The 72,089-nt window shown below is 30.7% G+C and overlaps 3 protein-coding genes and 2 long non-coding RNA genes across 9 annotated transcripts; 4 read left to right on the forward strand and 1 right to left on the reverse strand.

Moving 5' to 3' along the window:
- The first annotated feature begins 268 nt into the window (after positions 1–268).
- On the forward strand, positions 269–5,856 carry LOC105770949 (uncharacterized). Its single transcript, XR_001126351.2, has 4 exons — positions 269–911; positions 1,071–1,122; positions 1,205–1,566; positions 5,047–5,856. It is a non-coding gene; the product is annotated as an uncharacterized LOC105770949 (long non-coding RNA).
- Positions 5,857–8,482: 2,626 nt separating this feature from the next.
- Positions 8,483–12,669, forward strand: LOC105770948 (dolichyl-diphosphooligosaccharide--protein glycosyltransferase subunit 1B). Its single transcript, XM_012592327.2, has 8 exons — positions 8,483–8,668; positions 9,220–9,264; positions 9,934–10,565; positions 10,670–10,817; positions 11,270–11,449; positions 11,556–11,624; positions 11,712–11,801; positions 12,317–12,669. Exons 1-8 carry the CDS (start codon positions 8,552–8,554, stop codon positions 12,437–12,439), a joined length of 1,404 nt encoding a protein of 467 aa, XP_012447781.1. The 5' UTR covers positions 8,483–8,551; the 3' UTR covers positions 12,440–12,669.
- A 31,938-nt stretch (positions 12,670–44,607) lies between these two features.
- LOC105770954 (protein ENHANCED DISEASE RESISTANCE 2) lies at positions 44,608–51,598 on the forward strand. Of its 4 annotated transcripts, none has more exons than XM_012592335.2 (20): positions 44,614–44,993; positions 45,594–45,668; positions 45,737–45,856; positions 45,940–46,004; positions 46,297–46,427; positions 46,508–46,554; positions 46,642–46,742; positions 46,851–46,946; positions 47,018–47,082; positions 47,165–47,236; positions 47,598–47,744; positions 47,837–48,150; positions 48,488–48,551; positions 48,715–48,890; positions 49,501–49,602; positions 49,949–49,999; positions 50,087–50,230; positions 50,362–50,457; positions 50,853–50,954; positions 51,172–51,598. In XM_012592335.2, exons 1-20 carry the CDS (start codon positions 44,841–44,843, stop codon positions 51,262–51,264), a joined length of 2,214 nt encoding a protein of 737 aa, XP_012447789.1. In that variant the 5' UTR covers positions 44,614–44,840; the 3' UTR covers positions 51,265–51,598. The 4 variants fall into 4 exon arrangements, with proteins under 4 accessions (XP_012447787.1, XP_052487442.1, XP_012447789.1 ...); XM_052631483.1 differs by adding an exon at positions 45,230–45,390 and having other exon boundaries at positions 44,844–44,993; positions 46,508–46,742; XM_012592333.2 differs by having other exon boundaries at positions 44,608–44,993; positions 46,508–46,742.
- A 1,756-nt stretch (positions 51,599–53,354) lies between these two features.
- On the reverse strand, positions 53,355–61,731 carry LOC128041282 (uncharacterized). The gene is made up of 4 exons (XR_008196021.1): positions 61,529–61,731; positions 61,249–61,326; positions 58,631–58,992; positions 53,355–53,953 (listed from the first exon to the last, which is right to left on the reverse strand). It is a non-coding gene; the product is annotated as an uncharacterized LOC128041282 (long non-coding RNA).
- A 4,949-nt stretch (positions 61,732–66,680) lies between these two features.
- Positions 66,681–69,586, forward strand: LOC105770956 (GATA transcription factor 8). Of its 2 annotated transcripts, XM_012592339.2 has the most exons (5): positions 66,719–66,805; positions 67,216–67,296; positions 67,449–67,706; positions 68,230–68,334; positions 68,442–69,586. In XM_012592339.2, exons 3-5 carry the CDS (start codon positions 67,482–67,484, stop codon positions 69,123–69,125), a joined length of 1,014 nt encoding a protein of 337 aa, XP_012447793.1. In that variant the 5' UTR covers positions 66,719–66,805; positions 67,216–67,296; positions 67,449–67,481; the 3' UTR covers positions 69,126–69,586. The 2 variants fall into 2 exon arrangements, with proteins under 2 accessions (XP_012447794.1, XP_012447793.1); XM_012592340.2 differs by lacking the exon at positions 67,216–67,296 and having other exon boundaries at positions 66,681–66,805.
- Positions 69,587–72,089: the final 2,503 nt, after the last annotated feature.

Raw genomic sequence — 72,089 nt, forward strand, 5'->3', positions numbered from 1 at the left:
AAAAAATATGATAAAAAATCAACGTTTTATTTTATACCATACAATTTAGTCGGTTGAAAAAACTTTTTTTTTTGAAATTCCAGATTGGGCTTTTATTGATTAAAACATTCAAACTATTTGGAATAGTCCAAAACAAACAAACTAAAGCAAAAGTCAAAAAAGGAAACGGGCACAAAGTAATCGGCCCAGAAACAGGTGCCCTCACCTAACAAAATATCTAGATATTAAAAGAAAACTCTAGAACCAGCAATTAATGCGCCGATCCGTTGCCCAATCAGAAGCTACTGAAATCTGTCATCCCCTCACCCTGTCATTTCAATTTCCTTTTGACGATTCCATATTTCAAAATTGCCTAACAGATCATTTCTGTTTCTTTATTGCTCTGAAAACTTTCTCTCTTCCAAACTTCATCTCTCGATGCTTCCCTAATCTGGTTCGCTCAGCTCATTATGCTGTGTTTGGGTCTCTGCATAATCAGGAACGCCCATTTTCAGGTAAAATTCCTCTCCTCTTCTTAGCGTCTCTGTTGCAAGGATATGTGCAAGGTTGTTTACAGATCTTGGTGTGTGAAGGAATCTGATATTTTTTACTTCTAGTATTTTCTGTTGTATATCATAAATATATGCCCCTACCATTGATCTGTCATGATCCTTTTTGTTGCATTTCTTGATTATTGCGAGGGAATCTCCTTCAAAAATGAGTGCCTGCCAACCATGGTCAACTCCTACTTGGACTACTTTCTGACAGGCAATTGCTTCAGCAGCAAAAGCAGATGGAACTCTATTGTGGATTTCTGAGCAGGATAAAAGAATTTTTCCTTCCGAGTCACTGGCCACAACACCTGAGGCTGACCGGTTCTGAATCTGATTATATGCACCATCAAAATTAATCTTTATGGATTCTCACTGTGGGTGTGTCCATCTCTTATTTCCTTTCATTAATTCTGAGATTCTTTGTTCAAGACCAGTTAACTCAATGATGTAATTACTAACAAAGTTTGCAACTTCTATTCCATTACTAACTTTGCCTTCATGTATGTTTCTGTTTCTGTCTCCCCATATGGCCCATAGTGCACAGCAAAAGAGTCGACTTTGATTTGGGTTTAACTGCTCTAGCGCCCAGGTGAGCCATTGTACAAAATCCTCGCTTTGATACATCATAATGTTCTGAAATGATAACATTTTCCATACCTCTCTTGTAACAGCACAGTCACGGAATAAGTGATTCATCGTTTCAGCTCATTCTCCACATCGGAGACACCTTGTGTTTACTACTAATTTCCAGTGTTGTAGATTTACCTTTGTAGGCAGATAGTTCCATGATAGCCGACATATTGTGATCTTTATTTTTGTTGGTATATTCAGGCTCCAAAGTGTTTTGTAAAATTTTTTGTAGAGGTTTTGTAAAGCATAAGCTCTAGGATTATCGGTCGATCTCTGTAATAGTTGATAGGCACTTCGTACCGTGAATTCACCCGACTTCTCCCCTCCTCAAATACGAAAATCTTCATGCGGTGATCGTGCCAACGGGATCCTGAGGATTCTTTCAGCATCTGCTTCAGTGAAGGTATTGTTAATCAACTCTGCATTCCAGCTTCTACTATTACTGTCGATTAACTCCTTTACTTTAGAAACGCGCATAGAATTAACTCCTGACGACAATTTAAAATTATCAGAATCTGGAATCCAAGCATCAATAATGGATATACTAGAACCCGTTCCCACCTTCCAACAGTGCCCTGTTATCAATAAGGCTTTGGCTGCCCAAACACTTTTCCACACATAAGAATAAGAGTTTCCTAACTGGGAGTTTAAAAAATCATTTTCTGGGAAGTATTTGGCTTTAAAAATTTGCGCAACAAGAGAACCCTGATTATTCATAATCCGCCATTCTTGTTTAGCCAATAATGAGATATTGAATTGCGCCATATTCCGGAAACCCATACCTCCCTCCTCTTTAGGCTTACACATATATTCCCATTGGCACTAATGTATCCCTTTTTTGCCTTTTCCTTTCTGCCACCAGAATCTGGCAAACAGTTTTTCTATCTCCTCACAAAAAGATTTTGGTAGCAAAAAACATGTCATCGCATAAATAGGGATTGCTTGAAGTACTGTTTTAATGAAAACTTCTTTGCCTCCTTGAGATAAGAAAGGTGTACTCCAATTATCTATCTTCTGTTTAATTCTGTCGTTTAGATTCTGAAAGGCTTCCTTCTTCTTTCTTCCTACCATGCTTGGCAGTCCAAGATACTTTTCTATATTAGTCGAGCACCTTATCCCCAATTCAGCCGAGATGCTAACTTTATCTGCTTCCGTTGTATTCGAACTGAAAAAAATTGAGGACTTGTTAAAGTTCACACATTGACCAGAACTAATATCATATTCCTTCAAAATCTCCTTTAAGATTCTTATTCTGTCTTTAGTCACTTCACCAAACAACATGCAGTCGTCTGCAAATAATAAGTGTGAAATTACCGGACCTCTTCTGCTGGCCTTTACTCCTTTTATCAGCCCTTCCCGTGTTGCGATTCTGATCAAAGACAAAAGTCCTTCGCTGCAAACAAGAAAAAGGAAAGGACTAAGCGGATCACCTTGTCGGAGTCCTCTGGTAGGTTTAAAAACTCTGCCTCTTTTACCATTTATGGAAACTACATAAGATACTGTAGAGATACATCGCATAATTAGTGATACCCATTCCTCTGCAAATCTCATACTGACCATAACTGCTTTCAAAAAACCCCATTCGACTCTATCATAAGCTTTACTCATATCCAACTTTAACGCCATGAGACATTTTTTCCCGTTACGCTTTTGACGAAGTGTGTGTAAAACTTCATTGGCTATTAAGATATTATCCGAAATAAGCCTCCCAGGAACAAAAGCACTTTGAGCACTATCAATACACCTTCCAATAACTGTCTGCATACGATTGGCAATAGATTTGGCTATGATTTTATATACTACTGTGCATAAGCTAATGGGTCTGAAATTGGCGAGATTGGTAGGATTGGAATTCTTCGGAATGAGAATAATCTCTGTTAAATTTAGATCTTCAATATCCTTTCCATTGTTCAGAAACTCCAAACAAAACTTCCCAACATCTTTACCCACAATATCCCAGTATTTTTGAAAAAATAATGCCGGAAAACCATCATAACCAGGTGCTTTGGTAGGTCCCATACTTTTTACTGCACTAAAGATCTCTTCTTCCGAAAACTTTTCTAAAAGGGCCATGTTAATATCTGAAGAAATGTTGTTGTTGATACCTAATGGAAGATGAGATAGGTCTCCTATGCCATTAGTTGAAAAGAGTTCCTAGAAATACTTTGTTGCACTTGCATTTATTTCTGATTCCTCATAGATCCCCTCCCCATCATCTGTATCCAACCTGCTAATTGTGTTGATTCGTTTTCGCATTGAGGCATATTTGTGGAAGAAAACCGTATTTTTATCCCCCAGCTTAAGCCAGTTAGCCCGTGCTCTTTGCTCCCAGTACATTTCTTCTTTGTCAATCTCCATATTCAGATGTATTCTCTTGTCAATAATCTGCGCCATTGTATCATCATTTCGTTCATCCTCCAATAATCGTTCAAGCTCTTTTGTAAGTTTTCCGGTCAATCCCTTTTGTTTTTTCTTTATTGAATTGGCCCATCTTGTCAGATTGGTCTGTAATCTTTCTATCTTTTCAAAAATGGATCCATTTGATGATTCCCATGAACTCTTTATCTCCTCTTCAATCGTTTTCTCTGTAGTCCACCATGCTTCAAATTTAAAAACTGGGATTCTCTTCAAATTACTTTCAGTACTGGTACCAATTAAAAGAGGACAATGATCCGAAAATGAAGACGTTAAGTGGTGTACATTGACTGTTGGAAAAAATTCCATCCATTTTTCATTTGATACACTCCTGTCAAGTCTTTCTCTAATATTTGTTTCTGGTAAATTTCCCCTTTCCCATGTATACCATTTACCCGAGTATCCCACATCAATAAGAGAACATTCTTTTAGAACTTCACGGAACACTTCCATCCTTTTCTCCTCCCTCGGTTGACCTCCCATTTTTTCAAAAGAATAAGCAATTTCATTGAAATCTCCACTTACCAACCAAGGATGCTCTTGTTCCTGTCCTAAATATCTTAATAAATCCCATGAAGCATTTTTATTCTGTGAGTAAGGGGATCCATAAAAGCCGGTGAATCTCCACTCTTTACTAGCTCCTTCTCCGATCAGCACACCAATATGGTTGGTTGAGAAAGTTTTGAGCTCAACTTGAACCGCCTCTTTCCATGCTAGGCAAATGCCTCCCCGCGAACCTGTTGTATCTACATCTATCCCATTCATAAACCCACACCTCCTCCTAATTTTCTCCATTCGCTTTCCACTAACCTTAGTCTCCATGAGGAAGACTAATTGAGGATTGTTTTGCTTCAGTAAAAACCGAAGCCTTCTCACTGCCCGTGGACTCCCTAATCCACGGACATTCCAGCATATGATTTTCATTGCGACCGGTCGGCTTGCCTTTTGGCACCCACCGATTCATTCTGGTTAGGTGATTCAACTGGAAAATTGATGTCCGTCTCCTGTGTTAAGTCTTGATCTCCAAATTTCATCCTTTTAATTGCTCCTTCCTGTTTCCCATTTACACCATAATCCTCCTGTACCAACTCTTACCATTTTCGTTTCTGCAGCTTACTCTCTGCCTCATACTGTCTCATCACTTCTATTTGTTCAACTCTTTTCCACCTAGCTTCCTTGCCCTGCTTCAATATATTTGCGTTTCTATTTTTTGTGGTTTTTCCATTTGTTTCTTCATTCTGTTGTATCTGTAATCCTGCTTCTAAAGTTTCCAGTCAAGCATCCTCCTATACTCCTTCCATCATATCACTCATTTGTTCACTGTTTACAACTCCTGTATACGAACATTGCACTTGTAATTTTTTTGATAAAGCATTAAACTTCAGACTCTCCTTCCCAATCAAATTTAATTCTGCTTTTAATGCCAAAGAGTAAGGTGGATCCTCTCTAATTCTAATTTTCTCCGCAGGTGTAATGCTTGTATAGCCCTGGAGACCATGCCCCAGTTTTCCACATCCAAAACAGAAGGTTGGCAATTTTTCATACTTGAAAGGGATCCAGCATTTATTCCCATTCCCTGTTGACACAAATATACCTCTACGAATTGGTTTTTGCACATTGAGCTGTATTCTAAGGCGACAAAACTCACCGCTAATTTCAGATCTGATCACTCCACCGAACGTGACCCCTACAGCATGCAGAAGATCCTTTTTATCAAACACTGGTAAACAGGGTCCAATTTTAATCCAAAACGGAGATGAAACAAGCGTAATTTGGTCTCTCGTTGTCGGCTTAAAAATCCGGTCAAAAGTAATTAAATTCTTCCTAAACAACCATGGTTGGCCTTCCATCACAGATTCCAAATCATCCTCTGATTCAAACGTTATCAAAAAAAGATTTTTCCCCACCAATTGAATCTCAAACTTTTCCTTTGTTTTCCAGATACTTTTCATCTGTGCTTTGAAACTATCATGATTATAAGATTTATTTGTCCAAACAGAACAGATCAGAGAAGGTTTACCGTTTGGCTCCACCATCGAGCTTTTGACCGATAGTTGAGTAAGTTCCTCTTCTAATAGGGAGATCTCGTCTCTCCGAACCCCGTTGATGCCACCACTCTCCATCATCCCAAGCCACAGCAGCCACTGTTTTCGCTAGGACACCAAGGATTGCACTCTTGGCTTCTAGGGTTTTTTCAGTCGGTTGAAAAAACTTAATTATTATTATTTTTGATTAATAAAATATTATTTTTATTGAAGATAAGTTATCATTTTTAACATCCCTAACCCTAAACTGTCGCCGGAATGGGGTTACGAGGCATTACCGGACATATCAAACAATTTATAAATAATTCTTAAATAAATAACCAACATATTAAAATAAATCATAAATTCATATAAATTTTACTAATTGACTTCATTCATTTTTCTTTTTTATAAATTTCGGCAGCATTTCTGCTTATTTTTACATAAAACCCCACTGCAAATTTCAAATCGCAACCAAACCAATCCCAGTAATTCAACCAATACATTTATATACTTAAATTATACTTGACATATTGACATAACAACTTAATTAATGAAAATCCTATTATCATTTCTAATTAATTCATAAAACTAATCAAGCCATTTCAATTCGATACCAATGCTGTAAATAACTTCTACTATTTTACTAATATAATCATAAAAACATCAAATACCATTCTTTACAACAAAACTATAAAATACTATTTTTATTGAATATAAGTTATCATTTTCATATTCCTTTTCCTTTTATACAATGAATAATATTCAACATAATGTGAAAACGTAGCAATAGAAATAGATTAGAACTTTTTTACACGTGTATATATACGATGAGGAAATTACGTATTTAAAACACGTATGTAATTAAAAATAATATAGAATAAATAATAAAAAGTATGGTTTGGAAATATTAATACATGAATATGTACCATATTAAAAATAATAAAAATTGTGAGTAAAACGAAAATTAAACACAAAACACATGATTAAGAATATTAAATGAATACAATTGTTTATCATTGTTTTGTTTTCAATCTTGAATTAGCGTCGAGTTAATTTCGACACTAACTCAATCGATAACATTATTAATATAAACAAATATACTTTATTAATGTTTCATATAAAATTAAATTTTGCTTTGACTCAAATGGTAAATGAAAAGTTTTATATACATGGTGTTCTTGGTTCAAGCTCCATTATGGATAATTTTTATTGATTTATAAAATATACAAAGACAAAAATACCCAAATAATCATATAACTTAATAAAAAATGCAATGAAATTTATATATAAATATTAATTTAAAAATAACAGGGTCTTCGTTCAGTACTAAAGGACCAAGTTTTGTATCATCTTTTGGGTTTTCAATTATATATAATTAATATATTCTTATATTTTGTGTGGGATTAATTATTTATTTGTTTTAAATTATAAAATAAAAATTGAAGGTTAAAATATAATTATAGTCTGCATACACTTCATCTATTTGAAATTTAATTCTCTATTTTTATTTTCAGAATATAGCACTTTTAATTCTTGAATTTAAAAATTTAGGTTCGGTTGTTACTTGTTGTTTAAATATTTATATTAAATTCATTGGTGTGACATTTTCAAATTAAAAAACATTTAATAATCATGTAACAACAAAAATAATGTTGAAAATGTTTATGTGAATATTTTCTTAAAACATCCATTTGAACTTGTCATGATAAAATAAAATTGTTGGAATAGTGTTCTGAGAAAAAATTGACGTCAACATTTTGATTGAGATGGTTAACAATATTAAGTATTTAGACTAACTAATGACATGCTAAAAGTAGAATGACCAAATTATGTAAAAAAAGTATATAAATTAAATCACGTGTTTCAACGTAGTATAGGGGCTAAAATTGAAATTTGACCATTGGCTTATAATGTCCTTAAAAAAGTAAGACAAACCTAAAAGAAATGAAAACTTCATATCAACCTCTAAGACCCTTGAGCATTAAAATTATATAAGAGTATGTAACATTTTAATTTGAAAAGTTAACAATATTAACTATTTAGATTAATTAATAACATTATAAAAGGGACAAAATTACATTAAAAATTAAAAGTGTAGCCGTTAAATGTAAAATTCAGGCATAATAAAGAGACCAAAATTGAAATTTAATCATTTTATAAAATGTAAAAAAACCTCCACCATAGTGGTGCTCATGTCACAATAATTAGTTAGTCTAAGTAGTTGACGCTCTTAATTATTCTTGTTAAAATGTTGAAATTAGAAAATTTTTAAAAATAATCATTCCAAATTATCAAGTCGAAATATGTTTTGATATTAAAATGTGTTTTAAGAAAATTCTCGTCATCATTTTAAACTAGAATCGCTAAGTATGTTAACTATTTGGATTGACCAATATCGTTGTAAAATTAGAGAATCAAAGTATGATAAATTAAAATATAAATATTAAATGTTAAATTTAAATATAATAGATGGATCGAAACTGAAATTCTACCATGAGAGCTCATCAACAAATTTATGTTGAAGTGGTAAAGTTTTTTTGTGTTGGATTCAAGTTTTTTGAGTTGGGGAGAATAACGCAATAGGATGATAATACGTTTTAGTGTATTTGATTTCACGTCTTCTTGCATTGATGATAATATTTATATCAATCGAGTTAAGGCTGAACCAACATGAAGAAGAGGATTAAATCCGTGTCAAACGGTACAAAAACTTTAATCATCCCGGTATATTATTTTGTATATTATAATTAAATTTCAGATGATGGAGATTGGATCGAATTTACAAGACCAGATGATAACCCAACCCATAAAAAAGATCTAGAGCTGACTACCAAGGCCCAAAAAGAGTTGACCCAGCCAACCTTTTGTATTTTCTTTCTTTCTTGGTCCTCCTCGACAGCCTTGCCCCAAAGTCGAAGCCAGTGTTTTACTCTCTCGTCAACTTCAATGGAGGCTCCGATCAGAGCCAGAGAAGCCCTAGGTTTCATTCTCTTCTCTCTTCTATTTTCCATCTGCAGATCCTCTTCTTTAAACCATCTCCTGATCTCCAACGCCGAGCGTAGAGTAAGCATCAAACTTCTCTCTTTCTCTCTCACTTTTTCTATATTTCCACCTTTTAATCTTAGTTTCATATGAAGTTGTCGAAATTATGATATAATGTTGAAAAAATTAAAGTGTTTTGGTTGAAGAACTGGTTTTAGGTGAGGAATTTATTTGAATTTATATTTTAAAAGCTCTAATTTTAAAGAAAATGTAAGATGCTTGATCTCAATATTTTATTTTATTTTGTTTGATTTGGATTCTTTTGAGCTTGTTTATTTAATTTTTTTCTTTGGGGTTAATTAGGCTTCTTTTGTTAAATTATGATATGCGGTTCAAAATTTAAGTTTTTGGGTTAAAGAACTGATATTAGGTAAGAATATATATATATATATATATATATATATATATATATGAGTTTAGATTATAAAAGCTCCTATTGTTTAAAAAGAAAAGCTGCAAGATGCTTGATCTTAATATTTTATTTTATTTTGTTTAATTTGCCTTATTTTGAGCTTATTTATTTGGATTTATTTCTTTTATCCTTTCCTAAATATTGTTTTTGGTTGATGCAGATTGACTTGAGCTCCCACATTGTCAAAGTTTACTTGACTTTGAAGGTAATTTCTCTCTAAATGCTACAAATTTATTTAATTAATACACATTTATATGTATGCATGCATATATATTATATCTAAATCATTTAATCGAGAGGGGTTGAGGTTTTATACTTGAAATTTGAATTGGGGGCCTAAAATTTACTTGTTAATGGAAGCTTTTAGCCTTTTTTTTTACTATATCAGGCACTGGTTTTTTAACACTTTTATGCCCTGACATTTATTATTGTTATTTGATTTAGTGCTTGCCAATTTATTATTGTGTTTGTTTTTTTTAATACCTGTAATTTTGAAGAATTAACATTTAAGAAAAGAAACTTAAACTATTTTTAATAGCGAAATTCATGATTTACTTTTATATGAAACAGTTATGTTTCAGTCAACTTTTTTTAGGTAATCGTGAGCTTTTAATCAAATATGATTTTGCTTTGTAGTAACTTCTGAGGCAGCAGACTGTAAATAGCAAAACAGTCAAGTAGCAAAAGTAACTTGAAACTGGAGTCTATAATTTCTTATTGGTTTATGCAAGTGAATGAAATTGAGGCATCATTTCAAGTATTAGCATTGATAGTTTGAGGATTAGATTATTAATATCTAGATTTCTAATATTTTCATGTATTTTATTTTGCATAATTGTATATGAATAAATGTGTATGTATTTATCTCTTTTAGGTCGAGAATGCTGGTAGTACGCCTACTTCAGAGGTTCTTCTTTCTTTCCCACCCACTCAAGCTGATCATCTCGCAACGGTTGAAGCATTAGTAACTAAAGGAAAGAGGAAGAAGACTACATTAGTCCGTCTTGATGTAAAAGCGACCGAACTGCCTGATGCACCTAATGACGCTAAATATTTTACTATTTATTTAGCAAATCCCTTAAAGTCTGGTGAAAGCACAACCATAGAAGTATTGTACCTGTTGACACACTCCCAAGAACCTTTTCCGGCTGAGATAGCCCAATCAGAATCTCAATTAGTATATTATCGTGATAGTGCGTTGATATTGTCACCATATCATATTAAGCAACAAACGACTTTTATTAAGACACCAAGTACTAAAGTGGAATCATTCACAAGGGTGGAACCCAGTAATCGTGCAGGCACTGAAATAAAGTATGGGCCATATGAGGATCATCCTCCATACTCTTTTTCTCCAATTCTTATACATTTTGAGAACAATAGCCCATTTGCTGTTGTTGAGGAGCTTGTTCGTGAAGTTGAGATATCTCATTGGGGCAACCTTCAGGTCACAGAGCAGTACACATTGGTTCATGCCGGTGCCCGGCACAAAGGTGTATTTTCAAGGTAGAGTAGCTACTACCTACTAGGATTCAATTTGAAAGATCAAGAAACAAAGCACCTTTTTATGATTGATTTCAGTAGTCACTTTCTGCTGCATGCTATTTCAGGGTTGATTACCAATCCAGGCCAACTTTGAATGGTGCATCCTCATTGAGGTACCTTCTGGCAAGACTACCTCCTAGGGTTCATTCTGTCTACTACCGGGATGAAATAGGAAACATCTCGTCCTCACACCTGCGTACTGATTCCCGTAAGGTATTCAAATGTGTTTTCTCTTCCATTCTCTCTCTTCTCTTTCCCTTGCAGCAAAAAGTTGGTTTTTAACAATAAAATCAATTACCTAGTCAACTTTGGAATTTTTGTGATTATGAGTTATTCCTAAAAGTAAATGCTTTTTATCCTAGTTTCTTGGACATGTGACCATGTAGATGTTTAAAACCCTTGTATTTGCAACTCTCCTTGTTGGCATGTAAGTTTCTATTTGAAAGGTTTGTTCTGGCTTAGTTATATATTGTTGCCATCAAACAACAAGGTTTCCCCAGTCTTGTAATCATGCATTTATATATTAGTGCACCCTTTTTCATGTTTCCAATTAAGGAAGAAGTCAGCATAATATGAAAGGTTTTTAAAATCTTTTTCATATGCTTCTATCGCTGCTGCTTTCTCTTCGTGTATGTTGATTGTCAACTAAGTTTATTCTCTTACAGTCTGAACTGGAAATTGAACCACGGTATCCTTTATTTGGAGGTTGGAAAGCTACTTTTGTCATTGGTTATGGGCTACCATTGCAAGACTTCCTTTTTGAGACATCCGATGACAGGCGTTATCTCAACTTTACTTTTGGATGCCCCCTTCTTGAGACAGTGGTTGACAAGTTAACCGTCAAAGTAGGTTTGGTTTAAAGATCTACATCTGTTTCTTTATATAGTTGTTTCTTTAATCCTTTTGTTAAAATTTTGGAATATAGACTGGAACTAACATGTTATGCTTCAGGTTGTGTTACCTGAGGGTTCAAAAGACCCTTCTGCTGTGGTTCCCTTTCCTGTGGAGCAGCATCTGGAGGTAATTATTCTCTATGTAATAATCTCTTTGCAGTTTTTATAGTGGATGCATGAATTTATTTATGCATGTTACATCTGAATCTTTCAGACCAAATATTCTTACCTTGATGTTGTGGGAAGGACTGTGGTGGTCATGGAAAAGAAAAATCTTGTTCCCGCGCACAACTCTCATTTCCAGGTAATTTGTTGCCTCTTCTATTCGTATTATGTGTTTTTGCATGGGTATCGGTTTTATTGTTGTCCATATTGAGTCCATCTCCTCATGATATTATAAGTTAGTGAATAGAACACCATGCTAACTGAAACCCTCAAAATGATGAATGATTAAAATACGTAAGTGCTTTCATGGAGGCTGTTCGAATCTGCCCTAATTAATATAAAAACGGTTAAAGCATCTAGGTAGTGGTCCCTGTATTATAGTTAAAAGTGCAATTTAGTACTTGTATAAGACGGAGTAATTTAATCTTTGTATGTCTGATATTGGTACAAATAAGTAAATTCCATTACCGTGTTACTGAAAACTATCAAAATGCTGACAAAGACTTGTTTGCTGACTCTGCACCAATATCGAACTACAAAAATTGAATTACTCAATTTCTGTAGATATTTTAGCCTAGGAAAAGACATCCATTATAGTTAGCGGAACACGATTTTGTTCAATCTCATGCGTTTTCTATTGATCCCTCTTTGCAGGTTTACTACACCTTCAAGCCAATCTTCATGCTTGCGGAGCCTTTGATGTTGGCGTCCGCGTTCTTCTTGTTTTTCGTGGCTTGTGTAGCTTACCTGCACATCGATCTTTCCATACGCAAGTGAAACATCGCAGTATTCGCAATAAAAAAAATAGCAAATAGTTTGAAATTGTCACTCTTTAGATTGCAGTGATGCCACTTCACCTGAGGTGAGAGACTACACCAACTCTAGAACTAGGGCATTGTTGTAACTTTTTCGTGTACTAAAATACACCAAAATTCTGAAATGTTCTAAAAATAGTTCCCCATTGAAAATATTGTCGTTAAATTTTGAAGCTACTGTTTTTTTACAAAGTAATTGTTTCAAGTTTCAACAACGAACTACTTGGTAGGCAATGTTATATGGGCTTGAGGTGATTTTCTGATATCGGTGTGCTATATTTTTCCAAAACATTATTATGTCCAAATGCGTTGGGGACACCATTTTCTTTTTAAAAATAGTCTATATATATAATTTAATAAAATAAATCTTCAAGTTTAGTGTTATAAATGAACTGAGCTTGAATAAATGGATTTTGTTCATGTTCATTTGTTTATTTTAAGTTTATTTGTGTTCAATTTATGTTTTCAAAATATTTGTTCGTGTTCGTTTATTTAAAATTATAAATGTTCATGTTCATTTATTTAAGTTAAACCAACATGTTGTTTAAATGAATATGTTCACAAAACATGTTCACAAATCCTTAAGAGTAAATACGGTTAATTTAGTCTTTTAATTAATCAAATAGGATTAGTTTAGTTTTAGACAAAATAGAAATAGCTATACATTTTCTCTTTTGCTTTTACTTTTTCCAATTCCTTTTATAAATTACAAAAATAAAAATATCAATTTGTTATAAATATTCTATTATTAAATGGATGTTCATCCAAATTAAGATAAGTTTAATGTATTTTAGGATTCTAATCGTAATTAAAAATAGAATTTTATTTTATTTATACTTATTATGTCTATAAATATAGACATTGGACAAGGGTAAACAAGCTCGAAAAAAAAAATAGTTTGGTTTTAGGTGATTCATTTGCTTCAGATTTGTCTAAGTTAGCTCTCGTGAAAATGGTAATGATTTAACTTTAGAAGAAATTTCTAATGATCTCGATTTATATAAGCATTTGCGGGTTCAATGCGAAAATTGTTATAAATTAAATTTTAAGAAATTGCTTAAGATAGAAACGAATATTTGTGAACAATGTGGATATCATTTGAAAATGAGTAGTTCAAATAGAATCGAACTTTTGATTGATCTAGGCACTTGGGGTCCTATGGATGTAAACATGATCTCTCTGGATCCCATTGAATTTCAGTTTGAAGAAGAGCTTTATAAAGATCGTATTGATTTTTATCAAAGAAAGATAGGATTAATTGAGGCTATTCAAATAGGCAAGGGTCAACTAAACGGTATTCCTATAGCAACCGTGGCTATGGATTTTCAATTTATGGGGGAGTATGGGATCCTTAGTAGGCAAAAAAATCACCCGTTTGGTCGAATATGCTACCAATAAATTTTTACCTCTTATTCTAGTGTGTGCTTTTGGAGGAGCACGCATGCAAGAACTCTCGAGAAGGCAAAAATTCTCAAAGAAAATCTCTAAGGCATTGTAATAAAGCGGAAGCAACTCTCAAGCGAAGAATAAAAAAGTGATAAGAAAAGTGTGTTATATTACTTTGAATAAATACAACTGAGTGATTATAAATAAAGGGGAAAACCTCTATTTATAATTGAGTTATCCAAATCTAATGATACAATTTAAATTATATCGATGGTTAATTTTAGGAATACAAAATATTTACCATGATAACTCTAGTTTTATTGGGTTCTTAAGGTTTCAAATAGATGGATTTTTCTATATGTTCCATGAATTAGGCCAATTCAAGTGGGTCAAATGAGTCTCATTTAATCAGTTGACTTCGATGGAATACTTTATGTGCATTCGTCATGGGCTTCGTGATACTTTCACATGCATTGTAATAAAATCAACTACGATAATGCATTCTCTTAGTATATGCTTGGAATTCTATTTTAAATATTTTTAATTCTTATTAATTATTTTTTAGTTTGTATCGTATATATTGCCTTTTATTAATTTTTTGACTTACATTTTATATCAATTTATTTTTTATATTTCAGTTAATCAAATTTAATTTTTCTATCATTTCTCTTTTTCTTTAAAATTAATTTAGATATTGTATGTTTTATCAAATCTTTGATAAAATAATATGAACTCCTTCATTCACATTTGTTTTACGTAATTTAATGTTCATGATGATGCGTACTAAATATATGATAAAAAAGTAATAATTGTTTTAAATATAGATATTTTGAGTCATTTAAATAAAATATAATCATAAATTGCAGAATGCAAAAGTTAAATTATGGAAATATTTTAAATAAATTATTATAAATTATAAATTTTATTATTACGTTTTAATTAATTGTTTTTAACAAACATTTTAATTAATTATTTTTATTGTCAAATAAGTTCATTATGCCCAATTATCTTTAATGTTCTTTTAAAAATGCTACAGTTTTTCCATTATACATGTATCGTTTTTCTTTAATTTTTTAATTGTAATTTCGTGTTTTTTGTTAAATTAAATAAATTTTGCCTAAATTTAATTATTCTCAAAATATTAATTTTATTAGTTAAATTATTCTAATTAGTTATGTTTTAAATGTTGTTTTAATTTTAATTAGTATATAAAATATTTTTAACTCCCATCCTTCTAGTCCAATTTTTAACTCTTATATTCTGTTCAAATTTACAATTAAATTTACTTTCATTAAAAAATTGGGACATGCATATTTTGTTTTAATAAAAGATTAAATCATATTACTTAGTTTTAAAAGTTAAATTTTAATTGTCAACGTGTCATAGTGTTTTATTGGTGTTGAGGTTAAAGTCTTTGTTGTGTCGATGGAACTTGTACTTCACTATCTACGATAAGTGTTTACTATTTTCTCTCTTTAAATTATATGTTTAGTTAAAAATAAAATTAATTAAAATTTTAAAAGCTAAAAAGGAATTTAATTATTAAAAAATAAAAAATAAATCATGCAACACAAGTCATATTCCTAATAATATTAATGAGTAACTAACAAACAAACAATAAATAAACATATGCATGTATAAATATAATAGTCCAATATAAATATTAATAATTATATTATATAAAAAATAAGAACATGAAATTATAATAATTTTATTAATATATATTAATAAAACAATAAATAAATGATTTATTAAATAAGTTTTAAACGAATTTATTAACTGAACAAACTGTATTTGTGTTGGATTATTTAATAAAGGAGCATCAAAATTTTATTTATGTTTATATATTTAATTTAATAAACAAATATAAACGAACAAAAACCAAAATATTTACGGAAACTTTTATCAGATGGGATATTATTTGGAATGGAAAAGGAGGAGAGAGGTTGCGATGCGCATTTAAAGGGTGTAGTGAGACATTCTATTATCTATTAACTACACAGCACAGCCCCAACTAAACACTTTTAATTCGGTTAGCTTAGCTGGTTTTGCATTTATGGCCAAAGATTTAAAGCACTTCTCCCATCCCATCCAAACCCTATCTAAATTATTATTTTAATATTAAAATTAACATTTCAATCTTATGAAAAATATTTAATGTTTTTTTAATCCTGTCTGTTGGTATGATAGTTAGGGTGTTTACTACCTCAGGTGTAGCTTGAATTCGAGTCGTGTTACTGTTAGGACTTTATACTTCTCCTGCAATTCACCAAAAAAAATATATTTACATGTTTTTATAGATAGGTGGTAATCAGGTAAGTTCGATTGCATTTAAATCAGTTATTTTATATTCAAAAATTTGAATTTTACAAGTTTAGGATCTTTTCAAATTTAATTTAGGTTAGTTTACCTTCAATGTGAATATATATTTGCATATTTTAAAAGTTTACACATTAATATAAATTATTAATTTATTATATTTTAAGGAAGTTTTATATAATATTTTTAATTATGTTTTATTAAAATTAAAATTTGTTATTATTATTGGATAGCACAAAAATGATATAATTTTAATTTTTTAGAGTAGGAGAGGGGTGAACGACTCACCCTTGTATTTCTAGTAGAGTTGCTGCCCCCTTCATGTTATATAAGGGGTTTTGGGCCTCTCTCACATCGGGTCCAATTACGAGTACTTTTTGAACTTTTTTGACCCAATACTCTGTAATATGATCCAACCCGATTCAGTTATTCTATTTCCCAACATAAACTTTAATATCTATGTATTAAATAATTTTCCCACCCCAATTTTACCTATTAAATTTTTGATAATTTTACCCCCGATAAAATTTTGATGATTTACGCTCGGTAAAATTTCGAGAAATTTTGTTCAATATGTCACAACTCAACATGTTTACTATGTCCGAATGATTTATTTGGGCTTCAAAACAGTAAAAAATATAAACTTATTCTTCCATCATCTTTTAAGTAATCCCATGTAAAATTGCAAATTTCTATTTTCATTTTCATTTCCATTTTTTTGGAAACCTACATTCATTTCCAAATGATTCTATTTCTCTATTTTGGAGAAAACCATAATTATTACTGAACGTTTCCCATTTCTTTTTTTTCTTCTATTCATTCCGTTAATTTTTATTCAAACACGCAATTCATTTATGGTTTTAACAAGTTAGTGGAAGGATCGATTGGACATATGAAGTTGATGCTCAAATAATTTATAATTAAGTTATGACTTTTCGCCTATTAATTATAAACTCATTTTGTCATGAAGTCATTCCACTATAGTATTGTGACTGAGCTCTCCCCAACGACATACCATTACGAAAGCAATTACTTAGTGTTTGTTCAATGACCTTGTCATTAGTGTGTTACCCTCATAGGATATCATTGATCTCTTTGGGATAATATTCGTTCTCCCAATATGATCTTATTTTATCTCATGGTAACCATTAAATATTTTTTCATAAAAAGTCAATTCTATCAAATATTGATCAAGTAATCCATCATAAAGACAGATGACCCGTGGCCACGTTTACTTTTAATCAACCATGTAATGCCAATAAGAGGATATCATTTACCCATATTTTGGGCTATGAATTCCACTATTTTGAGTGACGTTACATACTACAAAAGTCGTACACCCAACACACTGGCTTTCGGTTCCTTATCTATTTGAACCCAGGCTTTTACTTACATCAAAATGTATGAGTCACACATACATAGTCTACCATCCATTCAGGATTTAAGTATGTCACACTATGAACGTCACAATTAAATAAATCCATAAACAAATTCAGGATCTATTCTGCTTGGATCTATTCGATGTTTTGTCAGTACAGTCAGTCACATCTATGTCTCTATCTTCTTGGAGCCATCCGCTCCGATGCCCAAGACAACGCATCTCCCTAATTGGACTTGATAGATGACATATTAGTCTTTCAATTGGTTTGCTCATTTCCAATTAGACTAAGGACATGCTTAGGTTCATCTGCTAATACAAGCTGTCTTTTTGTACTACGATCCGACCACATAATACCTCTTAATATTAGTTAAACATTTAGACAACCAATGAGCAATATTTGCTTCTATTTTAATTTGCGTGCAAAAATCATATGAGAAAAATAATACAAAGTATATTAATTTAATTCATGAACAATTTTATTAATTAATCTGTTCGAAAAAAATTACAAGTGTACTTAGATGAAAATACTACACTTAGGGCACTGGATCCAACAGTCTCCCACTTACCTTCGTGAGGTAGATAAGTCATGTTTTGCATTCCTATACCCCTCCATATGTTTACTAAAGAGCTCTCTAGCTAGAAAAGTCTTGGTGAAACAAATCCCCAGGGTTTGTTCTTAAATGCTATTTTTGACTACATCCACTATTCCGTCAAACACTATCGTCTCCCTTAATGTGTTTTTATCCTTATGTGGTTTCTTTTAAGATTAGCTATATCCACACTATTATAGTGCCATAGCTTTTTCGTACCTTATATTCGACCTTCCATAGTGAAATTATCAGTGTAACCCTACTTGACACTTATTCACACTATGGACCCGCTGTTTAGGATAAAAGCACAGTCTAATGTTAATTTCCTCGAATCCCAACACGTTTGGAAATCTGAATTAGTATATTCGATAGGAGTGAGATCTCCTCTAGAATATACAAGCATATAATCTCTTGTTTCCTATAAATATTTAAGTATATGCTTAACTGCTTGTCAATGTCTTGGACCTGGATTCGCCTGATATTGACTTACCAACCCTACTACAAAACAGATATATGGACGTGTGCATAGCATAACATACATGAGACTTCCTACTACCAAAGCATAAGGAACCTTTCTCATGTTTTCTCTTTCTTTCGCTGTCTTAGTATAGTCCTTTAAAGAGATATGAAATCCCGATACGGAAGGTTGATTTCCCTTCTTCGAATCGGTCATTGCATAACGCTCGAATATCTTATCTATGTATGAAGCTTGAGATAGTGCTATCACTTTTTTATTTTGATCCCTTAGGATTTGAATACCTAAAACAAAATTAGCTTCTCCCAAGTCCTTTATGCTAAACTATTGGGTTAACCACAGTTTAACCGATGACAATGTCTCTACATCATTTTTTCAGTGAGTAGAATGTCATCGACATATAGAATGAGAAAGACCACCTTTCCATCCCTAAACGTTTGTAAACACAAGATTCATCTATGTTTTGCTCAAATCCAAAAGTTTTGATTGCTTGATCAAATATTTGATTCCATGAGCAGGATGCTTGCTTAAGTCCATATATGGATCTAAGCAGTTTTCAAACTTTATACTCGTTTTCTTTATCTATATATATTTAGTAGGTTGCATCATGTGGATGCTCTCTTCAAGATATTCGATCAAAAATGCTATCTTGACATCTATTTTCCAGATCTCACAATCGAGAGCTACCGCAATGGATAGTAATATGCAGATTGACTTGAGCATGACAACTAGAGAGAAGGTTTCTTCGTAATCGATACCTTATTTCTAAGTATAACTTTTTGCTACAAGTCTAACCTTATAAGTTTCCACTTTTCTATCCGTATTTCTTTTCCTTTTGTAGATCTAGTTACACCCTATAGGTTTAATTTGGGCTTTTCATAAGTGGTTTTCTTTGGATTGAAATTTTTTTAGTATTGGGATTTTTCAACTGAGAGTTTGTACGTAACTTAAATATCGTTTATTTTCTAGCTAGTTAAACTAAAATTTTTCCTACGATCACTTCAGTGATCAATGTAATCTCTGAGATTCAGTCTAAACTTCTAGGCCGGGTTTTGGGTTGTTACATATACCATCCATCATTCCATATCCGAACATCAACCAAAAACACATCATGTAGCATATTATTTTCTCAACCATTAAGTCATTAAGCATATAACCCAAACTACCTAACAAGACAACATCAACAACATGATTGTTACCATCTCAAATATACATATACTTATATACATAGTCTCCAAATGCCAACAAAATGCCAAAAAGGATCATTATAACCATAAGACTTCCTAGGTATATGCTATACACTTATCAATGTTGACTATATAAGTCTCAAGCTAACAACTAACATATATCATATATTTAATAATCAACCATTCATCAAGTTTTACCAATTCATAATCTACCATGATTCAAGGATAAGCACACTTCTATACATAACATATAACTATTCAAAACACAAACAATAATCAAGAACCAAATTACCAACATTCAAGATTAACCAAAAATGAATCTCCTATATACATGCCATAAAACCAAGTTTTAAACAATAGAAATGCTATTGAATCAATACTAGGATAGTGTGAGCTTTTTAACGATCCGCCCGACACATTCTGCAAGTTGAAAATCTATAGGAAAAAGGGGAACAAGGGAGTAAGCATTACAAATGAGTAGTAAGTTCACAGGTATTAAAATCAAGTAGCTTACCTCAAGTTATAATTATACACTACATGCTACTTAGCTTTGTAAAGTTTGTCTATCATGGAAAATCAAATATGAAAAAGGTGAGTTCAACATTTTTCATACTATATATTAACTCAATTATATAAAATTTCAATTCACTTAATTCAACATTTTATTATCATTCATAAAATAAACAATCATTTAACCAGTTCAATTGTCTTAATCATATCATACAATCTATTTACCCGTAATACATCCCATTTCAAATTTATGCCAAACATTATTTTTCATTTCATAGTTTGAATTCTCAATCAAATTCATATTGAATCATATAAACTTCATTTGCATATCATATCTGCTCATCTTTATACCAAATATAAATATATATATATCAATTTCCAATTTAATGTCAATTACTACTTCATTTAATAATATGAGTTATGAATCATATTCCATCTCAATTTCCAAATTCATGGATTCGTTGAACAAAATCAATCAATGTTCCCAACTCATTCCACAATTTCATTTTCCATTTCACATTTCACATATTTACCATTTCAAATATCAAATAATCCGTTTTTACTTATTTCCCTATTAACACAAATCGGACTTGAAAGGATACACGAATCCAACCAACACACCAATTTGACACTCAATGCCTCATCGGATAAATTCAAAGCAAATAGTTGTGTCCAACGCTATCAATAAGTTTGACACCCAGTGTCTCATCAGTATAACCGAAGGAAATTGACACCCAGTGCCTCATCGACTCATAGTCAAAGTAACCCTGAATTCTTCCTATCATATGGCATGCCAACTATATTCGACTTTACTCGAACAGTTAATAGGGTATCCATTTCATATTTCATTATCAACCAATACCTCTATTCATATTTAATTTCATCATGAGTACATTTATCCAACATATGACAGCAACAAATCATCTCAATATATGCTCAATTTCACATTATAACATTATATTATACTTTCACATATATAATTATTTTAATTTTCAATTTATCGTATTCAATTTAATCCTCTCACTAGCCTTTTGTATCTTGAATAATAAATAATTAAAATTTCAATTAAATATAATTAAAATTAAAATTCTAAATGTATAACAATTTAACACAAACATACCATATAAACTTACCTGGTCAAGACAACAAAAAACAACTTTTAAGGATTAATCAACAAATTTTGTCATTTCCGATTTTCTTCAATTTGGTCCAATTTTCTATCTATTCAATAATTAAATTCAACTTATCAATTCCAAACATCTTATATCATCCTATTATAAGTATATATCGGTTTAATTTTATTATTCTAATGCCCCTAAATATTTACATTTTATTCAATTTAGTCCTTAAAATTGAACTTATCATATCTTCCAAATTTGAACTCAAAATTTTAAACAAGCTTCAATTATTTCTATATAAAATCTCCTATTATCATAATTTACAAAAAAAAAATCATATCAATGTCAAGATATTCACAGTTTAGTCCCTAAACTCAAACTAACAAAATTTACTTAACAAATTAATCCTATTTCATTTTTAAGCTTCAAAATCTATCAAAAACATTCTAAAACATCAATGAAATCTTTTTAAATATTTGAAAATTTTAAAAACAAAAGTACATTTTAACTGGACTTAGTTGCAATGATCTCAAAAAAAAAAAAAATGGATAGCTGGAGATAGGAAGAAGTTGGTCAAAACTTCCTAGCTCTAACAATGATGGTTCGGTTGGGGAAGAAGAAAAGAATGAAAATGATGCCTTTTTTATGATTATTATACCTTAATTTAATTTTAACTCAACTTTTAACACTAAAAATTAACATATAATTCACTAATTTTTAAGCACTAACCGTCCCACTAAATACAAAGTGGTTAAATTTCTAATTAAATTCTTAAACATTCACATTTTAAAGCGATTTACTTTTATGATTTAGTCATTATACCTCAATTAACTATGAAATCATTAAAATTTTTGGGCTAAACTTTAACCCATTTATACATAACTTCGTAAATATTTACAAGCTCAGTTTATAAAAACGAGGCCCCGATACCTCATTTTTTAAAACCATAGACTTTCGGTACGCACCACTTGTACATTGACTAACTAATCAATTAATAAAATCTATAAAATTAAAATCCACAATAACATCATATTTAACTCGTAAATATTAAATAATAATATTTACGGGCTCACTCGTCAGAATTATAATCTCGAAATTATTTTTGGACACCAATAAAAACAAATTATTTCAAAAAAAAAAAACTTGCTATCAAAGGAGACATTTAACAATACAAATTATTAAATGAAATGAAATATGACTTAAAAAGTATTGATGATAATTAAAACATGTCATGTCACAAAAAATAAGATGGACATGTCAATATCTTTGTAAAATGAGTGAAAATAACCAAATAAAAAAAGAAAGATCGCATATGACTCCATTTCCAAATAATTTAAATTTGAGATGATTGATGATTGTCCCATCATAATAACTCAAATTATATTATAAAAATATGTAATCAAATCATCTTTGAAAATAAAACTTTTATTTTAATAAATTTTAAAAAGTAACCTATATGTATGTGTAAAATTGTAATCATGATAAACTGTAATCTGTGCAATTTCAATCACAACTCATATCAATAATCAAGAATTGATGGTTATTCCATTCAGAAATGATTTTTGTGAAAATATTTCCTTCATATTTTTAAATTAAATATTTAAATTATATCAAAGTTATTATTTAAATTTAGAGTTTTAATCTAAAATTATTTAATTTCAAATCAAACTAAAAATAATACCTAAAATTATTTAAATAAAAAGTCCAAATATGAAAACTTGATAAGACTTAAACTTGATATTATTTGAGATGCTAAATATCTCATTAATTAATTAACTCAAAATTTCTTATTTAGAAAATAAATTAAATTATTTTTAACTTAAGTGAAATTTATGGGTGAGCGTTCGATCGAATCGAGTGAAAAAATTATTTTGAATTTTTTTGTAACTTTTGTTGAGAGAGATCAATTTGCTTATTTTCAAAGGGTATTTACATCAATCTATTATTCGAATTATGAAATTCAACTCAACTTGAACTCGAAACTCGATTCGATTAACTTGAAAACTAATTTTTTTATTTTTTTAAATTGAATCGAGTTTTGCTCATCTCTAATACCAACTATAATTGCTTTTATTTTAAGCTTTAATTTCTAACATGTGGCATGAAGAAAGAGGTATAAAATTTCTAATTGAGCAACTTGCATAATGAATTTTTGGCTTTTAACTTTATTAAAACATTTAATTTTTCACTTTTTTTAGTTTTTGAATTAATGTTTGTTAATTTTATTAATGTGATATACATGTGGATTGTCACATAGATGACACATCAACATTTAATTAACTTTTAAAGTTTTAAAAATTAAAATATTTTCTTATCATTTTAATATTTTTAATTTTTAAAAATAGATTTTATAATTTTAAAATAGATTAAATATTGACGTGTCATCCACGTGGCAATCTATGTATACGCAACATTAGAAAAGTTAAAAATGTTAAAATTTTCATTCATTTTGGGGTGATTTGACAAAAAATGTAAGTTTTAAGGCTAAAATGACAAAATAATAAATGAAGGGCTAAAGTGATTTTTTTTTATAAAGTTGGAGGACCAAATAAATTGTAATGAATTATGACTTATAACTCATAATAATTTTTAAACTTATTAATTAATTTATTGATTATGTCTTTTAATATAATTTATTAATAGTGTATCAAATACAAACTTTATTTTGATAAAATCAATTAACCTCAATAATGTTAAACGCAAAATTCATTCATCACATAACCATAATATGGAACAAATTAATAGAAAAATGATAGAAAAATAAATATGATTATTAGAATGTCAAATTTTATATAATATATAATTTTAACTGACACAAATTTAACACTGTTAATTATATTTGATAATTTTTGAAATGACACAAAATGAGAAAATGAAATGATCATAATAACTCAAATTATGTTATAAAAATGATAAATGTATAATCAAACATTAATTCTTGTAAAAAGTTGTTGCTATTGATTTTAATAAATTTTAAAATATATAAAAGAAAAATTTTAATCATCAATATGCATGCATATATCAATTTTAATCATGATAGCATTGACGAATATCCCATTTTAAAATGTTGTTGACGATTTTGTTAAAATGGTTTCTTTTATTTTGAACTAAAGATTTAAATTATGTACAAATTGTTATATAACTTACATAATTATTATCTAAGTAAATAATACTATAATTATATTTATCCTTAATAATTTTAAAATTATTAATTAATTTACCAATGATATGTTTTAATATGATTTATTATTTTCATATAATCAATTAGTCGTGATAATATTGGACATTAATATTGGGCGCAGTTGATTGGTGACACAAACTCAATCAAACCTTTAAATATTGTATAGATTAGTTTTTATACCCGTGCAATGCACAGATTGACCCTTGTGTATTAATTAAAATATGTTATATTTTTATTTAAAATATGAAGTAATTATTTATTTAATTTAATATTAAAATAAAAAATCATCATCATCAATATTATTTTATTTTAATTTAAATAATAATATTAATAAAATTTATAAGTTATTCATTATATATACTGTTAAAATAATTTATTTTAATGTTAAATTTGTTAAAATTTATTCTTTTATAAGTTTATATTTATCTTTGCTCTACTTTAATCCATGGATATTGTAAATTAATAAATCTAATTATATTTTAAAAATATAAATTTAATTTGATAAATATTATTAACATGTGTCTTTTTAAAAAATGATATTTTAAACTTAACAAATTATATTCAGTAATTTTAATATTACAATATAAGAAGTTAATTCAATTAAGTAAAATTTTAAAATAAAAGATAATTTATTTAAAATCAATTTTATATTTAACATATAAAGAAAATAAATTTAAACAAATACCATATTTGAAATGTGAAATGACTATTCATTTTCCTTTTATATAAAACTTTGTAATATAATATATATATATTAACAAATCAACTTTCACATTTCATTCTCCATTTATATAGATTATTTAAAATATTGTTTATGATTTCACACATTTAATATTTAATTATTTTTAATTATTACATTTCAATTGCAATAATTAAAGTAAAATAAAATTTATTACTTGAATTATTGAAAATAAAATATATTAATTTATCAATTCAAATATTATAATGAAAAATGTTAAATAATAATTAAAGTATTTTAATAATTACTAAGTTGGTTCATATGTATATAAACATATTCCACACTTGATATCTAACCAATGTGGGACTAAACTTTTATTTTTCTCAACATATGTCACAACTCAACTATTTCGAGCATATGATATACCGTTGTAAAAGTTTAATGGGGTAGAAAATAAAACCATAATTTTATGATTCAAATCTCTACCTTTACTAATCGAGAATATGCCTCAAAGCTTCCAAAAATCTATTTTTTTCAATAAATTTTACATGCATGAAGAATATAAATATCTTAATAAATTTAAAAATTAAATTATTAAACTATTAATCATAAAAAAAATATAAAACCACTAAATTTTATATAATGTGAAAGAATCCCTCTCGTGTATATATATACACACGATAACACAAAATAATTGATCCTAATTTATTTCTTGGCTTACTAGGCATCAATTGGGATGGAGAGATCCATGGGGAGAAATTTCATTGATGGTTATAGATGTAGATGGAAGGGGTAGGCTTACCAATCTGTTTCTGCCCCACTAACTTCATTAATATGTTGATGAGTCAGGTCTCCAAATTGATTATCAACCCATAAAAGAAAAAAGTAACACATTTCTTGAGATAATTTTCCTTACATTAATCATAATTTTTTTAAAAAAAAATCACACATCCTTTTAATTATTTTTAAAAAATATATATTCTAAAATTATATATTTGCTTATGAAATTTAAAAATTTTGCGAATAATTATTAAATAAAATTTAATGATTATCTAAATTTATTTTAATTATGAATGGGAAGTAAGCACATGACATGTACTAGAAAAGAAAACAGTGACAATATTTCTACCTCTTCATGCTAATTTTGAGGGTTTTAGAATATTTTACGTATTTAATTTTTAATTAAATAATGTAGGTTTGTTTACTGTAATTAATTTTTAATTTTAAATATAATTAAAATATATTAACTTATTTAACAATCTAAATATAATATAAGTTTTTTTCAAATATAATATTAAAAGATTGATATTTTGTAGATCAATTAATATTTTAATAATCTTAAAAATTTTCAAATCATAATTTAATCCTTTGTACTATTTTCAACGTAAAATATAATTTTTACTTCATTTACTCATTATTTAAAATAATAACTAATAAAAATTAATAAAATATATTAATATTTGATAATTCAAATATAGTACTAATAAAAATTCATATTATTAAAACATTTGTACAAACAATAAATAATTAATATATTGTAAAATAAACTCTTGGATGTTCAATTTTTTAATCTTTTCTTAATAATTAATAAATTAACTATCATAATTTGTAAATAATATATATAACTAATACATAGCAAAAAATAATATCAAGTAAATTTTTAAAATGATTGTAATTTTAATTTTTTAGTGATAATTAAGATACTCAAAGTTTTATTTAAATAATAATTTTATTTTACATTAATAAACTCAATTTTAAAAATAAAATAAATTCAACACAAGTTTTTATGTCAAATTTGGCACTAATAATTATAAATTGAATTATAATTATGATTATAATTATCATTTTTTCTATATTTTATGCTTAGAGTTCTATCCTGTGATAATTCTATCTTAAAATTAGCACAACTTCTTTAACTAATAATTCTAAGTTAACTTATAGTTATTTTTAAAATTAATTTAGTAATATGATGGAAAATAAAACATATTCTCATTAGTTAAAAAAATTAAACTCCTACTTAACTATATTATAGATTAAAGATTATAAATTATAGGGATAATGTAACACCCCAAACCTGGCCAAAAAGTTATGATCGAATTTGGAGAAAACTATATCGACTTGTTTTGGAAAGCCTTTCTTAATAAGTATTTAGCAAATATGAATATGGCAACAACCATTGAAAACTATTTGTTTGTTTACAGAAAACAGTTAGGAAATTACTTAATTTGCAACAAAAAATCTTTTTGGAGTTTTATTTTTGAATACCAAAATTCATTTTGTCGACTTAAGTAATTTTACAATTTCATGTTTAAAAATATTAGTTACCGACGAATTAACAAAAATCCAAAACGAGTTCAAAAACAGGTTACAGATTTTAGACCCAAAAGTTCAAAACAAATAATAACAAAAATCACCAAATTTACATTAATGGCGAAAACAATTCGAGCTCCCACACGCCGTCTGATCTTAAGTCGGAGGATTTCCTGAAAGTTGCAAACAAAACAAAAAAAGGTGAGCTATAAAGCTTAGTGTATAACTAAACTCAACCAGAGATTATACCAAACACAATATACCAATCAGAGTATCACAAAGAACTTCATAATGATCACTTAAGCAGAACGAAGAATGGATGGTAAGAGAATTTCATAATAATCACATATACAGAACGGAGAATGCATGACTATGCTAATGTAGTATTTTTCAGAAAATCAAAATGCAGATTTTTCAAAAAAAATCCTACCCAACTCCGCTACACACTAGAATAGAGTTCCCCAGAACTCATCCAGCCAAATCACACCAATAGATATTTATGGACAGTGCCACTAGAATTGCAGTTAGAACTGCTAGGTTAGGTATATGTGGTCAAGCCACTATGTTGCAGACAAACTGCCAAAAAGAATCGTGGATAAACCACCAGATAGTGCATGTAATTAAATTGTCGGAAACTTTTTCCTTTCATATCAACCCAAACCCCATAAATGTGTCATGACATGCATATACAGAATCAGAATGATAAGCATGTAGAATATGTCGTCTTACAATAACAGAAATAGAAGCATGGGAATCCACGCTTTGCAGAATAGATTTGTCAAATATCAAAGAATCATATCAGATTTTCCATGAAGTCACATGCATGATTATATATCAGAATCAGTATCAAACAAATCAACATATTTGGGTATCACACATTATCATTCAACGAAGTGTCACAACAACACACCATCAAAATTAATAGAACACGGATCAGACCTGAATAAATCACATACCTTAAACATATCCCAAACAACAACGCATTATACGCTAACAGGTCATACTTACTTAGCCTATATCATATTAGACATACGAACAGATAACAAATCATCAGATATAGAGATTTATAGCTTAATTCGGAACATACAGATCTTATGGAAGGCCTACGTTCGGTTCAAATAATGTTTACGGCCCTAGAGAAAAATCTAATTTTTGGCTCACACGCCCTTGTGGATTCACACGGCTTACATGGTTGGCCCGTGTGGTCCACATGGCTTGGACACACGCTCATGTCTCTGACCCGTGTGACTCAAATTCCAAACCAGTGAGTTACACAGCCTGGACACACGTCCGTGCCTCTAGCTCGTTTGACTCAAATTTTAAAACAGTGAGTTACACGGCTTGGACACACACCCATATCTCTAGCCCGTGTGAATCTAATTCCAAAATAGTTTGTTACACGGCCTGCCACACGACCTAGCAAACAGCCTTATGGCATCGACAACTATGGTTTTTGACTTTTGCCGTTCGCAGAATTTTGAGTTTTCGTTACATACTTGATATGATTTTGATGTAGAAGCAACAAAGAGGATTCTGGAACTAAAAAACTAGCATTCAAACTCGAAACTACATCGAAAAACTTTGACGCAAAACCCCAAATTAGACTACACACTTATTGATAACCGAACCGCAATTACGTGGATCTTAAGTCATTGGGGGAAATTGTTACTCTCGAGAACTTCGCCTAACAAAGACTTACGCAAGTCAGAATCTATTCCAAACGAAAAGAATATAACTCCGTTCATCAACAACTCAAACACCGAAAACTTGACAAAGAACACTTACACAACCTCGTTGAAGAATTCAAGTAACAAATACGAATGGATCCAGATAGTAAATTACTAAGGTTAAAGGGAATAAGCCATTTGAATTGGAGGAAAGCAAAAAGAAAATGTAGAACAAAAAAAAAAAAAGAAAGGGGAAACAAAGTTAGGGAACGTGGGAGGTTTTCGAGAAATAAATAAAAATATAATTTAATTAAAAATAAAACTAATTTATAAAAACATCTCAAAAGTATTTCCTTATTGCTTTCACAAAGATTCAAACATAAGACTGAAAGGGTATACAAAAGCTTAACCACTGAACTACTAGGCTCATTGTTGACATTAACTGACCGAAGATATTATTTATGCTAGGCGATCAGGGATAAAGGTTAAGACAAAATAACAAAAATTCAAAGGAATGATTCGAATCCGAAGCCTCACACACACAAACACGTCACTTAACCACAAAATTAGATCACTCACATTCCTCAACCACTGAACCAGACTAATTCATTTTGCAAAATTTTTAAAATCTTAACTCAAAATCAAGAGCTAACCACTCTTGGTTTCACGAACTCAATTTCTTGTAACCCGGTTTTTGAGATGTTACAGATAAGTCTCAAAACTATACATGAATTACGATTTAATGTGAAATTGTATACATAAACTTTGATTTTGTGCAATTTTATATATGAAAATTTGATTTGATCCAATTCTTGTAAATTATTAACACAATTATTGATATAACATCATTTTGCATACATCAATAATTATATTTATCCAATATAGAAATAAATTGATGTATTTATTTCTTTAACGTATGTAATTAAATCAAAATTAAAATTTTAAGTATACATTTGAACCACAATTAAAATTTCATGTATCAAAATTAATGTTTAATTTGAAGATTATAAAATTGTATAAATATGTTTTAGTATTTTAATATATTTAAAGTCATAAAATTGACATTCAATGTCCAACTTGAAGGATTTAAATCTAATCACAGGCATCATCACAGACGTCTCTAATTATATTTGACTTTTAAAACTTCTTAAAATAATCTAAACCTTAATACTTATATTGAATCGTATAAGCAAAGTGGAATTCAAGAGAAATTAGAAAACAAAAAAATGATGAATTAATAATGGAAATGGGGTCAGCTATGACGCCTAAAAGCCTAACATATTATGGGAGTTTGGTTTGGAAAATAAGACATTTATGAACCCACAAAACTTGAAGCTTAAGAAAGATTTATGGAAAAATCTTAAAATTATGTATACTTGAAACCATATACATTTAAAGAAATAAACTTATCAATCTATTTTATATTGGATAAATATATAAATACAAAATAACGCTATATTAATAATTGTGCTAATAATTTACAAGAATTGGATCAAATCAAAATTCCATGTATACAATTGCACATTAAACCACGGTTCACGATAGTTTTAGTATTTTTGAAATATAATTGATAACATTTTCTTATATTATGTTTTAATTAAGAGGAAGAGAATTTGAAGGAATAAATTGTTATAATATGTAGATATATAATTTTAATATATAATATATATGATATATGATAAAAGATTTTTACTCATTAATAAATAAATATTATTAAATTAGTTTGCTAGTTCATTATAATTTTTATGAATGATGTAAAATATAATTTAAATCATATTATTTTATAAAATATTAAAAATAATAATGTATATTATTATGAAAGATGCAAAATAGATACTTAAATATAATATAAAAGGATATAAATATTTTTTATAAATAAATACTTGAATAAGTGACGTAATACTATTTAATAATTCTACACTGTTCTAATATAGTTTTTTTCAATGAATTGTTAGGCAGGGCATCACGGGAAAATTACATTTAAACTTCATATAAAATTTCAAATATATATTTATTGATGTTTTAGAGAAAATAGATTTTCATTGATTGTTTTAGGGTTTAAGATTTTTAAAATTTTATATTTTTTATTTTTAATAATGTTTTTAAAATTTAATAGTATTTATAAGAAATTGAACTACATAGAAATATTTTTAAATTAAATGAATAATTAAGTAATATTTAATTTTATTTTAAAATTTTAGCAGTATTTGTTTAATTTTTAATTTTTTATAAATTTTAAAAAATTAAATAAAGTTTTTAAACATTGTCATATTTTATTTTTAGAATTATGAAATCTTATAAAATCTAATATTTCATTATGATATGTTTAAACACTATAAATTTTAATTAACTAATTAAATAATATTTATTTTTTAAATTTTCTTTCCTTGTTAACTTTTTAGTAGTATTTGAAAATTTTTAAAATTTGTATAATTTAATGATATATCCATAACAATAGTTTTGAATTGGCATAATAATTTATTTGGCCCTTCGACTTTACAATAAAGGTCATATTAGTCCTCCATTTAATTTTTTGTCTTTTTTAGTCCTTAAACTTTTTTTTGTCAAATCATCCCAAAATTGATGGAAAAGTTAATGTTTTTTAACTTTACTCATGTGGCATACACATGAATTGCCACGTGGATGACACATCGGCATTTAATTAGTTTTTCTAAAATTTTAAAAAATTCAAAGAAATTAAAATTTTAAAAATATTTAAAAAATAATTTTTAAATATTTTTTTAATATTAAAAAATTATTTAAATGCTAACATGACATCTATGTGGCAATCCACGTGTATGCCACGTCAGTAAAGTTAACAAATGTTAATTTTTTTCATCCACTTTAGGGCGATTTGACAAAAAAATACAAATTTAATGACTAAAAGAGGCGAAAAATTAAATGAAGAGCTAAAATGAGTTTTTTTATAAAGTTGGAGGGGCAAAAAAGTCATTATACCTTTTAAATTTTAGGAGTTTTTTAAAGGATAAATTATTTTTATTTAAAATTGTAATGATATATCTATGATTTGATTTTATTAAAACAATTAAATGGATAATTAAAACTAAAAAATAAATTTGGAAAATGAGAGCATCATATGTTGATAAATTCAGTTTACTATATAAATATAAATTATATATAAGATTCCCTTTGTTTTATTAATTTTAAAATAAATTATTAATCCATTACTTAAAATGTGTTGACTTTGATTAATCTCCCCTCCTAAATTTAATGAAAAAATATAAATATTTTTTTCTAAAAACATATTACTTTTTGCTATGGAAATTTGAATATATTTTTTGCTACACACCACAATGGGAGTTCTCCTAAACTCCAACCACCAACACATTGGAATATGGATTAACTACCAATGGGTTGCAGTTTAACTGCCAATGGCTGTGAACACACAACAAAACTCCATAGATGGAATCTGCCTTTAGTTGTGGATACATAACAAAATAATACAGGTAAAATCTGTCATTGGCTGTGGATGCACAACATGTTTGCAGATAATAGTTGCTGAAGGGTTGTGTATGCACAACAAAACGCCTCAGATGAAATCTGCCTATGGCTGTGGGTATACAACAAGACCGTCGCAAATGGAATCTGCCTATGGCTATGGATGCATAACAAAATAATTGCTGATAAACTGCCAATACTTCTTTCGTTAATAACTTCCCACCCCATGCAATGCAATATGGTATATTCAAAACAGATCAGTACAATAGCATTTATTATGCTTTTAACAGAACAATACAGTAGGAATATGCTCATAACAATTTGATTCAGTAGTAATTAATATGTTTGTGGCAAATCAACTTAGTAGCAAAAGTCATATTTTTTTATGTGTTCAATTTAACGGTAACATAAAACATACTAAACGTACAATCACAAATATAGATACAATAGACATATGTATTGTCCACAATTCATGCAAATATATATAAGTATCATATTAATTCAGTCAATCAAATCATGGATTCTAGCATAATTTATATTATCAGGGGCTTAATTGAATGGAATAAAACACTAAGAATAGTTTGGACCATTCAGGGACTAAACTGATGAAATCATAAAATTTCTAGGCAAAAACTATAAAATATGGGAAATAGGAGACACATTGTAACACCCCTTACCCGTATTCAACACCGGAATAGGGTATAAGGCATTACCAGAATACATACACTTATAAACGTATTGAACCGAGTTATAAAATTTCATCCAAATTAAAATTTTCAAATTATTAACATACTTTTATAATTCTTCACAATATTTATAATGCAACTTTTCCTGCCAACCACAATTTCAAATAATGAATTTACTCAATCGAGCTCAATATCAGATGTCAACTTATATTCCAACATTTAGCTTCAATTTCACTACAAATACTTGGCAAATTAAGGATCGTCTTATGGATTTGAGTACATCATTTGCCCAGTGCCAAGATTTGCTTGAGTCTTTTATAATGCTATAACTTAGTATGATTTTCTTTACTGAAACACCATATCTACTTTTCACAACTCAGTATGGTTTTCTTCATTGAAATACCATACCTACTTTTCACAACTCAGTATGGTTTTCCTCATTGAAACACCATACCTACTTTTCACAACTCAGTATGGTTTTCTTTACTGAAACACCATACCTACTTTTCACAACTCAGTATGGTTTTGTTCATTGAAATATCATACCTACTTTTCACAACTCAGTATGATTTTCTTCATTGAAATACTATACCTACTTTTCACAACTCAGTATGGTTTTCTTCATTGAAATACCATACCTACTTTTCACAACTCAGTATGGTTTTCTTCATTGAAACACCATACCTACTTTTCACACTTTGCCATGGATCCACCATGGACTTATTCGTCAATTCATCACTGGCTATTGAATGCACGTACTCAATCCTGCGTATTCCGTAATTTGAACTAACAATCTCATTTTCTTCTCATTTTTACCATAATCATTATTCAACAACAATATACGAATTGTTACATTATATCATCCCCACATTAATAATTAATCATAAAAATTCAGCCGTATGAACTTACTATTTCATTACCTTTCCACACCCGTTTTCTATGCACATCACACAAGATATAAACATATCATTCAACCATAGTCGCAAGCTAGTGTATTTAAACATAACTCTTTTTGGAACTAACCACATGATAAATCATTTCAATGCATAACTTATAAATTTAACGTGGCATAATTCAACCACTACTTGGCCAAAGCCTAAGCATGTATACCAAATATGATAACCAAATACACATATAGCATAAGCATTATAAGAATGGATGTACACAACATTTATTAATGTACCACACTTACCAACATATGTTAATTCATAAACCATTCATGACATTACTTCCTGCCCAATCATATACCAAATATACTGTTCACACATACTATGAAACTCTAATTTCACACATGAGCTTAAACCATGTCCAATAATGCACAAATATAATCATCATTTCTATTTCATCATTTATCAATTATAATCGAGCATATGACCAATTATACACAAATCATTCATATATTTTCCAATTTTCCTCCTCCTCCTCTCTATTCCACACCCTTAATGTATATAACACACTTAAACAACATTAACTATAATTTCACTATTCACTCACATGTATATTCAAAGCTGTTTATCCGAGTCAGAGTCACAAAATTATTTTTATCTAGAGCTACAGAGTTCCAAATTAAGATCAGTTAATTTTTCCTGAAACTAGACTCACATATCTTCTTACCATAAAATTTTAAGAATTTTTGGTTTAGCCAAATAGTACAGTTTATTCTTTAAAGTTCCCCTATTTTGTTGTCTGACAGTTCCGACCACTCTTCAGTAAAAATAAATTATCTAATTGTACAGAATTTGGATGATGTTTTTGTTTATTTTCTATGAAAATAGACTCATCAAGGATTCTAAGAATATAAATTATAACTCATAATTATTTTTATTAAATTTTTTATGATTTTTCAAAGTCAGAACAGGGAAACCCAAAATCATTCTGACATTGTCTCACAAAACTTATTATATCTTATGATTTACAATTCCATTGCTTGCACTGTTTCTTCTATGAGAAACTAGACTCAATAAGCTTTAATTTCATATTTTATTCACCGTCTAATTCAATTCCCACAATTTTTGGTGATTTTTCAAAATTATACTACTACTGCTGTCCAAAACTGCTTTAGTGCAAAATGTTGATTTTTCATTTTGCCCCAAATTTCACAGTTTATGCAATTCGGTCCTTTCTCAATTAACCCCTCAATTAATCTAATTCTCTCAATTAATACTTTACCTAGACATTATAAGTTATTTCACAACTATTGAAGTTCAGAATTTCTACATATAACTCTAACTTCAAACTCTTTTACTATTAGGTCCCAAACATTCACTTTTTATTCAATTCTTTCAATAAAACCAGCATATGAACAATTTAGAGCTCTAATTCCATGCTAAATCATCATATACTTCCAGCATGTATTCATAGCAACTTTCAAATTCTTTCATAGAATCAAAAACTAATGAATACAACAAGTGGGTCTAGTTGTAAAAGTCACAAAAATACAAAAAATTCAAGAAATAATCAAGAATTGAACTTACCTGCAGTAAAAATATGAAAAACCAGCTTAAGGAAACCCTTATACGGTGTTTTAGCTGATGAGAATGCAGAAAAATGAAGAGAAATCTAGATAATTCCACTTTGGTCCTAACTTTATTAAGTAAATTTTGCAATATTCCAAATTTGCCCTTAATTCTCCCAACTTTGTTGCTGATTTCATGCCTTTTCCGTCCAGCCCAAATATAATTTGGGTCTATTTGCCTTTTAAGCCCTCTTCCTTTTATCATTTAAGCTATTTAATCATTTTCCAAAATTTTGCATTTGTTACAATTTAGTCCTTTTTGTTCAATTAATTATTGGAACTTTAAAATTTCTTAACGAAAATTTAATACTAACTTTTTAACACTCCATAAATATTTATAAAAATATTTATGGCTCGATTTAAAATCTCTGAGGTCTCGATACCTCATTTTTGATTCTAATTATTTTAATATTTATTTCTAGTGCACTATTCACTATTTCAAAATTTTTCTTAACTTCACATTTAACTTATACTCACTAATTTAATAATATTTTCTACCCATTTGTCAAATTTAATGCTCTCAAATCACCGTTCCGACACATCTGAAAATTCAGGCCATTACATTTTTTTTCCTCGTCGAATTTGTGATCCCAAAACTACTGTTCCGACTAGACCCAAAATCAGACTGTTACATACATGGCTGTGTGACCGAATCATGTGAGATGCTATGGGTCGTGTAAAGGGGTTACACGGCCGTGTGGCTAGGCCGTGTAACAATTTGTGGTCGTGTGGAATTTTCAAAATCAACCTATAAGGGAGACACAATTGTATGGTAGGCCGTGTGGAAAGTCTTAGGTCGTGTGAGATGCGAACTATCCTAGCTTTTAGGGGAACATGGCCGTGTGAGGGGTAATGTGGTTCACACACCTGTGCGGTAGATTGTGTGGCCCTATCTTAGGCACGATTTTTCCCTATTCACTTGTAAGAGAACACACTCCTTTCACCGGGAGTCTGATTGATGTTCCTTGCAATCAAATCAGATTCGACGCACCTAAATTAGGTCCTGCAAATGACATATTTGCATGAATTAACATTGGGTACAAAGATTTAACAAGATTAACGAAGGTTTTGGCAAGATTCGAAAAAGATCATTTAATCGATGGCAAGATTAGCGTGGATAGAAATTCTACAAAAATTCAAGATTAAACACCGTAATTGAGATGTACTTATCTATTCTTTGGCAAAGATTAAAAATGTTATTTGACGATGCCGTTAAGAAATCAAGAACGAGGTTGATCTGATATGAGAAAGAAAATATTCAATTGTAAAAGATGAAAAGTATGATATAAAGGAAGTGAAAGAAAACAAAAATAGAATAAATAGAAAGATGAAGAGCAAATTCTATTAGGATTTGAAAATGAGCAAATTGAAATTCTAATTAGGAAAAAGAAGATAAAAAGAAGGTGAAATTCTAATTCTATTGGAATTTTGAGGATGGGTAAGATATGAATTCTAATTAAGAAAGAATTGGGTCAATTCCTAGGGTTTGGAAATCTTAGGGATGTCACATGCAATTTTCCTAATATTCTGTCGAAATTTGAAATTTAAAATGGGAAGGGAAAATAGTATATATTTTGTGTTCCCCGAAGGGAATGAGTGGGGTTGAACTTGGGTAAGCAAGGGGGAAGTATGTGTTAACCATTAGGCCTAATGCCTATTTCTTGTTTAGTTTTGACGCTTAATTGTACATATTGTTTATTTTCAGGAGACTTGCCGAATTTTCAAAATAAAAGGGAAATAAAGTGGTTTGGACCTAGGTTGTTAAGGAGGATGACGCCGTAACCATTGAGCCTTTCCTCATTTCTTTTTTTTTTTTATTTTTTACGCTTAATCATATACATTTATTTCGGGGTGTGACTTTTTTCCTAATTCGTCGAAAATAATAAAATAGGAGGAGGAGACTCAACTTACAGATTATTTATTAGCTTAAATATTTACTTATTTTTATTAACTCATTTAACTTTATAGTTCTTAGCACATTCCATCTTAGTTTATATATAACAATTAATACTCATAGTCAAGTCTCAATATTAATATTTTAATTCATTTCACCCTTAGTGAACACTAATAAAATGACTTAGATACTGGAAACCATCAAACCTAATATTCATTTCTTATTTAACACACAACATAAGTAATATTCGTAATTTAACAATTAAATCATATGTATAGGATAAAACAAATTAATAAGTGAAATAATTGAAATAAAATACTAGAACCGATAAGTAAAACTCATTTCAATTTTTAAGGCAAAGTTTAAGGACTAAATCATAATTTTAGTAAAATATTTTAGTAAAACATTTTGTAAAATCAAGAGTAAAATTATGGAATTATCCAAATAAAACTTAGTAATGCAAAATTTCAAGTCATTTCATAGCATTTTGGGACTCCAATTGCATAGCATAAGAATCAAAACTCAATTGGAAAGATAACAAATCACGCCTAACCTATATATGACATATTGACAACTATACATACTATTTCGTGTTTTTATGCCAAATTTTCTATTCTAACATATCGTATATCATACATAGATCATACAAATTATGCTTAGTTGCACTAAAACATACGTTAACACACTTTAACACTCTAATCAGTTAGCTATACTAGCATGTAAACCTAAAGTCACAATTTCATATTACTCAACATGTCCAGTTTGCATATTATACATTTCTAAGTGCATTATAGGTTCATACCTGACCATTTGGTCATTTTAAGTTTGTCTCACTGTTCAGCAAGTCATTCAAGCATTTATAACAATAATTTACTAAGCACGTGCATATCATCCATCATGTAGCCAAAACTTTAACAATCATGCGTATTCAAGCTTAAATCCAACCAATCAATCAACTACAAACCCCAATTCTTCTAACTATATTTTTGGGATGTGACAAAATTTATCAAACAAGTAATAGTTTCTTGTAGCATTACTATTTTTAAATGAAAAATAGGAATTACATTTTTATTTAGTATTTAATTTCTCTATTACCAATAAGCATTGTGCAACACCCTCACCCGACCCGATCACCGAATCTGGGTGTAAAGTGCCACAAATGGATCGGTTTGGATTAAATTCCATATTTGAATCTTAATAATTTAAAGACAGACTTTATTGAAAAACAAACATGTCTTACAAAAGAAACCTTAAATTTGAAACAAAGGTTTACTATCTCTAATCTCAACTCCAAGGAAACTATGTAACTACAATATATTCAACCCCGAGGCGAAGCCTCTAAAGGTACCCTTCCTATGTGTATGATATTTTACTGACGATGATCCTTAATTTTGAAAGAACTTAGTGAGTTTTTTACCATACTACACAAAATAGCCCCAAACTTGTAAGGGTAATAAAAAGAGGAACTAAACACATTTAACTCCCTGATTGTCTTGGGACAATTCCCTTCAATACGGGTTGGTGATCTTTGATTCATTTCCCAAACTCATCCATAAGCGGATAAGTCACTGGGCGATCTTCCCCTAGCTGACCCTATAGCCATTCAACAAGTTTTGATAGTTCTTCAAGTGTCTTGCCATAACCGCAGACTCTGTCCGTTCCTTATGTACATTCTTTTCTTTATATGATTTCCTTCCTAGACATACTTCTACTCATATTTTTTAAATCCTTAATCACATTATTGGGTATTCAGTTACCAACATAGATTTCCTTTTCCACCTTTCATAACTTTCCCCCCATGCATATGCAAATCAATCAGATCTTATAATTCGATCATTCAGTGATCGTTCAACTATTCATCTTGTAGCAGAAACATATCAATGAGCAAAACATTTACATAGCATGTATATCATTTAATATGTACATATAATCATTCACAGCTCAAACAATCATTCCTAAGCCATCATATTCTATTGGCAAACATGATATCACTCACGAATTTATGTTAGCAATCATAATTATGTAAATCATAACAAATATTCATCCATGTGTTTAGTCTTTCTATTTCTAATCTTGGACCTAATTGCATGATCTAGTTCTCTAGATGCATAAAATAAGTAAATATAAGGCAAAACTAAAAATTTTAAGTTTCAAGGGCCACACGGTTGTGTGTCCAGCTTGTGTACAATGCGAAGGGGTGCAGGTGCAAGTGCCACACGACCTTGTGTCTAGGTCGTGTGTGAGGCCCTAGGCCTTATGCGATAGTTCCACATAGTCATGCGTTTGGCCGTGTGTGGGGTTCTAACTTGTGTGCGCGCGAAGGGGGAAGGGTGCAAGAGATACACGACCGTGTGCGAAGCACGAATATAAGGGGAAAACATGGGACATAGTCGTGTGGGGGATTATGTAACCCACATTGGTGGGCTACACGCCCATGTGGTAGACCATGTGTACCTGGACAGTTTCAAATTTTGACCCGATATTTTATAAAAAGTCACCCACCTTACTTTTCTGGGATCTCAAGTAACCACCCCTCGTTCAAGCTTGATCCAATCACCTACAAGGGTCTTTCATTTGACCAAATGCGACGATTATTGATGGGTTTTCAAGATTTGAGGGGTTTTCAACAAAAAAAAACATTAAAGATTTTGTAACGAGTTAATTAATATATTAAATCTCATTGTCACCTAAAACTAAAAAGTCGTAATTGGCAGGGAACAGAATACTTATTGATTTTGACAGGAATTTGACGAGTAACCAACGTAAGATCCAATGATTTTGATGAAGATGAAGGATTAGGGCTTGATTGCAAAGATTCAAGAATTCAAAAATATTTCCAGGTTTGAGAATAAGATTGTAACAAAGGGTTTTCTTGAGATTATGTAAAGGTGAGAGTAGAGGTAGGGTTTTTATTTGCTAAAATAACAAATAGGAATTTTAATTGAATTAAGAAAGGACTTTTAGAGAATTGGGATGAGTTTAAAATGCAATCTATGAGGCTCAATCCTTGGTGCTCTACACTTTCTACCAAGCTTCTAACCTCTAAGCTAGGATTTTGTTCTTTTTAATTTTTAAAAATCTAACCTTATATTGTTTGGGATGTTACAAGTAATAACAAGTTGACATGACATTATATATAGGATAATATGTTTGGCACATTTGATTTTGGAAACAACAGAGCTTAACTTAATTAATTTAACAATTATCATTTGGCAATGACTGAAAATTTAAAATCTAAAAAGTATAATGACTAAAAATAACCAAATTAAAGTATAAATATTAAATCCACAACTTTTACTAAATACAAAGACTAATTTAACCTAAATAATTAATTATAAACAACACCCACTCATAATTTTCATACTCACCCTTTCTAAATATTATTTCAAACTAAAAGAAAAACTATTCACCTAGTTTGAAACTTAATAATTTTTAAAATATCCTAATTTTATTTAAGGATATATTTTCACTAAAATAAGAGTGATAAATTTTAGCAATATTTATCTCCACTAATTAAAAATTCAACCTTAAATTTTCAAACATAAAACATCTATAATATATATAAAAGCACGAGTTTAGGAAAATTTTTGAACCGACAAGAATATCTTTTATTTTCCATCATAATAGTAAATTCACATTTAAAATAACTATAATATTTAATTTAAATTTTTAGTTAAAAAGTTGAAATAAAATAGAAATTTTGATAATTACACATTTAAAAACAATTACATTTTAAATTACAATTATTAGTTAAAAAATTGTGCTAATTTTTAAAATAAAGTTATAAGTTGTGACAATTGTAATTATAATTTACAATTATTGTTAGGGATCGACCCAATTAAGCAACAAGTAACAAAAATAGCGGAATAAATTGAGAAATTGAACACACAAATTTAACGTGAAAAAATCCCTCCAAAGAGGATAAAAAACCACGGGCAAAGATAATTTTACTATAATGGCAAAGAACGAAGAGTACAAAAGATGGAGATAAAATTAAACCCCAAAAACCCGAAAACAAAGAACCCTCAAAACGTAAACACAAAATTCTCTAAATGTGTTATGAGTTCTAATCTCTAATAGGTGTGTTTTTTTAAGATTGTAAAAGAGCCTATTTATAGGCTAAATTCATATGTCAAATAATAATAAAATAATCTAAACTAATCGGTGTTTGATTGAAACAAATAAAGAGTTTAACTAGAATATTATTTTTCAAATTTGACTGAAAATAGGAGTCATACTTAACAATTATTAATTTAAAAATTGTGCTAATTTTATTGATATAAAATAGAGTTATTATTTAAATAGAAATCTAAATATCTTAATTATTACTTAATTAATATTTGAATTAATTATGTTGATCGATTATTATTTTAAATTATGTTACTTTGCATTAATTATACAAAGTAAAATTATATTGTATATTGAATATGTTTTGAAAATTATAAATCTGAAAAACTAACACATGAAGAGGGGTTGAGTCTTTCTTCTTTTAATGGTAAATTGCTCCATCAAAATTTTTATTTTTCCAGTTTTTAATTTATAAATTTCTTTATTTATGAATGGCCAAATTCCATTCCAACTTAAAGTCAACAAAAAGTTGATGTTTGAATTATACTGTCTTTTTTCATTACGATATTTGATTTTTTCCAGATATTTGTTTTTCTCCGTATTAATTTCGTAATTTTGATATTATTTTTTATTTGCAGCGCTATCAAAGAATTAAATTGTGAGAGTGGTTAAGATTATTCGTTTGACAATAATTAATTGTCGAATTGAGGTTGCTCCTATTTCTCTAACTACGAATTTAAATTTCGGGGTGTAGAATTTTTTGGTGGATTCGACACCTATTAACATTTTTTTGAATAGAATTTTTATTGGTTTGAACTAAACAAATGAATATATTAATTATTAATGATAGATATTATTTAATTAGTACTATAATTATGCACAAATTATTATATTTTGTCACACATTTATTTAATTTATTATACATATTATACTAAAATTATTTTAATTTATAATTTTACTTTTTCTAATTTTCTAATTACTATTATAATTTTATAAATCTCAATTTACAACAATAAATTATTGTTTATTATTATAGTTTTATAAATTATTGTCGGTATAGTGTACAAAGAGTTGTTCTTATAAGATAGGTACATATGAAACATTTATTTTATAACTGAAAATAATACTATTATTTAATATATTACTAACATCATTATTTATTCAAAAAAATAAGGTTGAAGAATTAAAAGTATAAATCTACAAATTTCAAAAAAAACATTGAATATATATTTTTAATATAGTACAATTACTTAATTATAATTAAAAGGTCTTAATTTTTTTTAATATTATGTATTAATTATTTTTATAATAAATATAAAATATAAATATAAATACATATTTTTTTAAGAAAATAAACATAATAGGCTAATTATATAATGACTCTTTAGGTAAAGCTGCCACTGGTTTGATTAGTAGAAGAAAGTGCAAGCACTTCTTTTGGAATTTTCGCAAATAACTTCAGCCCAAAGCTTGTATCAAATGTCATTTTAGTTAAGCAGTCAATAACTTTATTAAAGTCTCTTGGAGAGTGTTGTATGGTCTAAGGTCCAATGTTATTCAGAAGAAGATGAATATCTTTAACAAGGGCAGAGTTCAAACCAGTCAATGAAGGATCCTGAATGGCATTGACCGCTTCCAAGCTATCTGCTTGAATCTTCATACCCGCATAATACATATCTTGAATGATGGTCAATCCGTCAAGAATATCCCACAATTCAGCATCAAAGACTGAGCACTTGCCCAAAAATCTATTATATCCTATAATCCACTCCTCATTTCCATTTCTTATGACTCCCCCGCTACACACATATATATATTTACGTATAATGTATGTGATATCAGAAATTAATCACTATAAAAGAGATTAATCGGAATGTCATTAAATCAAATATTTATTATTATGTTATTTTATATTCAATAAAGCATGTTAGGAATTTTAATATATTATTAAAAATAAAATATTCAAACAAAATATCTATTAACAGAATTATTTATATTATTATAATAAAATGATAAATTTTGCAAATTAGAAATCATTTTCACCCAATTTTCCATTCTAATTATAATTAATTCTTGTACCACCCTAACGTCCCCTTTGCCGGTTTGTCCAATCATTTTGGAAATGGGAAGAAAATTTCGGAAATTTCCTTCTTGAATTTACTATATTATCCTTCTACAATATTGCATTTCTTGCTTTATTTTTTTTTTATCTAATTTATATATTCATGTTTAATTTGAATATTATTTTTAGAATAATTTAAGTGAAATTTGAATAAAGAATTCCAACTTACTTCCTCTGCTTGCTAGTTGCCATTAAGTCAGAGTTTGCTTAGCTTAATAATACTTGTTAAATTATTATTTATAATTTATTAAAATATTACATTTAAATACAAAATTAATTATAATAAATTTTCACTACTCTCAAATTTTTTGCTAGATCATTATTTTCAATTTATTAAATTAAAATATTTTTATTAATTAATAATTATGTTTTAAAAAGCCCGGTTAACCAAATTTTTTCTTCAAAATTCAATCAATTGTTTTTAAAAGATAAAGGGTAAATTAGTAAATTAACACGTAGAGACCATGAATACATGTTCTGTCCACAAACTGCATTTAACATAGCTTGAACACAAAAACTCAAAAGAAAACAAATGCTAGAAAAGAAAATCATTGTAAATTTAAAAGCACGTTGATTTTCCCTTACACTGTAAATTTAGTAAAACACCCCTTTTTTCCCCTCAAAATCTTAATTGAAAATCCAAAAATTTTAAAAAACAATAAAGAAAAATCACAGTCATGAAATAAATGTTATTCATTAAAGTTGGGGATGAAGAAACTACTTAGTTTGAAAAAGAAGAAGATTGGTAGACTTGGTAAGAAGAAAGCTATAATAAAGGAGAAAGAGGAAAACTTTTTTGGTTAGTGATTTAAAGAAATGGGTCTCTCACAAAACGAAGCAAAAATGGAAGGTTGGTTATATACAATACGTTCCCATCCTCTTGGTTTACAATTCTCACGCAAACGTTACTTCGTTCTTCATAACCATGTTCTCAGGAGCTTTAAAACAATCCCCATTTCTGAAAAACAGGTAACTTTTTTATTATTACTTCCCCCCCCCCTTGTTTTTTTATCTCTCATCTTTCCTGGGTTGAACTCTGGATTTTCATGTATTCAGAAAAGAATCCATTTTGCAGACTGTAATGAAAATTATGTAGTTTTTTTTCTTTTAAATGTATTGAAGCTAAAGTAATTTGATTGTTTTATACAATATTTTTGGATTTCAACTTTGTTTGAGTGATTGGTCTTTGATTTTTATGACTTTAGGAAACAGTCCATAAAAGCAATCATCTGCATAGAAACAATAAAGCATAGGGAACTAAGAGTAGATTAAAGATAACAGGATTCAGCCAATTGAGAGGCTTTTTTGTTTTTAATCTTTGGAAATTCAACGGAAGGCTTTGAGGAATTTTGCACGCACACTAAGTGTATGTATAATCTCCTGATTCCCTTAATTTGTCTTCCATAATCAACATATAAATAGCTTTCCTGTATAGATGAACTGGACCACTGTAACGGCAACACATGGAATCAACCTATTTCAGTCCCATTGAATTGAGTATCAAAATATGATCCGAAACGAAGTGTAATTTTTGTAATTTTGAATGTATGTTAAACACTTGTTTTGTAGGAACCTGTTAGAAGTGCAGTAATAGATTCTTGTATTCGGGTTATAGACAACGGAAGGGAGAGCATTAACAAAAAGGTGTGATCATTAAGTCGCTAGTACTTCGATGTCAATTTTAAAGCTTATGAAGTGTTTACCGTGTGCAGGTGTTCTTCATTTTCACCGTTTACAGCATTTTGGATGGTAACAATCAGATTAAGCTTGGAGCATGTAGTTCAGAGGAAGCAGCAGCATGGATTCGTTGCTTAAAGGCTGTGGCATTAGAGGTTTAATGCTATTAACTTACGATCTGGGATTTTAACAGTTATTCATATTATAAAAGCCTTATGTTTTATAATTTCATTTGCAGGAGCCTCCTCCATGTCAAGCAAAGAATTTTGTAGGTTCTCCCACAATGACATGGCCATCTCTGAGGTAATAATAGTTTATGATCTCCTGATTCGGTTTATAATACCTTTAGAGTTTTAGGACAAAGAAAATGTTGAGAATGCTTTTGATGTGCACGGAATTAGCATTTATGTCTATTGATATTCTTGAATTGGTTTCTGGAATGGTAGGGTGCTAACCTTGTTTCAGATAATGGATTCTTCTGGTTTTTATATATCGAAATATGTTATGACCCTTAATGAACTAGTGAGTAATTTTGTATGCAGTTTCCCTGTTTATGCCTTATGTATATATATCGTTTAAATTCCTACACCAACAGATCGGAAAGTACATGGATGAAACTACGAAAGAACTCTGTCAAGTGGCCATTTCGTTCATCTGTTCATGCAGAGGCAACAACATCTGATGTAATTGCACCCTCACATTGGAAAATATTTGGTTGTCAAAATGGTAAGAATTTAAGCCCCTAAAAACGCTATAAAAAGCAAAGAAATGTATGCATGATTGACACAATAGCATTGCTAATACAGGGTTGCGGCTTTTCAAAGAAGCAAAAGATTGGAATTCACTTGGAGGGGTAGGTTTCTATTCCGACACCATTCATGATTGTCGTGCTCGAATCTTTTTTAGGGTTTATTCGGCTGAAGAAACTTCTTGTTCTAAGCTTTGGGATGATGATCCGGCAATAATGGCGGTTGGTGTGGTGGATGGGACCTCGGAGGCCATTTTCCTTGCACTCATGTCTCTTGGCCCCTCAAGATCAGAGTAAGATTGCTGCATAGTATCTCATCGAGTTCAATTACCTCAAATGTAACACCTGTCTAAATGGGCATTTCTGATTTCCTGATGTTAAAATAACTGTTTGTGTTGCAGATGGGACTATTGTGTCTACCATGGCAGTCTGGTCGAGTGCCTTGATGGTCATACTGATATCATTCACAAGAAGTTATATAGTGATTGGCTACCTTGGTTCGATTCTATGCCTTTGCCGAATGTAATTCATGCTTTATGTTTCAAATTGATCATAGAAGGTCTTGCAGGGGAATGAAGCGGAGAGATTTATTACTTCAACGCTATTGGAGACGAGAGGATGATGGCACATACGGTACTAAATTAAAGCAAGCTCATGAAATTTTCTGGAAATATTATTTTCAAACTTAACATTCTGTTATCTGTTCTTGTCACAGTGATTCTGTACCATTCCGTGGTTCACAAGAAGTGTCCGCCTCAAAGTGGCTATGTTCGTGCTCACCTTAAAAGTAATGCATCTCTAGAATACAAGTATATAAAAGTTCATTCTCCTGCGATATGCATTTAAATCTGGTTTTCTGATTGAACCTTGGCAATCTTTGCTCGCTGCCCTTAGTTATTCAACTTCTTTAATCTTCATCTGTCGTCCATGCTTCAGATTTACGGATAAATCCTATTCTTTTTCTTTTCTATGAAAACTGGATGATATACTTACAAGCCAAATCTATTGATTTGTACCATTTATAATGTCATATAGATACTTCTTTTTCCCAATCCTCTTGATTCCATGGTCCGAAACATAACTGTTTTTATCTGGTTTTGGATACCATTCTGCATTTTTATTTTCTTTTTCTTTATGAAAAAGCATAGGTGGGGGATATGTTGTCACTCCTGTGAACCAGGGGCAGCAATCTACTGTGAAGCACATGCTTGCTATCGATTGGAAGTTGTGGAAATTATATCCCCGGCTGTCAGCTGCTAGATCCTTGACAATTCTGATGCTCATGAGAGTTGCAGGTCTCAAATTACTCACTATTAGCAGTCAAAATTCCAGTAGTTTCATTTCGTCAAAGGTGTGTTAAATGTTTTATTGCACTTACAATTTGCAGCCTTAAGGGAGCTGTTCAAAGCCAAGCGAAGAAATTCTTCTTCCATATGCTTGTCCAGGGAGTGGCTAAGACATATACACTTGCCTCAAACCGAAAAACCGGATGATAAGACTGACACCGAGAGCGATAAAAGTATTGACAATAAGTTGATCAATAATGAGGTTGAACAACTGGCATCGTTGCATGTAAGTCTATCAGGTCTAAATGAAGAACCGGATGAGTTCTTTGATGTACCTGAAGAATCTGAATTTTCAGATTGTGATCACTTGGAAAGTGAGAGGCCTGGCGAACCAAGTTCTGAGCTGCCTCCCCTGGTACTCACTTTTTCATTGTTATATATCCTTGTAATATACCAATACTCCGAACCAGAAGTTGATACAGTATAGGGAGCCTGTTTTTCCTGCATTTTCCTTGTAACTATCAGTGGAATTCAATCACCTTGAGCGTCTACAATGACACCCTTGGTCGACCAATCTAGTAATACAATTCTGACATAAAACTTTCTTTCAGAATCTACTCTTTCCGTGCCAAACTGCTTCAAGCAGATCAGATTAAACGGATTTTGACTCCTTTGTTCTTGGTCTGATTTTCAAAGTCATTCAGTGAAATTCATTTCTCTGATTTTTCCCATTTTTCATTGAACTTTTGCAGAACTTGCATCAGCCAAAATTAACATCAGCGGCCAGTTTCGTGCGAAAGTTACATGACCTTGCAAGTGAGTGCAATCATGCTAGCCTCTTGAGATCTATGTTACTTGGACTCGGTTTTGACTGTTGCAGCAACGTAGCTTGAGATAAATTGATGGATCAAATGCACCTTTTTTTACGGTTTCGAAATTATTTTCTGATTATCAAGTGTTGATCTTATTCATGCTGCAGCTCAAAAGAAGGGTTACATGAACTTACAAGAGGTGGCTACAGAAGACACCAAGCTCTACTGCTATGGAAATTCACTCCGAAAGGATCCGACCGCTACTTTACCTAGCAGTTGGTCGCCTGGCAATCCATTTTTGTTCTTGATTCGTGGACAAAATTACCTACAAGACAAGCAAAAGGTATTAATTCACTCACTTCAGTTCTGTTTTGTTTTCAAAATGTAGACTTGGACTCAAATGTGAGTGTGAGATACGAGTATATTCAATTATTCTCTATGTTTTTTCATGTATTTTGAGGGTTCTTGGAAGGTCATATCCCCATTCCTGTATCCAAAAATGAGTCAGCACAGACATCAAACACAAATACTTCAAGAAAAATGAATAGTCAAAGAAGCATAGGAGAAGTTATTTGTTAGGAGCTTGAATCGACATCAAACAGCTTCTTAATCCATAAAACTTCATCTTTCCAATCCCCAAAGTTTTGCTTGAAAAAGAAGAGCTTATCCTTAATACTGAAACTGAATATGTGTTTTAGGACTTGGGTTCTTCATTTTCCCTAAAGAATCCATATCCGACATTTCTCTCTCCTACACGTATGGACATGAATATGGGGAAGCTCGTACTGACTGTACTCATATTTGACACTTACCTGAATCTGTGTAACATAGTAGGAATTTTTTAAATATATACAATGAACTCTAAAGATATAATTGCTCCCTTTCCAAATCTGCATGTGTAATTTTCCTTTTAAATCTTTTAACTTCAATGTGTTGAATTTCTAATCTTGTAGATTAAGGCAAACGGAGCCTTGATGCAAATGGTAGGGGCAGACTGGTTAATATCCGAAAAACGAGAAGACAATCTCGGCAGCCGACTAGGTGGTATTGTGCAGGTTTGAGCTGTAACAATATGTGTTAAGTGTAGGGGTGCAATCTAGTCGAGCCAAGCTCAATTTGTAAGAAGCTTGAGCTTGACATGAGTTCAATTGACTTTTACTTTTAAAGTTTGAGCTCTATTTGAGATAAAGGTTGACTTTAAGTTCAATTATTTACGCTCAAGCTCAAGTCCTAATTGAAAATATAAAAGCTGCTAGCTGCTCAAGTCAAGCATTAGAATACTCAAATTCGGTTCATTCGATAGCTTGATTTTGACTCTCTTTTTTCTCGAACCAAATTCAAGTAGCTTGCTAGCATAGATATCTGACTAGAAAATTAACTTTGGTGGTATATTCATTGCAGAACCATGCAGCACAAGGTGGACCAGAATTCTTCTTTATTGTTAATTTCCAGGTATGTGTGATTGTTATATAAACTGAACTGCCTTCACCGTTCCATTAACAATCAATCACATAATATTCTCCCACAAATATGAATCAGATTCCTGGAACGCCGAGGTATACACTGGCAATGTACTACATGATGAAATCTCCTTTGGAAGATCACCCTTCGCTTTATAAATTTGTAAATGGAGATGATGCCTATAGGAATTCAAGATTTAAGCTCATACCACACGTTTCTGAGGTGAGACATGCTTTAATATATTACTCCAAATCTTCAATTCTTTTTAAATTTTTCTTTGAAGTATCCCTTGGGATTTTGGATTTAGCATGTTTTATAATCTATGTTTTGACGCACACAATCTGTCTCTTCAGGGATCATGGATAGCGAAACAAAGTGTTGGAAAGAGGGGTTCCTTATTGGGCCAAACTCTTGAAGTTCATTATTTCAGAGGGAAAAATTATATGGAGGTACACTGTTTTCTTGTTTTTGCTTGTTAATACGCTATTGCAAATGCTTTTACTCAATGCCATTGGACTTCAACACGTATTCAGACTACATGTGTATAGAGGTATTATCATTTAATATATTAAAAACTGAAAAAGAAAATTCGAGCATGCTTATATCATCTACATACTCGTATTCGACACTTCCCAATCCGAGTACGAAATCAACTCTCTTGTCCTACGTTACAGTCTAGGGTGAGAGTATTGGACACAGGTATATTTGGAAGGTCGTTGGAGGATCATATCTCCATTCCAATGTTTGGTCAGATATAATTTTTTACTAAAAAAAATGAATAATCGAAATAACATAGAATATGTCAATCGTGTAGTTAACAATCAAATACATTGAAAATGTGCAGGTTGATGTTGATGTTGCATCTTCAACAGTGGCACGGAGTGTATGTAATCTTGTTATTGGATATTTTAGCAGTATGGTCCTTGAATTGGCATTTGTTATACAGGTAAGACATATCTTCCTACATGCATGGACAGGGATAGAAAAAAATTTAAGTAAAACATGATATTGAAAATAAGTTGAGGGACTAACTATGGAATTTGACCTAAACATTACTAACAAGGGTTTGCATTTTTATTATTATAGAAGATCCTTTCTATCCAGTATCACACTATGGCTTATTTTTCATTTTATTGATTCGTTTTTGCTATCTACTTCTTCAGGGTAATACACGGGAAGAGCTCCCTGAAACCCTTCTTGGAACAAGCAGACTCAATCGTGTTGATCTATCCAAAGCATTGGTAGCATTGCCATAGACTAAAAGGGTTTATGATCCGGTTCGAATTTCATAAATTTTGAAATGTTTTTAGTGAAATTGGTTGGAATTAAGGCCGAACCGGTTTTAATAATCCATTTTACTACCCATTACTAATACATATAAAAGGGAAAGGCTAAAAATAATCAAATCATGTAAAAGGAATTTCAATATTTCTTTACCATTGATTCAATCAAGTTGAAAATTGAAAAAAGGAAAATGAGTAGACTTGGTTTTGATTCTTTGGTGGGATTAATGTTAGACGTAACGTGTTCATTTCCATAATGATGAGCTTCTATTGTATGATTGAATATAACTTTCTGTTTGAATTTTCACCTTTTTGTTGTTTCAATTTTACCAATATTGATTGAATATAATATAATTAGTCATATATACCTGTTTTTTTAATTTGGAAAACCCTTTTTTTAAAAAAATAGGATTTTTTTTAAAAAAGAAAAAAGATATTATTCAGATGTAAAAAAAATAAAAAAATTATTTAAATAAATCAATACTATAATTGAAAGGTTTTTTTAATAAACTTTGATAGAAATAAGTTTTGATTTAAAAAAAACCCTAGAAGCCAAGAGTGCTATCCCTAGTATCCTAGCAAAAATAGTGACTGCTGCGGCTTGGGATGACGGAAAGTGGTGCCAACGACGGGTTTGGGGGCGACGAGGTCTCCTTGCTAGCTGAGGAACTTATACAACTATTGGTTAAAAGTTCGGTGGTGGAACCAAACGAGAAACCAACTCTAATCTGCACTATTTGGACAGAGAAATCTTATAATCAAGATAGCTTCAAAGCGCAGATGAAAAGTATTTGGAAAACAAAGAAAAAGTTTGAGATTCAATCAGTAGGGCAAAACCTTTTTGTGATTGTGTTTGCGTTAGAAGAAGATTTAGAAACTATTATGGAAGGACAGCCATGGTTGTTTAGGAAAAGTTTAGCTATCTTTGATCGATTGACTAAACCAATGGAAAGAGATCAAATTAGACTTGTTTCATCCATGTTTTGGATCAAGATTGGGCCGAGTTTACCAGAGTTTGATAAAAAAAGATCTCTTGTAGGGGTTACTTTTGGAGGTGTTTTCAGATCTGAAGTTAATGGTGAGTTTTGTCGCCTTAGAATTAAATTAAATGTACAGAAACCCCTTCGTAGGGGTATATTTGTTTTAAGAAGCAATGGGAATAGATATTGGATCCCTTTCAAGTACGAAAAATTACCGAAATTTTTTTTTGGCTGTGGAAAACTGGGGCATGACCTTCAAGACTGCATAGTAGTTAAACCTGTAGAAAAAGACAGAATTAGAGAAGACCCACCTTTTTCTTTAGCATTAAAAGTAGAATTAAATTTAGTTGGAAGGGAGAGTCTGAAATTTAATGCTCTAGCAAAAAACAACAACCACAGAGTTCGTACACAAGAGGAATTAAAGAGAACCAGGAGACGTACTTATATAGTGGTAAAAGTAGCGGCCTGATTCAAGAAGTGCAAGAAGATTCGTGGGCGACAATAACAGGAACGGAGACAAGGATGCAGCAGGAAGGAGAACACGATAGGAATAAATCAGAGAGAAGCAAAATAGACGAAGAATTAATAAAGCCAGTCAGGAAATCCAGCTGGAAAAGAGTGGAATCAACGGGAGTGATGAAATATCATGGAGCAGAGAGTAAATTACAGAAAAGGAAATTGGCAGATATTGATTATGATGATTACAATACAGAAGAGTCCCGGGATGATGCAGCAAAGAGGAGGAGATATGATGGAAAGGATTTAATAAACGAGGTTGAAACAAATTTGTCGGTAGACAACCCCACCCAAAATAGATCGACGGCAGCCAAAAGGCAAGCCGATCGGATGCAATTGAAATCATATGCTGGAATGTTCGTGGATTGGGGAGTCCACGGGCAGTACGAAGGTTTCGATTTTTACTGAAGCAAAATAATCCCCAAATAGTCTTCCTCATGAAGACTAAAGTTAATGAAAGGCGTATGGAGATAATTAGACGGAGGTGTGGTTTTATGAATGGTTTTGATGTAGGAGTAGTAGGTACGCGAGGAGGGATCTGTCTAGCATGGAAAAAGGACACCCAGGTTAGTCTTAAAACTTTTTCAACTAGTCATATTGATGCATTGATCAAAGAAGATGACGGTAATACAGAATAGAGATTCACAGGGTTTTATGGGTCACCTTACATACATAATAAAACTACTTCATGGAATTTATTAAGAACCTTGGGGAAGGAACAATACTATCCTTGGCTAGTTTGTGGCGATTTTAATGAAATAATGTATTCTTTTGAAAAAAAAAGGGAGGTCAGCCGAGGGAGGAGAAAAGGATGGAAGCATTCTGCGAAGTACTAGAAGAATGTCAACTTATTGATGTGGGTTATACGAGAGTATGGTATACGTGGGAGAGAGGGAATCTACCAAGTACAAATATTAGAGAAAGACTGGATAGGGGTGTTGCAAATGAAAAATGGATGAAACTTTTCCCAAGAGGCAATATACATCACTTAACGTCTTCACTTTCTGATCATTGCCCTCTTTTCATTAGCACAACCAATGCTGATAGTATCAAAGGAACTCCAAGATTTAAATTTGAGGCATGGTGGACTGCAGAGGAGTCGATTGAAGAAAAGATTAGGAAATCATGGGAGTCGTCAAGTGGATCTCTAGTTGTAACACCCTAACCTGTATCCGTCATCGAATTAGGGTTAAGAGGCATTACTAATCAAAACAGAACTTAAAACAGACATTCAGTATAGTTCAATAATTTTAACGGTTACATATAAATTGCTAGGTCTAATATTAAACATGCAAAATTTTAAACTTCTCTTTAAAATTAAAATCCAGTTAAAGCATAAGAATATAAGCCATTTTTGTATGGCTATTAATTTCATATACAATATATCAAAGTACGACTTTCCAAAACATTTATCTAGCCTGTGCATGTCATAATTAAAATTTAAACAGTTTAATACCGAGACAGTAGATAGAGTAATGATATTGCTGACGATCCCCGAGCTTGAAGCTTGATATTTAAATATATAAAATAGAAAGATATAAACAAACAAAGTAAGCTTTTATAGCTTAGTAAGTCTATTGCATAATGAAATATATATATAAATAATATAACTTTTTAATTTAATTTACTGAGATTGCAATTAACACATATAATTAATATTTATACATTTACTTGTACTCAGACCATTTTATTTATAGTCAAATATATGTACATGTAAATGCGTTCAATTGAATATATATATATATTTATACCAAACAACATTACAACCAAATGAATATAACCGAGCATATATGTATGTTATACACATATCATATCCAACTGTATGTATACTCATAATAAACTTATAACCAAATACAAATCTAATACATGTGACCGAATGCATTCATCTTCATCAAATAATTATAAATAGAGGTGTATGCATTTCAATGCATATGTAGATACTTATCAAATACATATATCGAATATTTATACGTATACATTTATCGACTGCATAAATCGAAAGCATGTATGTATATTTTACAAATGCATAGACCGAATATGTACATATTCATTAAACACACTTAGTCGAAGGTATATATGCTCATCAATTAAAGATAACCAAAATCATATAACTGTACACTTAATCACATACTTTAAACAGATTCACTGGCACTTAGCCTGCTAGATTTAAAGCCTGATTCAGTACACCGGCACTTAGCATGCTAGACATATAGTCTGAAATGTTTCACCGGCATTAAGCCTACTAGATGTAAAGTCTGATATTGTTTCACCGGCATTAAGCCTGCTAGACATAAAGTCTGATATTGTTTCACTAGCAATAAGCCTGCTAGGCGCTAAGCCTGAAATCTCAATTTCACATACACAAAATAATTTCTCGAAAAATTCTTAATAGCAAACACGTGTTTGTTGTAGTCCATGTTTAATCATAAAAGAGTTTACAAATCATACTGTCAATTCAATTCAAGTATTTATAAATTTATAAACATATATATATAATTGAACCTCACATATGAAAATATAAGATTTTATATCTTTAATTCAATCTAAGAACCTATATACGAATATACATATAGATATATTAGAACTCTCATATCGTATTTAACATTTATACCTTTAGCTAAAATCATAAACTCATACATGTATATACATTTATATTCAATCTATATGTATATATATACACATTCTTGTCTTTATCTAAGTTCATAATTTATTCATGTATATATACATATATATAATTACTTAACTAAATTCAATACAAGAAATTTACATGTATATATACACGCTTAATCGAAAATAACATATATATTTAATTTCATACCTAAGTTCAATATAAAAACATATATATGTTTACATTTTACCCCTGATATTTACATTTTTTTGCAATTTAGTCCCTATTACATAAAACACAAAATACACAAAATTTGCCCATACTATACAAGGGTCGAATGTTCCTAGTGCTCATACAAGTCCACAAATTTCATTTATTTCACATTTTAGTCCCTCAAAATTTTAATTTCACAATTTAGCCCTAATTACTCAATTTCACAAAAAATTCAAAGACAAAACACGTTAACCTTTCACATATCTTTCATATTTCATCATCAACTACCACAAAGCTCAAGCATTCATCAATGGCATATCACAAAATCAACACCAAATTCTAAAATTAAAGCATGGGTCTTGTAGTACACAAAGCAACGATCTCAAAAACGTAAAAATTTTCAAAAACCGAACAAAAACAAACCTTTAATTAAGCAAGGATATGGCGAACTTTAGAAAGCCATAGTTGAGCTTCTTTTGCTAACATTCGCTTGGAGAAGATGATAAAATCATCTTTTCTTAAGTTATTTTAACTAATATATATTTTAATTACTTAATGACTACTTTAACCTTAGTTTAATTAATTATAAAACATATAACTTAAGGGCAATTTAGACCATTGCAGCCCACTAACTATTAAACGGCCTAATTTCCATTTATAACCCTTATTTTTAAAAGACAACAACAATTGGGTGCTTTTAAATTTAACCCTTAAATTTTTATTTTACGCGGTTAAGCCCTTTTTATCAAATTGTGCACTCAAACGATCAAATTTTTATACAAAATTTTTACACATAGTAATTCACATACTGAAAATATCAAAAATAATTTTAAAATATTTTTTTTACTTGGATTTGTGGTCCCGAAACCACTTTGTCCGATTAGGGTCAAGATCGGGTTGTTACACTAGTTGAAAAATTTGAAAGACTACAGATCAGCCTGTCAAGATGGGCAAAATCAATAAAGACTGACGAATAAATTCACAAAGGAGCTAGAGAATTTAATGGAGAAAGAAAGAGATGACGATACAATGGCACAGATAATTAATACGAGAATCCATTTAAATATGGAAATTGATAAAGATGAGATGTATTGGGAACAAAGAGCAAAAGCAAATTGGCTTCAGCTAGGGGATAAGAATACGACATTTTTTCACAAATATGCCTCAATACGAAAGCGAATTAACATGATAAACAGGCTGGACACAGATGATGGAAAGGAGATTTTTGAAGAACCAGAAATAATTGAGACTGCCACAACGTACTTCTAGAATCTTTTTTTGTCTAATGGGGTAGGGAATCTATCTCACTTTTTATCAGGTATCAAGACTAGCATTTCTTCTGACATCAACACAATTCTATTGGCAAAATATACGGCAGAAGAGATCTTTAGTGCAGTAAAAGGAATGGGGCCCACTAAAGCACCAGGTTATGATGGCTTTCCGGCACTTTTCTTTCAAAAATACTGGCATATTGTGGGAAAAGATATCGAAGGTTTTTGCTTGGAAGTTTTGAATGACGGTAAAATTTTTGAATATTCAAACTAACTGAGATAGTACTTATTCCGAAGATTCCCAACCCCACAAATCTTGTTAACTTTAGACCTATCAGTTTATGCACAGTCATATACAAAATTGTAGCCAAAACTATTGCTAATCGTCTTCAGGAATTTATTGGAAGATGTATTGACAATGCTCAAAGTGCGTTCATTCCGGGAAGATTAATTTCCGATAATGTGCTAATTGCCTATGAAATTCTACATACACTTCGGCAAAAAAGAACTGGGAAAAAAGGATTCATGGCAGTGAGGCTAAACATGAGCAAAGCCTATGATAGAGTTGAGTGGGCATTCTTGAAGGAAGTAACGCTTCGTATGGGTTTTGCAGAGGAATGGGTGTAATTAATTATGAGATGTATTTCTACAGTCTCTTACGTAGTAAATATCAATGGGAGGAGAGGTAATGTCTTAAAACCTACTAGAGGACTCCGACAAGGTGACCCACTTAGCCCTTTTCTTTTTCTGATTTGTAGTGAGGGACTTTCGTCCTTACTTAGGACAGCAACAGCAGGGGATTTGATAAAAGGAGTTAAAGCTAATAGAAGGGGCCCGGCGATTTCACATTTACTATTTACGGATGATTGTATCCTATTTAGTGAAGCTACAAAAAATAGAACAACGATCTTAAAAGATATTCTGAAGGAATATGAGATGTGCTCAGGTCAATGTGTGAACTTTAACAAGTCCACGATTTTCTTCAGCTCTAATACAGTGGAAAGGAAAAAAGAAGTTATCTCAACTGATATGGGAATCAGGCGTTCAAAGAATATGAAGAAATACCTAGGATTGCCTAATATGGTAAGAAGGCAAAAGAAGGAATCTTTTCAGAACCTCAAGGATAGGATTAAGCAAAGGATCGAGAATTGGAGTACACGGCTTCTATCATAAGGGGGAAAAGAGGTTTTTATAAAATCAGTTCTTCAGGCAATACCAACTTATGCTATGGCATGCTTTCTTCTACCAAAATCATTATGTGGGGAGTTTGAAAATACTTTTGCTAGATTCTAGTGGCAAAAATGTCAAAGAAAGAAAGGAATTCATTGGTGTAAATGGAAGACTGTGTGCAACTCTAAAGAGAAGGGAGGAATGGGATTTAGAGATATGACTCAGTTTAATATTTCCTTACTAGCTAAACAAGGTTGGAGAATTATTAATAATCAGGATGGTCTTGTTACGCAAGTATTCAAAGCTAAATATTTCCCAAATGACCATTTTTTAAATTCCCGTTTGGGAAATTCTTGCTCCTATGTGTGGAAAAGTATTTGGGCAGCAAAGGCTCTACTGGCAAAAGGACTATGCTGGAGGGTTGGTACGGGTTCTAATATATCCGTTAATGATGATGCTTGGATTCCGGATGCAGCAAATTTTAGATTATCAACAGTGAACAATTCAATGCGTGATTTTAAAGTAAATGAATTAATTGATAGTAACAAGAGGCTTTGGAAGAGGGAATTGATAAATAGTACCTTCACAGGAGAAGACGCTGTAAGAATCCTTCGAATCCCTCTGGCACGAACGCCTCATGAGGATTTCCTCATTTGGGGAGGTGAATTGTTGGGTGAGTTCACAGTCCGAAGTGCCTATAAACTATTACAGAGCTCAGATAAAAATCCTAGCGCTTATGCGTTACAATTTATCTATAGGAAATTTTACAAAAAACTTTGGGGCCTGAATCTACCAACAAAAATAAAAATTACAATATGGAGAATATCATGGAACTTTTTGCCTACAAAAGTGAATTTACAACACAGGAAGCTATCAACTAGTACAAGCTGCCCCCGATGTGAAGCAAGAGCTGAAACAATGGACCACCTATTTCGAGAGTGCCCTGTTACAATAGAAGTATGGATAGTGTAATACCCAATTTTAGCCCGGGCTCACATATGGAAACATAATTTTTGAGGATATGCAATCTTAGATATGATATGCAATCCAAGATATGATATATGCAATCTTAGATATGATATGCAATATTAGATATGATATATAATCTTAGATATGATATGCAATCTTAGAATATATGATTTTGTAATCTTAGAGATTTAATTTGTAGATACCCTTTAATCTCACCCGTTGATGTAACTGATTTGTACCGTTGGATTTGGGGAGGCTCAGCTATAAATAGAGGCCTCTCCTTTCATTGTGAAAAAAAAAAGAGAAAAGAGGAGGAGGAATAAAAAAGAACGATTGGCAGTTTTTTAAACGTGGCTTACTATTTTTTTCTTTCGATTATTATTTTTTACTTATTTACGATTTTAAAAAAGGGAGAAGGTGATACCACTGTGAATTTTATTTATTTTTTTTATTTAGCCCCTCCGCCTTTAAATGTCTTTATAATTAGGTTATTTTTATTTTTTTAAATTCACTCTTTAATTTATTTTAATTTCAATTTAACCCTTCTTGAACGACACCGTTTTAGAGGAGAAGGGAAAATTGCCCTTCCAGCCCCTCTATGTAATTCGCGCGTTCAATTTGGTCCTCCAGACTTTATTTATTTACGGATTCACCCCTGTTTTTTTACTTGCTACCCAATTTAGTCCTTTTTTCCCATATTTTTCTTAAAATCAGTATTTCTAATAATTTTTTTTATAAAATTATTGTTATTATTATATGTATATATACAAATATGTTTCTTTTGTATGTATTTATACCTTAAAAACTAATATTTTTTTTGTATACTTTTAGACACATGTTTTATTAATTTTGATATTATTTTAATTATTTTAAACTTACATATTTTCATGGGTACATGTATTTTTTTGTTTATTTCAATCATCTGTCTATTAATTTAGGTTTACGTGTTTTTTATCATGTCCATTTATTTGATATTTTGCGGCCATTATTTTATTTATTTGTTCATATATTTGCATTATTTCTATGCTATCGTAGTATTTATTATTGCATTATATATTTAATGTAGCATAACATTACATTTTTACTCGATTTTTTAAAAAATCAAACTTTTTAAAATGGATATTCTTTTAATCAAAATAAGAGCTCATTATTGGGAATTCAACACGTTGTGTCCTAACGTATTGGATGTAACGCATTGATTTCTTGAAATGAAGATTTTTTAAAAATCGTAAAGGAAATATTCCGAGTTTGGGATTCTAAAGGAATCGTGCCCTAACGTATTGGGTGTGATTTCTTAAATCTTGGATAAGCGGATGTTCTTGGATAAGGAAATATTCCGAGTTTGGGATTCTAAAGGAATCGTGCCCTAACGTATTGGGTGTGATTTCTTAAATCTTGGATAAGTGGATGTTCCTTTAAAGTTTTATTGTACAAGTATTTTGGCCCAATTTATTTTTGGGGGAAAATTAGAATGCTGTGCCCTAACGCATTGGGTGTGGTATCTTCTTTCTCTGAAATAATAAGGGTCTTAATATGTAGCCTTTTAAGTTTTGCTAAGGATTACGTTTTTTCCAAATTCTCTACCTTAAGACACTAATTAATTAACTAGGTACCAATTTTGGGCGTTACGAGGGTGCTAATCCTTCCTCATACGTAACTGACTCCCAGATCTGTTTTTCTAAAACTCGTAGACCAAAGCCGTTTTTTTTAGGTGATCCAATCACACCCTAATAAAGATTGGTGGCGACTCCCAATTTTAATTTTTTAAAAAGTCGACAACCTAAAATATTTTTGTTTTTCAAAAGATGGTTTCGACAGATAACATTATCAATTCAGAATATTATAATGGCCCAGAGCATGGATTTCGTACAGTGGATTACTTGGGGGTTAGAACAACTCAACCCTTGTCAAAGCCGTTTATTCTGCTGCGCATTGTGGGCCATATGGGGAGATCGAAACAGGAGAATACACGAAGGAAAAGTTAGTAATGGGAAAGAAATTGCAAATTTCACCAGCAATTGCATTATTGAGCTAACTGGTTTTGAAAAAAAGGAAATTGGCAAAAAATTATAGAAAACAAGAGATGACAGCACCCACATAGTGAGTTCATAAAGATAAATTTCGATGGAGCATATAATGAGAGTTAGTATTGTTCAGCCTCAGGTATTGTGGCCAGAGATGCTGAAGGAAGAGTTCTGTTATCCTATTTAGAGATACAAAGTAACATTACCTCTGCATTTGCGGCGGAAGCAATAGCTTGCTGGAGAGCGATTCAAATAGGAGTTGATAGGGGATGGCAGTCAGTCATCTGTGAAGGAGATTCCCTCGCAGTAATTAAAAAATGCAATATAAAAGGTCAAGATCGATCAATGATAGGGGTATATATTCATGATATTCAACAGAAAATAAGTGAGTTCAACAGCATCAGATTTCAACATACACCAAGATCTGCAAATAATCTTGCACATATTCTTGCAACAGAAACCCTAAGAAGGAAAGAGGAGGTATACCTGGAAATGGAGGTTCCTGAGTATGCCAAAGATCAAAGAAGATATGATCGGTTGCGTGAACCAAATTAGAAAGCGCCAGGAGATGAAGAAAGGAAGGAAGAAAGCTTCAAAACAAAAAGAAAGTGAAACGATTTAGAAGGAAAAGTTTTGAAAGAAGAAATCGTCAAACTGAAAATGAAATAATGGAAAAAAGAGAAGACATATTTCAGCAAATTCTGATTGGGTAATGGATCGGTGCATTTAATGTAGGTTCTAGAATTCTCTCTTTTAATATCTAGATATTTGTTTTAAACTTTGGCCATCTGTTTTGGGCCGGTTTTTTAGGATAATAGGTTTATAATTTTATTTGTAAAAACGTTTTCTTATTAATAAAGCCCAATCTGAAATTATTTCAAAAAAAATTTAACTTATAATTAATGAGATAATAAAAAATAAAATTTGAGATAAAATAGATATTAACAAAAAATCATAAATGTCAACCGTAAAAAACCCAAGAACAAACGGAAAAACCGTTACGGATACGGCGTTTTCACGAGAGGGAGGGAGAGAGAGAGAGAAAGAATGATAATCCCCGCACCGACACCTTAAAAATCCCCGCCTCAATCTCGTGCATGAATTTCCGGGTCAATTTATGATTTTATTTTTAGACTTTCCTTACCCGGTTAAGCAACCGAGTACCCAATCCCTATCACCTGCTACACCCAGTCTCTCTGTCGGTGCTCCAATTGTCGGCACCGACACGCCAGATTTATTGCCGGTAATTGGATGATTGGGGAGGGGGCTTATTTAGATGTTTTGTGGTGTACGATAATCTGGTGGGGTTTGAAAGAGTTAATTGGCAGAATGGAAATGGGGTCCACGTGGGATGCTTTCATTTCCGTAGGGTGATGTACTTTGACTACACTATCCATCATGCCTGCACCTCATCTGCAAAACCCAATGTATTGGGACGTCTTTGCAATTTGCACTCAACAAAGATCTTCACTTATATAAATTATATACTTTTAATATTTTTAATATTGATGTAAAAATAAAATGAAGAGATTAGTAATATTTTTAATATTTTTAATTGAGTTGATATTTTATTAATTTGTGATATTAATTCTATTAAATGTTTAAATATAAATAGTTTTAGTAATTTTTGTCATTTTACAAAATTTATAATTGGAGTGAATTGTTTCAAAGATGACAAATTAATATCTAGGACAAAATTATGTCAAAGATAGGTGACCGTGGATCCTATACTACTCATAGTAATGCGCTGATAGCACAAAATCATCATCTAGGACCAATGCACTTTCAGCAATATGCTCAATATAATTGTAGCCCAATGGTCGATCTACTATCGATGAACATTAGGCCAATTGCGTTCATTCCTCCCCCACAAATCAATGCTATGTAGGTCTCTTGAGAAATGTCTTTTACCACATCGAATTGCATATAAAGCATATAAGCATATGTTAAAAATATTAGCGTGTGTATGTGCTTCTAGCGATAGTACATTGGCAATTCGTGACTGCCCGATACAACACGCAGACATGCAAAAATTCAAAATAGATGTAAAATAATAATTATACTTATTTATGTTTCTATTTAATAAACAAGTTAAAATAATAAATTTACAGTTTTTTAATGCAAGTGTATCATATATAAAAGATATATAACCTCTCTTATGCATGGTAGACAAAGATTGGGATTAGAAAAATTAACCCAATTGCATTTTTGTTGACATTTTTAGTTGTTACTAACCCACTCACTATACCACCATGTGTTAGGTTCAAGTCAAAACATTTTTAAAAAATTGTGATTAAATCTCTTAATTTCTGTATGTGTATCTATAATTATATTCTATTTGTTTGATTCATTTAATAAGCATATATAAATATAATACCAATTATTAAATGTATTGAAAATTTAAATATGTTAAGTGCATCATAATAAATGTAACTCTGTGACATCTTCATTTTTCTATTTGTTCGATGGAAATAACAAGAACAAGGTAAAAGTAAAATATATTAAAATATTTACTGTGCAAAATTCGGGTTTATAGGCCCATGGTCTAAACTTGGCCCCACCGAAGTCTCTGAGATCACATTTTTGTCTGTGTACGGCTGATGCTCCAAAGTGGCCCCACCCAACACATGATCTAAGGAACATCAAATGATCCCTGAAAAGTAATAAAAACAAATCTTTGAGGGTACTCTCGTCTAAATAAATTCAGCAATGGCATCGTGGCAGAAAATAATTACTCCAGGTGGATAAAAGTAATCTAGGGTTCGGATCCCAAGGCAAAATCACGTGCCATCCTACCCCACATCACGTGCTTGCTACACTTTTAGTTCTCACCCGAATCTTCTTACTTCTTTACTTCACTGAACTTAGCTGGAGATGAGCGAGCTTTGGTTCGCTGTTGTGGGCTCCACTGGCGACACGCTGAATCTCTGTCTTTGCGACGCTGGCAAAGCAATGTGTACGCGTGAAATGGGTCCCCCATATTCAACATGGCTCTTGTTTGCACGCACGATGCACATGATCATATGATACACTTGAAAATAACTTAATTGTTCTTCTTTTAAGGGTTGAAAATAACTTTTGTTAAACATAAAAAATAATTAAATTATGACATAAGACAAATACCCATAAGAGAAATTTATTTATGTTGATTTATAGTTATTTATTTATTTCTTTTCATATGAGTGTAGCGTCACGATTCTTAATTTTTATTATTCAATACAATGTTCAGAATTGTTCATAACCCCTCTCCAACTTTTAAATAAAAGGATAATACGCTTCAACACGCTCAAATTCACGTCCTTTTACATTAGCAATAGTATCGATACCAACTGAGTTAAGACTCAATCGACATAGTTTTCCTTTTCAAATTATGTTCATTTATAATTGAATATATTAGAATTTATATAGAATATATGATATGTTGAATATGATTATAACATAACATTAAGAAGCAAACATGGATATATAATATAATTTTTGGCCTTTGAATTTAGTAACTATGTCCACTTTGGTATTTGTACTTTTTTTGTTTATTTTGATACCTAAACTTGGCTACTAGATATGTTTTGGTCACTGAACTTGGATTACGTCAAGATTTGATGATGTAATTAATGTTCTTAAAATATGACTGGATTGGTTGATTGAACCTCTTGTACCAAAAACTGATCAGTTTACTTGTCCAAACAAAGGGGTTAATCGATTGAATCAGAAATTGTTTGAAACCAATAAAAAAACTGGGACAAAAATCAATAGTTAAACAAGTTGAACTAGTTTAACAAAAATTTTATTCTTAACTTTTTTATAAAATTTTAATTATTTATTTAATTATTGTTGGTTTAGCTATTGGATTGACCAAACTAATTGAACTGTGGATTAGTGGTCTAATCAATTCAACAACTGGTCTGGTTATTAGAACATTATACATGACACTCTAAGTTTGTACCATGTCATCAATTCAAAATTTATATAATTTTTTTAATTTTTAAGTGATAATGTGCTACATTATTAAATTTTTAAAATTTTCAAGTTTAGGGGTAAAATGAATTTAATTATCAAATTCAAGTACCAAAATAAATAAAGAAAAAGTATAAGCATCAAAGTGAACCTAATTACTAAATTTAGCCAAAATTTATATTATTCCAATTATTAAATATATAAGTACAGTACCGTAATCTGCTCCGTTATTAGGCCCCTATGTGGAAGTTGACTCAATTGACCATTTTGCCCATGCCATGTTCATTGGTAAACAAAATTGCGAAGTACATGTTAGTCATGGAAATATAGGAAGGTTACCCTCACTTTCCCTTCATCAACTCCATGTGTGTGTGACAACTAATTGCTAATTGAAAAAGACATATTCGTATATTACATAATAAATTGACTATTTTTTAAAGAAAAAAATATATTAATATTTATAAAGAAATCGAAAATTTGTTGCCATACGACTGTCTAACAATGGCACATCATGTGAGCACCAACTAGTACCAAATTATTTGTTTTTACACATAATTAGTCAAACTCAAAAGAGTGTAAGCAATGAATTAATTCAATGATTTTTTTAAACAGTATGTTTAAAATATTAAAATATCTAATTGGTGATTAAGATTGAAATGTGAACAACTAGTGAGTTAACAGCTTAAACCCAAAACTTAATTTCAATGGATGCTTTTTTTCTTCTTAAAATATAATTTTATATTGTGTAATTATAGTGCAAATCATTTTATTTATTGTTGGGACCGACCCGATTAAGCAACAAGTAAAAAAAATAGTGGACTAAATTGAGAAATTAAACACACAAATTTAACGTGAAAAAATCACTCCAAAGAGGATAAAAAAATCACGTGCAAATATAATTTTATTATAATGGCAAAAGAACGAAGAGTACAAAAGATGGAGATAAAAACTAAACCCCGAAAACCTGAAAACAAAGAACCCTCAAAACATAAACACAAAATTCTCTAAATGTTTTATGAGTTCTAATCTATAATGAGTGTCTTTTCTAAGGTTGTAAATCATAGGTCAAATAATAATAAAATAATCTAGACTAATCAGAGTTTGATTGAAACAAATAAACAGAGTATAACTGAAAGATTATTTCTCAAATTTGACTGAAATAAGAGTCATGCTCAACATTTACAAATGTCGAAGAATTAAAGAGATATATAAATACATGTCCCCAACACATTTTAATAATTATAATATATTTGTTGAAAAAATATAGACAAAACAAAACACCTTTCTCTTGTTGTCTTTAAAGGGAAGAAATGGTATGCTTATAAGGTATCATAGGTTTCATGAGAATGCTATGTTAATAATAATAATAATAATAATAATAAAAAAATAAATAAATAAATGACTGAATTTACTTTTAAAAAATAATGAGTATGGAATGAGCATTGGGTGAAAACTTTCCAACCTAACATGAGTGCACGACTCCAACACCACTCCTTTCATTTCAAACGGCTAAAGAAAACCTTGAAAAATTAAATTAAAATAAAATAATTAAAAAGAAAAAAATATTAAGTAAAAAAATGGTGAAAAGGGGGACATGGGGGGCAGTAAGCGGAGCCGGAAGACTTCAACATCAAGACAAGGGGGGGAAAGTAAAGGACAGCTAGCAATGAATTGAAGTGATAACAATTATTATTATCATTATTAATACCCCCCTTCTTCAAATCTCTCCTTTTATTTAAGCCTTTCTTTCTTTCCTCTCCCTCTTTCAAAACTTTCCTCCTATTCCCCTTCCCTTCCTTCTTAATCAAGGTATTGTTTCAATGTTCATGCATTTGATATTCAGTTTGAATTTTAATTTCGAATGATTGGGTTTTCGGACTTGTTTGATTGTTTGGTGGCTCAGATTTTCAGAATTTTTGGATGTTTTTGAAAATTGGGTTTTTTCCTATGGTGGGAAGATAGTTTTGCTGGAATTCTCAGTGAACTTTTCCCGTTTGGTAGCTGAGAAACCGGAGGAAATGACAAGGAATTGAATTGAATTTGAACCGAATTAGTAAAAGTAGTAGGATTTTGTTATTGGTTTCGGTTTTTATTAAACACTGTAAAAATTTCGAAGCCTTCTGCTGCTATTTGAGTCAGTGAATGAATTTCACTGTATTTCAACAGTCAAAGCAATTTATATACTGACGAATTCAATTTTGCCAACTTATTTCTTTCAGCTTTCTCGAGAAAATTCACTTCATTTTCCTGGAAATTATCTCTTAATTCCGGAAAGTTTTGCTCACTGATTAGTAACAAAGGTTTGCTTCAAAATCACTCTGAATTTCTTTTATTCCTCAAATTTCGAAAAAGTAATAATTTAGTAATGGCTACTTTTAACTAAGACATTAAAATGAAAAAAAGAAAGAAAGAATTAATTTCAGGTTTTTTTTGTTTGTTTGTTTGTTTGCAGATTTGTTTCAATTGTTAGTGCTATATAGTAAACATGATTGGATCAACGGATTTCATTGATGAGATAGATTGCGGCAGCTTCTTCGATGATCTCATCGACTTCCCTAACGAAGATGTCGAAGCGTACGAGTCCACCGCCGTCATCAACGCCGCCGCGTTTCCTAGTATTTGGACAACTCAGCCCGAGTCATTACCTCTTTCTGACTCGGTTTTTCTCAACAACAGTGCTTCCGAGCTTTCCACTGAACTCTTTGTTCCGGTTAGTGTACTGTAACTACTGTGTTTATTCTTCAAATAATAAAAAGCTTTTTATTTTATTTTCATGTTATATTCATATTCGATTAATTTGTAATTTTTTTATCAATTAAATTAATATTTGGTTAATTTATAATAACAAATGAATGATATTTTCTCTTATTTTTTGCTTATTGAAGTTGATTTTTTTGGGGATTTTTATAAATTTAAAAATGGTTATTTATTTATTAATATTGATTGTCGGGTGGAAATGTGGAGTCCACCCACGACTCGAGAGTTTCGCATTATTTAGACGCGTAATTATTGCTTCAATTATGGAAGTCACGTGATTCGCCATGTGCTTCCTTTTACCATGCATAGGTGAATATAGACATATACTCTTCATTACAATATGTCAAACATATATATATTTGGTGAAATTATTTTTAAAAAATTATTATTTAAATATTACCACATAACATAGTTAGAACTCAAAAATTTAATTTAATGGGTTGGTATAATTATTTTCGGTAATTTTGTTATTGCAGTATGAAGATATTGTTCAATTGGAATGGATGTCAAAATTTGTTGAAGATACTCAGTGTGGAGCAAGCTTGACAACTAAGAAAGAAGATTCCTCTTCAATCAGTGAGGTAGAACAATGGTTCATGTTTCGTGTTGTGTTCATGTTATGTTCATAGGAAGCATATCAATTTTCAAATGTTCATATATTTATGTTGTGTTGGATCAAAATTTTCAGGGATCCAATCATCAATTCCAGACTTGCAGTCCGGTTTCGGTTCTTGAAAGTAGCAGCTCGTGTTCAGGAATGAAACCATTGCCTCGCAGTCCTGAAACGTCTGCCCCTGGGAAACGCGGACGTCCACGAAGCAAACGTCCTCGTCTGGCCACTTTCAATCATCATCCAGGAGTTCAGATGACCTCCCCAGCTTCATCTGTCAATGAGAACGACATTCCCCAGCCATTTGCTGTCCCGAAGGTGCTGTCGGATTCTGAGAACTATGCTGAGTCACGGCTTCTGATCAAATTACCGAAACAAGTCAATCCAGAACATAAGAAGAAGAAGTTATCGGTTTCAGCTGCAGCAGGCATTGCTGATTATAGTCAAAATCCAACTGGACAAGCCGTTAGGAAATGTATGCACTGTGAGATAACTAAGACACCTCAATGGAGGGCAGGGCCAATGGGTCCGAAAACCCTTTGCAATGCCTGTGGTGTCCGATACAAGTCTGGCAGGCTCTTCCCCGAGTACCGGCCTGCTGCAAGTCCGACATTTGTTCCGTCAGTACACTCAAATTCTCACAAGAAAGTGCTGGAGATGAGAACCAAAAGTTGTGCACTAGCGCCCACCACAACAATGGCTGCCAACAATTTACCAGAGTTGATTCCAAATAAAAGCAACCCAGCATTGGATTATATATGAGTGTCTTACTCCGTACACATCCAATCATGAGTATGGAAAGTGTTGGAAAAAACGAAGGTAGTATATCGGATACATACTTTTATCCGATTTACACCCGAGTCCAAGTAGTATAGCTTTGTTATTTTATTTATCTCTTCGTTCTTTGTTCTTTTTCTTGTACAGGGTTGAAATGGGGGGAATAGAGCAATAGATGACCAATATGTTTAAATAATAGGGAGAGATTGTTATGAGAAAAATTGAGGGAAAAAGGTAGAGAAAACGGAAGCTTAAGAGTTAGCAAAGTTGTAGGTTTTGGCAATGGTTAGGTCCTTCGGATGCCAATAGTTATTGGAGTCTATGTTTTTTTTTTCATGGGAATTATTAATTTTTGCAGTTAAATTTTAGTGGAAATCAAAATTATGAGACGAGCAAGGAAATTTGAGAAGTTATTTTCAATTGAAAATTTCCAATTTTTACTTCAATTCTACATGTTCCACCATTCAAAATTCCCACTTCAATGCTGATATATGAAAAGGAGACTAGAGCCAGGACAAGACAGAGCAAGACTACTGAGTTAGAACCATATTAACTTGAAAAATTAGCACTATCTTCCTCCTCTGAAAATTCTATTAGGCCCCGAAACTTTTTCCCAATGTCTGCCACCGCGAGTTGCTCTCTTGTAGGTATGAGTCACTCGAACATCCCAATTCCGATTACATAACTCAGCAACTACCCTGAACAGATTGGCTTCGACCTCCTCACCAATTTGGCCATGGAGACGGTTCACTACCTCTAAATTATCACATTCAACGACCACCCTTCGATAGCCCCTCGCCCAAAGAATTCGGAGGCCATCCGCATTGTCCCCAAGCTTTGCTTCAAGAACACTACAGGTAACAATGAACCTGCTAAAACCAACTAACCAAGCTCTACAATCATTTCTTAGCAAACCTCCTGCCGCAGCTCGAGGTCCTGCCAAAGTCAGCCTCGACCACATTCAATTTGCACCAGGAGTCCAGGCAGTACCCCTTCCACCGCTACTGGTTTCTGCGATATCCTTGGCACTTACGGCCATCAAAACCCGTTGTAGACACCGAATTTCGTCCGGACTCGAATATAAGTTTAGTGATAAATCCAATTTTAAAAGTACACAGAATCGTTGGTTTTCTAATTTAATTACATTTTGGAGAACTTGTTTGTTAAGTTTGCAAATAGTAGATTCACTAGATTTAATTACAAGTTGTAGGTCATCAACACAATTTTTTAATTTTTGATGTGGCTTGATCAAACGGCTATAGTCTTTTTATTTTTCTCTTTTAACCACAACTATTAATTTAAAACAGATCTTACGAGATCCCATTATAATAAAATTTCACTTTGATGATTAAAAGATGCATATATCAAAAGCTGAATTAAATTTCAAGTCTTTTATCTCCTAAGACCTGAAAGCACATAAAGTACTTAGAGAAAGACATCTAAAATTCGGGCATTGCTTAATGGAGAGGGGTAATGGGTCGAATTGATGCATTATTAACACTTAAATAATTTTTAAAAGAAAGCTAAACCATTACCAAGTGGTGAAAATAACAATTAAGAAAATTCTAATGAACTAAATAAGCTGTAAATGAGCTTCATCTTCACAATTTAGGCTTTTTCAAGTTTATTAGCACTTTTATTTGGACTCCATTAAAATATTCGTTATAAGTTGAAATATAAACTTGAAATACAACACCTTCAATAAATTCTATCTCACTCATCTATATATATGGAAATGTTAATATTTCTATATTATTATCATCAGCTAAAAGATTTTATATTTATATATTTTTATAATCTAAAATTTTAACTAATTCAATACATTATAATTAAATAGCAATTTCAATTAAATCAGATAAATTATTTTTATCTTTAGATAAGTTTAGATACATATATCTATACTATTGTTAAATCTCTAATGGATTAACAAGACACTAATTTAATTAAAAACTTAAAAATATTCATTTTAAAAATAAAAATATTACTGTGAGTATTTTTATTTTTATTTTGTATAAAATCTATAAAAGACAATTTAAACCTAAACTATCTACAATTTATAATATATATGAATTTGGAGAAACTTTTAAACTGATGAGAATACCATCTATTATTCATTATAGGCTTGATGCTCACTTTGGTACCTAAATATTTTTTTTGTCCCATATTGGTACATAAATTATTATTCCGTTACTCGGTTTAGTCCTTTTTTTTGTAATGATGTTAAAAAAATCGATTGTCATTTGTCATGTGTCACCTGGCAATTAGGTTTTTTTAAAATAAAAAATAAATTTAAATTAAAAAACACCTTTGACTTCAACCCACCATTGATCAAACATTGACTGGTGTGGACTAGCATTTATTTTCAATTTACTAGTATAAGATGATTTCTTATGCAACTCTATATTAATTGAAATATGCTACTTGACAAGTTTATTCGAGTGTGACATAATTATCACTAATTACATACTAAGAACATGACATAATTATCACCAAGAATATATTTACAATTATATTGAAACATGATTAATATTTATACATTTCCACAAGGTTAATATTTGCAAATAAAAACTTAAGAAATTTATTTATTTTAATTTTAAAAATATTCATTAATTAATTTCCATAATGAATGTTTTAATTCTTTGATAATAGTGTTTTATTTCAATAATTTCACCCAATAAAAAGTAGAACAATATGAACAAATAAATAGTTATCAATAAAATATGTCATGCCCTTATTTGTCATTTTACATATATCAACTTTCAGCTACGTTTTGCAAACACTTTTAAATAAACAATTATTAGGATCAGTCAATCAAACCAGCCACTGCAATCAGTAATTAACTATCAACCAATTACCAAACAGAGTCATAGCATGAACAAATAAATAAGTTACACCCATACTTCTTGACCAAAACTTTTTATAAATAGATATATTATAACGTTTTTATAA

Source organism: Gossypium raimondii, chromosome 5 (genome assembly GCF_025698545.1).
Source record: "Gossypium raimondii isolate GPD5lz chromosome 5, ASM2569854v1, whole genome shotgun sequence".
NCBI classification, from domain to species: Eukaryota; Viridiplantae; Streptophyta; class Magnoliopsida; order Malvales; family Malvaceae; genus Gossypium; species Gossypium raimondii.

What these genes read in the sequence shown, in the direction of transcription:
- LOC105770948 (XM_012592327.2), top strand. Translation starts at nt 8,552, where the DNA reads ATGGAGGCTCCGATCAGAGCCAGAGAAGCCCTAGGTTTCATTCTCTTC. An exon ending in CACAAAGGTGTATTTTCAAG is followed by an intron (nt 10,566 to 10,669) that starts GTAGAGTAGCTA and finishes ATGCTATTTCAG; the next exon opens with GGTTGATTACCAATCCAGGC. An exon ending in CTGTGGAGCAGCATCTGGAG is followed by an intron (nt 11,625 to 11,711) that starts GTAATTATTCTC and finishes TGAATCTTTCAG; the next exon opens with ACCAAATATTCTTACCTTGA.
- LOC105770954 (XM_012592333.2), top strand. Translation starts at nt 44,841, where the DNA reads ATGGGTCTCTCACAAAACGAAGCAAAAATGGAAGGTTGGTTATATACA. An exon ending in TATAGTGATTGGCTACCTTG is followed by an intron (nt 46,947 to 47,017) that starts GTTCGATTCTAT and finishes AAGGTCTTGCAG; the next exon opens with GGGAATGAAGCGGAGAGATT. An exon ending in TCTTTATTGTTAATTTCCAG is followed by an intron (nt 50,000 to 50,086) that starts GTATGTGTGATT and finishes AATATGAATCAG; the next exon opens with ATTCCTGGAACGCCGAGGTA.
- LOC105770956 (XM_012592340.2), top strand. Translation starts at nt 67,482, where the DNA reads ATGATTGGATCAACGGATTTCATTGATGAGATAGATTGCGGCAGCTTC. An exon ending in CCACTGAACTCTTTGTTCCG is followed by an intron (nt 67,707 to 68,229) that starts GTTAGTGTACTG and finishes TTGTTATTGCAG; the next exon opens with TATGAAGATATTGTTCAATT. An exon ending in ATTCCTCTTCAATCAGTGAG is followed by an intron (nt 68,335 to 68,441) that starts GTAGAACAATGG and finishes CAAAATTTTCAG; the next exon opens with GGATCCAATCATCAATTCCA.